Below are 69,755 nucleotides of genomic sequence, written 5' to 3'. Positions count from 1 at the left end.
AAATGTGGTGGACATGCCGGTGTAATTTGTTTGTTTGTTTTTGTTTGTAATATATCAACCTCATTCTTCTGGGAACAGCATTTCATCTTTTGGAAAACTGCTTTTTTTCTCACTTTAATCATTTGTTTTTAGTCATCACACTCCAACTCTCTAGGTATAAGCATAGGCACATCACTGAAGTCCTCTGCTAGAATCTTTAGAACTGGAACTGGAGAAAGAATTAAGTTACCAACAAAATATTCAGAGGTGCTGGAACTGTCCACCAGCCATATTTTCTACTGTGTGCAGGAAGCTGGTTTGACATCTGATATGGTTTGGCTCTGGGTCTCCACACAAATTTCATGCTGGATTGTAATTCTCAACATTGGGTGAAGGACCTTGTGGGAGGTGACTGGATCATAGGAGCAGATTTCCCCCATGCTGTTCTCAGGATAGTGAGTTCTCACAAGAGCTAATGGGCTTAAAGTGTGTGGCACTTCTCTTGTGCACTCTCTCTCTCCTGCTACCATGTGAAGAAGGCGCTTGTTTCCTCTTTCAACTTCCCCCATGATTGTAAGTTTCCTAAGGTCTCCCAGTCATGCTTCCTGTACAGTCTGTGGAATTATGAGTCAATTAAACCTCTTTTCATAAGTTACCCAGTCTTAGGTAGCTCTTTACAGCTGTGTGAGAACAGACTAATATAACATCCTTGATGAATTCAGGGTCTATGGGGCTATTCCATCTAGTGCCCCAACCTCAGATACCTCAAACTTATTGACTGGGACTTGTTGCCACTTTAGCCTCTCACTCCCATTACCATTATCTTAGAATGTTTCATTAACTGAAACTGATGCCTCTGAAATTTTAACTCTTGCAGCCACCTCACCGATCACAATCATTTCTTTCACCAGTGCTCTCACTTTGGTTATTTCTGATACACAAACGTTATACACCTATTGCTAGGGTGTCAATAGCAAGAGAACACTGACACCCTACATGTCACTGAAAACTCAAATGCCAACACTACAGACACCAGATATTAAAGTAAGTTTACTGGGACCTGTGACCACTCCTGAACATCAGCTTCTCAAGACTTGTTCATTTAGTTCCCTGTCACAGAGAGTCTTTTCCACTCTCACAAAGAACACTCCCAGATTTGGGAGCAAGAGCAAGTCTGCCATCAACCTAGGATGACAAGGCAACTTTTTTGCTTCTCCAATGCTCAAGTGAAGTTACATCTGCCTACTACTCCCCAGTATTGACTGACTATAAGAAAGGACACACCTGTACTCTGCGCTGCAGCCTTCTGTACTCATTACTACTTTTAGTATTCTCCAGGCTTTTAATCCAGTTTAACTGTGCATGAGGGTTTTATTAAAGCTATATGTATCTCCCCTTCCTTCTCCTCAAGTCACATAATATCAGTACCTTGTGCTGGTCGTTGTTGGGAGATTTTAGGTGAGCGATTAGGGGCAGAACAGTTATGGAATTGGTTGTGATTCTTTTTGGAGAAGGAGGTTATTATCCCTTTGGCTTAAAGCCAAATGCTGCTCATGGAATGAATGATCTTTCTCTACTTTCATTTAGAACTAATTTTCATGAGACAGTGACAGAAACCCTATCTATATGATAAGATTGGCTTGTCTCAGGGTGAGAAGCGGGATGGGGCATGGAGGAGGGCAACGAAAGAATGAGATCAGAGGATTTAGGATGTCTCCTAAGAACCAAAAGTTCTTATTCTCCATTATGAGCTGAGCTATAACATGGAGCTTTCATAAAAATTGATACACTGAGGACAGAACTAGTGATGGAAGTGTGTATAGCTTTAATTTGGATGATTAGTTCTTAATAGTGTTGAGTGACACAACCTTGTAAATGTGAAAGTACAACTTGTATTGATCGTGAATGTGCTGCTGGCTGAACTTTGAGTTCGTTTGGAGTCAAAGTCAGTTTTTCTTTTAAAATTGAATTCATTCTGATGCTTGACTCCTATAATCACAATCTTGTCCAGTGAAGCCCAACTTCTAAAGGTCAACATATCATCCTTTGGCATCCCAATTAACAGTAAAGGGTAGGCTATAAGGGAAAGATTGTCAATATTTTATGTAGTAAGAAAAGCTACAGTCATTTTTTTTTTTTTGCACTTTGGATGCTGAAATTTTCCCATGGAACACAGCCACATCTAGATAGATGTGAGGTTTTTCTTCTGTTAAAATTATTCTTCATGTCTGTAAAAATAATTTCCTTCTATAGAATGTTTGACTTCATATTAACCCTTATGTGTAAAGCACCTATGTGGGATAATATTTGGAAAAATATTAATAGCTTTTTCAAAATGAAAAAAAAAAAATCTGCCTCTTCCCCCTCTGCCATGATTGTTAAGTTTCCTGAGGCCTTCCCAACCCTGGAAAACTGTGAATTAATCCCATTTCTTTATAAACTATCCAGTCTTGGGCAATTCTTTATAGCAGTGTGAAAACAGACTAATACTTTCATACATTCTCTTACTTCTCAAATGGCTATTCCAGACCTTCCCCTAGCTCCTCTCCTCACTACAGCTGACTCTAGTTTCTTGCCCTCAATCTCAGCTGACTTCATTTTTAACTTTCTGTTAACAGAGACTCTGATTTGCGTTTAAGTGTCAGACACTGAGCAAGAAACTTTGAATGCATTATCTTATTTACACATCAAAATAGCGCTATGAGTCATTTCATCAAAAAGGAAACGGATTCTAGGAGAGGTTAAACGACTTGAGTGTCCAATATACTTGCATAACAAGCCATCCCAATTTATTGGCTTAAAATAATTAACTAGAATAATTTCTCAGAAGTTCTGGGTCCATTGGCTGGTTCTGTTGCTCTGGACCGGACTCACTCATGCATCTGCTGTCAGCTGGCAGGTCACCTGGGATCTTGGAACAATCCTGCTTTGCTCCATGTGGCCTTTTAGCTGCTTTCATGGGCAACACCAGGTCTGTTTTCACAGAGATCGTAAGAGTCCATGAAAGGAAACAGAAACACCCAAGTGTCCTTCAAGCCTCTGCTTGCTATCCCATCGGTTGAAGTAAGTCCGATGACTGAGCTCAGAGTCAGAATCAGAGTGAACTACAAAATTGTAGTGGGGAGGGACCTCATTAACTTGGACTATAAAAAAATTGCTCTACCACACATAGCTAATTAGTTGTACAGACGAATTTCAAACCCAGAATTCTTAACACAGAGCCCATTTTCTTTCCTCTATTCTCACAGCTTCTTCACCAAAAAAAAAAACAAAAACAAAAACCCAGAAGCCATGAGGCAAGAATTCTAATGTTTTTCTTCCCCCTCCCCACAAAGTCTCTCTGAATCCATCTATTTTTATCTCTTTTCTCTCATGTGAAGGAGAATGTTGCTCCTTCTTTGTTCGATTTTAATTGCTCCACTTGGACTATGGATCCTCCTTCCTCCTTCCTTTTCAAGAATTTTGCTCCCTCAAACACCCCCATCTATCCTTGACCTTCAGCTCCTCTGCAATGCCCCCTGTCTCTCATCATATAAATATCCCTTTCTTGTTTTAACCCCATGACTCCCTCTAGCTTTCCCTTGGTGATTCTTCAACCTCCCCATCTCCACCTTCTTACCCTCTATTGACATTCAGCCGTCCCCAAGCTAGTTTCTGCCTCCCTTGCCCCCATGAAAAGAGGCTCTTGTTTAAGTCACTCATGATCAAGTCGCTTATTTTTTTGGTCTGAGGCATTTTTAGAGTTAGAATATTAATGAAAGTGGTGAGGATAAGCTGTGGAAACCAGTTCCTCAATCTTAATAGGCTTAATTTTAAACCCAATAAAAGTTTAGTTTTCATTTAGGTCATAATCTCCCCATGTATTTGCTTTTTGGCCTTCCCTGTGGTGACCCAGGGCCGTAGGCTCCTTTTATCTTGTGGCTCCACCATCTCCTATTGACTAAAGTCCCTCCACCGACCTCTGCACTGCCAGCTGAGGAGTCAAGAGTGTGGAAGATTGTTTGAGTTGTTAGAAGGGAACAGGGCCAGGGAGAAATTTATCACTTCTACCTTTATTCCATCGGCCATAACAGCCTGCAAGGAAAGCTGGGACGTGCATTGTAGCTGTCTTCCAGTTGGAAAAACAAAGTGCTCCATGTACAGCAGTTCTTTACCAACGTCTGCCATCCTTTCTTTCTGAAACTCTCTCCTGTGTCTTCCATGACATCATTTATCTTGGTTTGTCTTCAAATCCTGGCTACTTATTTTCAGTTTCTCACAGCTCCTCTGATGCTTAAATGTTAGCATTCCTCTGCACTTTGTTCTTATGTCATTTATCTTCACACTACATATTCTCTCTGGAATATTCCATAAATATACAGCAGGTCTATCTCCATCTTTAAAACCTGCTCTTCTTAAAGTCTCCATTTTGGTAAGTGGGTATCTCCCCGGTCACTAAACCAGAAAATGAAGTGATCCTACATTCTTCCCTTATCCTCTACAACTGAGCCTCAGCATGACTCTCAGCCTCAGCACTACTGACATTTTAGACAGGATAATTCTTTGCCATGGGAGAGGCTCTGCACATTGTAGAATGTTTAACAGCATCCTTGGCCTTTGCCTGCTAGATGCCAGTATGGAACCCCTTCCCATGTTCTGATAAACCAAAAAAACCTTCAGACATTGCCAAATGTCCCCTGGGGAAAGGGTGAGTGTTTCCAGTTATCTCCAGTTAAGAACTGCCCTATAAAATCATCCAGTCCTATAGATTCAACCCTGACAACATTTGCTTTCTTCATTTGACTCTTTTGCCATTTATTTCTTTTCTTTTCTTTTCTTTTGGAGACAGGGTTTCACTCTTTCACCCAGGCTGGAGTGTGGTGGCACAATCACAGCTCACTGCAGCCTTGACCTCCTGGGCTAAAGCGATCCACCAACCTCAGCCTCTCAAGAAGCTGGGACCACAGAGGCATGCCACCATACCCAAATAATGTTTTTGATTTTTTTTTTTTTTTTTTTTTTGTAGAACTGGGTCTCCCTGTGTTGCCCAGGCTGGTCTTAAACTACGGAGCTGAAGCAATCCTCCCACATCAGCGTCCCAAAGTGCTAAAATTACAGGAATGAGCCACCTCGCCTGGCCCATTTCATTAAATTTCTTATCATTTTGCCTCTAGATATTTCCAGCTGCCTCTCTCTGGCTGTGGCAAGCAAGTTTGCTGACCCAACAGTAATTCTTGACTCAAATCTTCCTTGCTACCATGCACTAAAAGAAAAATGAAATAGTTGTTTTTCAGCCTCATTTGCATCTAAGGATAGCCTGGTGATACACTGTAGCATGGAATATTTATTAGGTTCATGAAGGGGAGATAGTTGAACTTAAAGGTTAATAGCAATGCATCTCAGCCTCATCACTCTGACAGTTGTGTCGCCTTAGGAAAGTTACTTAAATTCTATGTGCCCCATCAGTACAATTGGGATAATAGTAGTACCAACCTTATGGTATTATTGTGAAGATAAATGAGTTAATATCTATAAAGTGTTTAGTATAGGCATACCTTGTTTTATTCCACTTTACTTCATTGCGCTTCACAGATACTGTGTATTTTACAAATTGAAGGTTTGTGTCAACCTTGCAAGGCTATCACTGGACAAGGCTATCAGTGCAATTTTTCCAACAGCATGTGTTCACTTTGTGTCTCTGTGTCACACTTTGGTAATTCTTGCAATATTTTGATTTTTTTCATTATTATTATATCTGTTATGGTGATCTCTGATCTTTGACATTACTATGGTTTTGGGGCACCAAGAACTGTGCCCCTATAAGACAGGAAACTTAATCAGTAAATGTTGTATGTGTTCTGACCACTCCACCAACTGGCTGTTGGCTATTTTCCAGTCTCTCTGTCTCTTTCAGGCTTTCCTATTCCCTGAGGCACAAGATTAGGCCAATTAATAAGCCTAGCTTGCAGATGTTCAGGTGAAAGGAAAAGTTACATAATTCCCACTTTAAATCAAAAGCTAAAAATGATTAAGCTTAGGGAAGAAGGCATGTCAAAAGTCAAGACAGGCCAAAAGCTAGGCCTCTTGCACCAAACAGCCAAGTTGTGAATGCAAAAGGAAAGTTCTTGAAGAAAATTACAAGTGCTACTCTAGGGAACCCAAACATGATAAGGAAATAAAACAGACTTATTGCTGATATAGAGAAATTTTAAGTGGTCTGGATATAAGACTGAAGCAGCCATATTTCATTAAGCCAAAGCCTTAACCAGAGAAAGGCTCCAACGTTCTTCAATTCTGTGAAGGTTTTGGGAGGCGAGGAAGCTGCAGAATAAAAATCAGAAACTAAGAGAAGTTGATTCATGTAAGGACTCTGTAACATAAAAGTGCAAAACCAAGTGCCAAGTGCTGATAGAGAAGCTGAAGCATCTGTTCCAGAAGATCTAGCTAAGATAATTGACGGAGGTGGCTACACTAAACAACAGATTTTCATTGTAAATGAAACAGTCTTCTATTGGAAGAAGATGCCCTGCAGGACTTTCATAGCTAGAGAGGAGAAGTCAGTGCCTGGCTTCAAAGCTTCAAAAGACAGGCTGACTCTCTTGTTAGGGGGTAATGCAGCTGGTGACTTTATGTTGAAGCCAATGGTCATTTACTTTTATGAAAATCCTTGGACTCTTAAGATTTCTTTAAAAATGTTACTGCTCATTGACAATGCACTTCATCACCAAAGAACTCACATGGAGCTATTAACATTGTTTCTGCCTCTCTCAGGCTCTCCTATTCCCTGAGACACAACAAGATTATGGTAGTTAATAAGCCTAGCTTGTAGGTATTCAGGTGAAAGGAAAAGTCACACAACTCTCGCTTTAAATCAAAAGCTAAAAATGATTAAGCTTAGTGAAGAAGGCATGTCAAGGAGCTATATAAGGAGATTAACGTTGTTTCTGCCTCTCTCAGGCTCTCCTATTCCCTGAGACACAACAAGATTAGGCCAATTAATAAGCCTAGCTTGTAGCTGTTTAAGTGAAAGGAAAAGTCACATAACTCTTCACTTTAAATCAAAAGCTAAAAATGACTGCTAATACAACATCCGTTCTGCAGCCGATGGATTGAGGAGTCATTTCAACTCTTAAATCTATTCTTTAAAAAAATATGTAAGGCTGTAGCTGCCATCCTCACTGCTTGTTTTTGGTCTGTTCAGGGTATCTAATTCTTCCTGATTTAAGCTAGGAGGGTTGTATCTTTCCAGGAATTTATCCATCTCCTCTAGGTTTTCTAGTTTGTGTGCATAAAGTTGTTCACAGTAGCCTTGAATGATCTTTTGTGTTTCTGTAGTGTCAGTTGTAACATCTGACATTTTGTTTCTAATTTAGCTATTTGGATTTTCTCTCATATTTTCCTGGTTAATCTTGCTACTAGTCTATCAATTTTGTTTATCTTTTCAAAGAACCAACTTTTTGTTTCATTTATCTTTTGTATTTGTTTGCTTGTTTCCATTTCATTTAGTTCTGCTGTGTTCTTGGTTATTTTCTTTCTTCTGCTAGGTTTGGGATTCTTCTTTCTCCAGTCCTTGAGGTATGACCTTAGATTGTGCTCTTTCAGACTTTTTGATGTAGGTGTTTAGGGTTATGAACTTTCATCTTAGCACTGCCTTTGTTGTATCCCAGAGGTTTTGATAGGCACTTAACACTGGGGCTCTTAATTTTATAAAACAATTACTAATAGATCTAAGAAATGAGATAGACAGCAACACAATAGTAGTGGGGGACTTCAATACTCCACTGACAGCACTAGACAGGTCATCAAGATGGAACGTCAGCAAAGAAACAATGGATTTAAACTATATCCTGGAACAAATGGACTTAACAGATATTTACTGAACATTCTACCTAACGACTGCGGAATATGCATTCTATTCGTCAGCCCATAGAACTTTCTCCAAGATAGTCTCAATAAATTTAATTGAAATTTTATCAAGCACTCTCTCAGACCACAGTGGATTAAAACTGAAAATCAACTCCAAAGGGAAGCTTCAAAACCATGCAAATACATGGAAATTAAATAACCTCCTCCTGAATGATCACTGGGTCAAAAATAAAATCAAGATGGAAATTTAAAAATTCTTCAAACTGAATGACAATACAGTCTTTAGAAAGTTTACTCTCATTAGAAGATCTTCCTCAGATGTTACTTGTTTTTCTCCACCCACCCCCCTCCCACCACCACCACCACCACCACCACCACCACCACCATCACCATCCCGCTCCTCCAGACTGTGAATTCCTACGAGGCAAAGACCAGGTCTTTCCTTCTATGTATTTCCAAGATCACTACAAGTGTTCAATAAATATTAAATGCTCAGTAAAGGGCTGCTGACTAAATCAACAAGTTAACGAATATTGGTAGTATAAATCCATCTGAAAAATAAATTTCCTTTCATTGAGCAGCAGGTCATAAAATTATCCACCAACTTACAAAAAAAATCCAGCTTTATTAATTTAGTTACCTATGCTCATCTTTGAATAGGCTGGGCATTTAAATTCAACATAAGGTGAACTTAAGAATATTTATTTCACTAGCCTGGCAACTCTGATCGGCTTTTAAGTAAATTGAGGCCAGAGACCAAATTATTCTTAGGATGAAGAGGAATACTGCACATGTGACTCGAAACTTCACAGATCTTAAAAAAAAAAAAATCCCATTCTAAATAAATTCATCTAAATCTGGACAGGAGAGTAGCAATGATAAGTGTTAATTGGCAGAGAATTCACAGTTTTAACACTCCACTGTTACAGAGTTTCCTAAAGGAGCAGCTTTGAAAGTTGTCCTGTGGCTAAAAAGCAAGCTTTAATTACTTACACACACACACGCTTTTCGTCTGTCTAGTTCCCACGTAATAAAATAAATTTTGAAATACTTAAATTTTCAGGAAAAAAAGAGCGGCTGTAATCCTAAGTAACAGTGTTTTCATCCCCGTCTTTCTGCAGAGACATACCCAACCACCAACGTCTAGGAGGACCTAGCGGGGTTTTTTCCCCCTAGGTTTTGGACCCAACCATCTGTCATTTGGCATTTAACCAACTCCGACTACGATCTCCTTCTCTAGATTAAAACGCATTAGATCCTCTCTTTAGAGTGAAGGAGCTATAGGCACCTCTTCCCACAATCCTTAAAACAAATCTTATTAGAAAGTGACCGGAAATGAATCACTGGAAACAGAAATTTCTTAAAAGGTCTCAGAAAAACACATCTCCTTCCCTCCTATAACATAAGGGCCTCATTTAATATGCAAACAACCTACTCTTTGAAAAGTCACTTTTCAACGGCGGCACAGCTGAAACAGTCTCAGTGCTACCTTCCACTGACCCTGATAACAGCCCTTCCAGCCACTGGCGACTCCGTTTACTTCCCCGAGATGTCCATCAGTTGCTGAAGTGACCACCAACACCGGAGAGCCAGGGGTTGCCCAACAGGTGGTACCCAGAGGCGCCCCCGACGGCAGCGTCGCCCGCCCGCCTTCGGGGCGTTCCACGGCGGCGTCCGCCCGACCCCGCGCCCGGTGGGGTGCCCGGGCTCCAGTGAGAGCGCCAGGCTCTGCACCGCCGCGGAGAGGGGGCGAGCGCGCCCGATTCACGTCGCCTCCACGCCCACCTCCTCCCACTAGTAGTCCCCTCCCCTTGCCACTGCACTGCCCTTATTGTTGGCCGCGTCTGTCACTTTGTGTGCCTGGTGACATGAATGGGTGGGCTGGACACACCTTCCGTCCTTCCAGAAAAAAAAAAAAAAAAACCTGTCCAGATCTGCATAGAGACGGCGAGAGACTTCCCCCCGCCCTCCCCCGCGCTCCCGGAGCCTACGCAGCCGGCCAGGGAAACACAGCTTCCCCCTCCCACACTCACTCCTCCCATCCCTTAAAAAAAACGCCCAACGCAAATAAATAATATCGTTTCAAGCCTGCCGCCGTCCCGGGTGGCCTCTGCTTCCCGCCCGGCTCAGCGCGCTCCAGCCCTGAGGGAGTCGGCGGCGAGAAGCGGCGGCTCCGGGTGCGGTGCGGGGCGCACGGGCGAGAGGCGGGCGAAGGCGAACGCGCAGCCGGCCAGCCCGGGCCGCACGATGCTCCCCAGCGCGGTGGCAGCCCACGCCGGCGCGTACTGGGACGTGGTGGCCTCCTCCGCGCTCCTCAGCCTCCCCGCTGCGCCCGGCTTTGGCAACCTGGGCAAGAGCTTCCTCATCGAGAACTTGCTGCGGGTCGGGGGCTCCCCGACTCCCGGGCTGCAGCCGCCCACGCCCCACAGCCCGGCAGCCGCCCTGACTACGGCGAGCGCGCAGCTCCGGCCCCTGCCCGCCAGCCCGGTTCCCCTCAAGCTGTGCCCCGCGGCCGAACCAGTGAGCCCCGCTGGGGCGCCCTACGGCACGCGGTGGGCTTTTCAAGTGCTCAGTCCCTCTCCGGACAGTGCGAGGCTGCCGGACCGGGCTCCAGGGGACCGAGACAGTACCTTCCAGCCGTCAGTGCCAGGTGAGCCAGCTCTACCCTCTTTCCCCAGCCGCGCCTCCCGGATCTGGGGGCGTCGGCGGTGCGCACTGCGCCCAGGGAGCGCCGGTCTCCGACCTTCCAGGAGCATCTCGGGCTTTAGCGGAGATTCCACTTCCGGAGTCGGGGGCCGGGGCGGAGGCGCACAACTTTCTGTGATTCTTTTTTGCCACATCCCATCCCATCCCATTCCACCAGCTTCCTTCACCGTCCCCTTCTTTCAACAGGTGGTTAGTTGGTCTACCCTGACTTTTTGGCCTTAACTGGGAAAATCTGAAGGTATTCTGGCCTGTCTGGATCCGTCTGGAGGGGTTTCACCAAGCTCAGCGTTTTTAACCCTCCCGCTCCTATCCCCCGGGCTCTCAGAAAAGTTCTTGACAAGGAGAGCTTTGCGCAGCCCAACTTGAGAAGATTTTTGTCACTTAAACTGTTAGGACAGTCGGAATAGCTCAGGAACGCGCGCAAAGATCTTTGGAAGGAGACTTGCGCAAAGTTCTGGCTTTCTCCACACATTTTGGATCACTTTAGGCGCAAAGAAATGAAGGCCGACCTTTCTTCGTGCTGAGCTGAAAAACAGCTGAATTGGCAACTGAAGTAGGAAGTTCACCAATAAGTAAGAATTTACCGAAAAGAAGGGCAGAGTGGGTTTATTTTAATCACCTGTAAAACCTAACTAGTGGGACTGGGAAGAAGGATCTTTACAATTTAGTCAAATATTAGCCAAATCTCGCCGAAATCGGCAATGATAAAAGGGAACAGTCTCTTAGAGACTCAGAAGCTGAGATCCAATTGGATTTTTTTTTTTTTTTTTTTTTTTTTTTTTGTGGCTGCGTCCTTAAACGATCTTAACTCATTCTTTTAATCCCGATGGGTTTGTCCAGAATGACTAATAGACGCTTTTTCAGCAGTTTCCATTGTCCCTGCAAACTGCCGGATCAAATTTATTGCTAATGGCTTTATAGAATTTAACATGTTTAGAACCTGTCCTGGTCTTTCAGTTTGAAATGGCTACTAACAGAATGGAACAAATATAATTATATGAACACCGATCTCATTCACCTAGTGTCAAACCTAAATGCTAAGAAGCCTTTTTCTGCACCCTGAAAGAGGAACAAACAGTTAAGGCAAAGTTATGGAAATTTGGGCCTCTCTGTTCTTTTTGAAGAAAAATTAGCCATAAAGCAGGTTCACTTGGACTTGAACGAGTTAATAAATAACATTTCATAAAAATAACATTTTCAAGAAAATTTGTTGATTTGCATAACTGTTGGTGGCTTGGCATTGTGCTGTTAGAAGTTGTTTTTCAAGGATTACTAAAGTATTTCTAATCATAATTGTCTCAGCCATGAAAAGGTATTTAATTTTAACCTTTGCAGATTTAACAGATTACATTTAAATAAAATAAATGCAAATCAAGTGCAGTTATTTCAATAACCCTCAAAAATAGTTTACTGTATCCATTCCTTTCAAAATATTGCAACTAAAGATTAAAAGTTTTTGTAGCTACATTCTTTTTATTTTCAGGATCATATTCATTCTTGTGCACTTATTAAACTGTCCAATTGCAAACATTGTTTTTGGAGTAATTACAAGGGTTGTAAGAATTTATATTCCCTTTTGAAGTATTCTAATAGTTTAAGCATGCATTTTTCCAAATATTTTATTCAATATTCATTGAAGATTTGATGTTCTAGATTAATTTTCATTTCAACAACCTTTGTTTTTTTAAAAAATATTATTGTAAAGAATACATTAGTTTCTGAAACCAGAAAAACATCTAAAGAAGAAAAGTAAAATCTCATGAATTCGTCCCCACAAATATGCTGCTTAAAACCAGAATTTATATTCATTAATTTTTATAATTGGATCAAGAATGTAGTTTTCTGAACACTGCCCCAGTTTTATTTAAATGACAGATTCTTGCCCTACCAAATGTAGGAAATTATTTTATGCAGTTTACAATTATGAAATTATAATGGAGTGCCAACAATTTAGCTATTAGGTGAAAATTACGTGAGGATGAAATAGTGATTTGATGTTCTGGGGAGAGCATAACAGTTGGAGAAGGTCTTGTTTTCTGGAAGATAATACCATTATCTTTCTGAAATGTTACCAGTTCTGATCCTTTAGATGCTAACTTGGGAGTAGACCACAAAATGTGATTTTAGTAATTTATGCATATTGAGTACCCACTTTTTCCCCAGCTTTAATTTATTGAGTGCACCACATCTAAATTTAAATAAGAAACCCCCAGAGTTATTTTTAAGTGTATTGGTGAAATATGGCACCGTTTAACTGGGGGATTTATGCTTCATCATACATTTTTGCTTCATTACTTTTCATTATTTTTGTTACCAACTATTAAATATACTATATATTTCATTCATTCAGTACATGTTTACTGAGTGTCTCCCATGTATCAGGCTCTGTTCTAGGTCACTGGCATAATCAGTTAAAAAAAACAGATGACTGTCTCTGCCCTTCTAGAGCTTACATTCCGTGTTCTGTACTGCTTTGTAGGTAGCAGCTGTTTTCAAAATAGCTCCTTTAATCCTCCTAGTAAGCTAGTGAGATGGCTATGGGCATTCCAATTGTTTTTCTCAATGATAATTTCATTTGCTGATTTTGTTTTTGTCCCAAGTATCACTTTAAACATCTATGGACTTGTGAAAGAGAAAAAATTGCCCCAAATCTTAGGCTCCTACTTGAGGTTAGTCTTTCACTGACTAGAAGAAAATAATGAAGTCTAAGGGGATCGCCAATTACATAGTATCACAATAATCATTCAGATTGTGATTTTGTACCTCAGCCCATAATGGAAGGAATTAGCTTTCCTTTTCATCTTGTTATAAAACATATTTGAAAAGTGGTGACAGTTAAACACAGTAACACAGATTTATAGGTCATGGATGAAAGTAGAGCTGTCAGTGCTTCATCCATGAAAATTGGTAAGTTTGAGTATTTACAGCAAGAAAAGCCATACTCCATAGCTCTATGTTGTCAAGTTGTTTACATAGAATAGTTTTAAAACTTTAAAATCAAAGGGCTCAGGGTTTGGGAGAGACCCATTTAGGGCAGTATGGGGTAGTAAATAGGTTCTCCTCCAGGGCTTATATCTGAAAAAAGAAAAAAAAAGGTCACGAATTATTATAGTTTATTAGTGGAAACCAAGAAGTTTTGTGAGTAAACTCTGATTGTCAGACATCCTTCCTCAGAAGTTTGCCGATGTCATTATTAGTGACAATATTTGGAAAATATTATGCCCGATTAAAATATTAATCTGTTTGTATATAAAAGAGGGCATCACAATGTAAAATGCTGGAAGATTTAAATTTCTACTGGCTACAGAATGACATCAGTTTTCTATTGCTGGTTATGCTGTCAATTCTCTTCAAAATAAGTGGAACAAATACTCTTGCTTATTAATAACATTTGTTATTTTAAGCATTTTAGAAAATGTTTGACATAAAAGTAATTTCCTAAATATAATTTCCTTTATCATTTATTAAATCTATTCTTGTGCTGTATATGAAAGGATTGGAAAGCAAATGTTCATTCTGGGTAGGTGAGTTGAACTGCTTTTTTAAAAAGTAGTTTTGCTAAGTAAGTCATACTGTGTAGTAAAGACATAAAAGAGCCACAGTATTTTTTCTGTCATCCAGTGAGGGTTGTTTCTGACCATCGGTACTTAATGTGCAGTCTAGTTTTCTTATCTACCTTCCAATCCTAAGTACCGTTTACCCACTAATTGTTGACTGTAACTATTTCCACTTATGTTTTGTGCTGCAAATGGTAGTTTTTTCCTCCACTGAGATAACACTGAATGTGTGAAATACAATGGCCTCTCTTACATTTTAGGCAACCGAGGGGAGGGAGAAAATGGATTTGTGCTCAAAGTGGGGATTCTAGTCTAAGTGAAGACTTTGTGATCTTATTTTTTAAGCTTGAGTTTGAGCTTTTTTGTTGCTGACACTATAGTTTAGATTCGTTTTGGCAAATTAAAAGTACAGAATTTTTGAGTGTTGATGATGCTGATCCAGAACCAAGATGACCACGGGGGATTCCGAATGGCATAATGACGAGACTCGTGCTAGTGGTTCTTTGCTGAGGCCCCAAAGGATGAATTCCAGTTATCCTTGATGGAATTTGTCAAGAATACCAGAATCATATTCTTACTGTATCGGTATATTTTCCTGTAATCTGCTTAACAGACCTTTTAATTTACATTAACATAGTAATAACTTTTACCTAGTTCATGAGTAATCAGCTCTGAACAGATCATTATATGATCCCTAAGTTAATAAACACCTTCAGGTTCAAGGAGAAGTTCTTGCAGAGGTTACAATAAAAGAAACTCTTAGAACCAATGGAAGTAATAGTCTCTTTACATTTAGCACTAACTGAGTAAGCCACACTCCTTGCAAAATAACATCTGAGCTGGAACTACAATGAGGTAACATTTTATGTGTATTTAATTTGACTTCAACTTTAGCACCTGTCTCTCCTTTGCCCCAACACATGCTTCTCTTTTTTGCTCTAACAACAAGCAAATTTAATCTGATAATACGTACTGAAACTCTTGAGGTTTTATAATTAACCAGGAGTACATGTAGCAGACAAATAAGAATGTTTTAGAACTTTCTACTTACTTAGCTCCATTCCTTTAGGGATTTGAGGGTTATTTTAAGAGGTACAATGGTTTAAATGCCCAGAAATTTACTTATGGACTTACATAGAATTAAACGTAGGATTTAGAGTGTTCAGGGTTATGCTACATGAAGTCAAAGGATGCTGTATGTTTTGGGCAATTAAAAGAGGTTGCCAAGATTGCACCACTGCACTCAGCCTGGGTGATAGAGTAAGACTCTGACTTTAAAAAAAAAAAAAAAAAAAAAAAAAAAGGATTGCCAAGGGTAATTTTATTTATATTTGTTTGCCATGGATGTGGTTCAAATATTGGAACCTAAGCTGTGCTTAGACTCCATGACAGTCCTCTTTGAATGTGTCATCTCCTTCCTGTTTTCAGTAGCCACCAGATGCTTTTTTGCTTTAAGAAGATATTTTACAGTTAGATATGCTGCTGAACCATGAGAGAAATGGTAGCAACTTGAAGGATACAACATCCATGCGTAATTTTTGTTTAATCGTTGTGTTCATAAAATCCTTTGAGATTCTCTGCTATGAAAGTTTACACAAAAATGAAATGTTATTCTACTTAAAATATTTAAACAATGTGTCCTTATGTTAGGGTGGGCAGTGAATACAAAGATCTTTTGAGGGTCTTGCTTCGCAACCTTTAATACAGTGTTTGTAACAGAAACCCTTAATTTTCGGTTAGAAGAAGCTCTAAGTTTTTCTTAATTACAGTAGTTTTTCTTTGTATGTACAATGAAAGTACACAAGTTCTAAGTCAGTTTAAATACGTTTTCATTCAAATACACCTGGAGTCTGTCAGTAATAAAAGGGCAAATTGTAAAATGAAACAATATGATTTTTATCTAGGAATGCTTGTTAGAATCCTCATTTTAGACTTCATTAGATCATGTTTCTATTTTATATTCTCTTAGTAAGAAATTGGATTTTCGCCTTAATATATAACATACTTACCAGACCCTTGTATATTTTATTCCAAAATATTTTATTTTACTTTCAGTAATGTTTTCACTTTAAATGAAATCTCTTTCATTCTTTTTAGCCTCCAGTCAATACTTAACTTGGCAATGCTGAGTGATCCATCACTTTATATAAAGTTACCATAGCTGATTTCATTTTTAATAGCATTGTTCATTTTGTCAACCAGCTATTAGTTGCGAATATTTCAGGGGTGCATTTTTGTGAGGTATGTGAACAGTCAACTTAAGGTACTAAAATTCTCTCTGAAGTCAAAGATCAAAAAGCCTATAGGAGTTTTTAGACTTTTCTTTTAGAACCAAAGCATTCAGGAAAAGGAAAGAAAAAAAAAGCTTGCATCTTTTTGTATAAATTTCTGACTATTTTAATGACTTCTTGTTTATAAATATTCCACAGATGAATTAGGGTTTTCCCTTTTCCTTCACATGTTCAGGCACCATGCCATAACAACCTTTATTTTTTGTTAATTCTAAGTGACCATCAGAAGTAGAACATACAGTATATAGATTTCCACAGGTCCTCTTCAAAAGACTCAAAATTTCTTTTCCTTTAAAACTTTAAGAATCTAATACTTTTAAAATTAAAATATGTGAAGGAGTTAATAAGTCATTCTTTGAGAAAATTTATGTACATTAAAAAAGAAATAAAATCCACGATTGCTGGCAAGTTTTTAATAGATAACCTAGGACTGGATTGAGTTTAGGTGTACAGAACTAGTTTTGTGGTTATATTGGGTCTGAAACAAAAAAGACCGTCTGATTCTTTAAAGCTGGAACAAAATAACACCTATTTGTCTACATATTTCTTTAGCTGCTTTTCCATTACAAATTGAATAGTCATAATGGGGACTGTATGGTTCACAAAGTGTAAAGTATTTACTATCTTGATTTTTATAATGTAGGTTTGCCATGCTTGCTCCAACATGTAAATGGCAAATTGGCTAAATCTAAAACAACCAATAGCTCTCTGAGCTGTTTTAGGAGCATTCTTATATTTAAAAGTCTAGATTCAAGATTTTCAGATTACTGATTCTGTAATCATAAGCAATTCATATAACCTCACAGAGCCTCTCTTTTCTCATTTCAAAATGTGAGCAGTGGTAGAGTCAGCATTTGACTTTAAAGCACATACCTCAAAAGCTCACTGGGAAGATACAGGAAAAGATGTAAGGATTCCTTTCCACCATGTCACCATAAGTAAAATATTGGTAAAAGGGGCATTGTTGTATAAGAAAGCATCCCAAAACTCGGTGGCTTCAAGAACAATTTATTATTTTCTCTTACAGTTTTCTGGATTGGCTGGGCTCAGCTGTGTGGTTCTCACTTAGATCTTGAGTGATGTTAGGTGTCCACTGGGACTTAAGTCATGGGAAGGTTTGCCTGGGCTGGATGTCCAAGATGGCTGCTCACATGGCTGGCACTGATGCCATCTATTGACTGGGTGCTCAACTGGATTTGTTTATTGCTCTCCAAGCATCTTGACCTCCTTATAGCACAGTGGCTGGGTTTTGAAAGGGAGAACACCAAGAGCACACATTCCAAAAACTCATGTGTTTTTGGAACTGTGGACATTTTGGAACTTCCAATACTTAAGCAAGTCACTAACACCACTCCAAATTCAAGGGAAGAGGAAATAGGCCTCACCTCTCAATGGGAGGAGTACCAAATAATTTGTGATCATTTAAAATCTGTCCCAGGGTGAAATCAAGATAACCAATATCAGATACAATTCCTGGTAGGTCTATCTTCTGCTAGAGTAGACCAATGCAGGAATTTATGGAGTGGTATAGCTAGGAACTCAGGGAGCCTTCACAAAGGCTTATAGTATTCTCTTCTGTGACATGGACTTCTGTGACATAATAAAAAGAGCAAGGAATCTCCTCAAGTTGAGACCATTTTTTCAGAGAGGTCTAATTGGAGGGTGAGGCAGCAGAGGTAAGGACTCTGGGCACCTGTGATGGTCACAGTGAGCTAGTGTCCCACAGCTGGAGGGAAGCCAGACCCTGTCAATTTGGTGTTGTGAGTCTGGATAAGATGTTGCTGGAAGTGTCCACACAAATGCTTGTTATCATCTGTTGCTACTGCATGTTGTTATTGTATAGCGGCCTTCCCTTTGGCCCTTCTTTGTTTCACAGCATCCCATCCACCACTGCCAGGTGAACTTTTCTCAAATGTAGCTTTCATCATGTCACCAAGCTCTCAGAAAAACCTAAATTATCCCATTTGACAGCAGATCAAATGAAATCACTTAGTTTGGCCTTTAAGGGCTTCATTCCATCAACTGTATTTAACTCTTCTAGACACATTGCTTAATGCTGACCCTTTGGCCTTGTCCCAGTAGCCAGGCTGGTCTCCATTGCCTGCCCTGTGTGTCACCACCATCCTTTCCTCTTTTCCTTTGTCTCTGCAACCTTTTCTTCTTGGAATACCTTCTTTCTCTTCGTTTGCTCTTCCACATATTTTCCAAATCAAGGCCCTGATTAAGATGTTTCTCCTGCTTAAAGCCTTCTTTGAACAAGCCTTCCTTAAGATATCCTTTTCTTTTTATTCTATATTTCAGTAGAAGTCTGGAAAATACTGCTTTTTTTTATATGCCATCTTAGTGTTGATCTCAGATTATGTATTTATGGCAAGAGGAGACGGCTAACGTTTACTGAATGTCTACTATGTGTCAGATGCTGTTTTATGTTCTTGGTGGTCTCATCCTTGCTCTACATTATAATCACCTGCAAAGTTTTTGAAAAAATGCAAAGTGGGTGTCCATTCCTAGCCAGCCTGATTTAAAACAATTGGTGTGGGGGCTAGGCATCTGTATCTTTGAGAAGCAGCCCAGACAACTCTAATGTGTATTCAGGGTTGAGAAACTGGCTGGGGATGTGCACAGTATGAATTTTGTTAGATTGCATCTCCTTGGGGAGTGTGTCAGGATTCACTGAACAAAATTGAATCTGGAGTACTGAGAAATTTACATTTCATTTCATTGACCAGCAGACTCAAATCTGTAAGTTAAAGAACATTAAAAAAAAAAAATTCTTCCAGGAAGGAAAATTCGTTTTTCACCTTTGTAGTCCCAGCACACAGCACAATGCTCAGCACTTGACAGATAGGCAGTACATATTATTGGCCCTGAATTAAAAGGACAGAAGCAAACAAGTAGACAGTGCACTTGATTCATCTTCTTATGAGCTGTACCAAAACATTAAGACCCTTTGTTTTTCTGTCTTTAAAATACTTTTGAGGGAAAAAAAAAATGCTGACTTGTCTCGTTTTCTGATAAACAGAAAGGTAAAGGGTGAATTTACCTAACTTGCTATGGCTGGTGATTGAAGACAAAGTTTGCAATTAGATCACATAAATGAATTACTTTCAGATAGACTAAGTATTAAAATAAATCAAACGTCCATAGCTAATTGATATTTCTTTGTTCTGACTACTCAAGACAGATGTTTGCTGTTTTTTGGAGTCTTGTTTTGGGTCCAACCCACCCCAGAGGGTCTGCTTAATTGTGTATTATTTTCAAATTCGAAGGTTAGATTTTTAAGTTCTCAGTGCCCATGTACCTGGCATGTGAAGGGGGTCATTAGAACCATCCTTTTGGGATTATTTACTTCCCTGTCATTCTTTCATAGAGGTTTCCTGTTTTGTTTTGCTTTTTTCCTAGTGGTTACCTTAGTAAGATACTTTGGAACCTTCTGTCATTTCTCTTCATCCTTCTTATATGCAGTGGGCTTCCAAAATTTATTTGAAGGTTTTATTAGTGGTCTTTAGTATTCTTCCTTTGAAATGTCAGTACCATGGTTGTATTGCCGGTAAGAATGTGGTTTCACATCATTTAGATTTCTGATGTTCTTCTCCATTACTAAAGGAGAATGAAAAGAACAAAAAACAAATTTAAAAATTATTGTTTTCTAGAAAACAGAATAATTTGTCAGTACCTAAACTTGTAATGATGCTTGGCTATAGGATACTTGTATTACAGAACCATTTAGTCAGTTAAGTTAAAAAAAAATCAGGCTAGTTCACCATTAGGTAGGCTATAAGTTCCCATCTTAACTAAACATGCAAAATAAAAGATATCTTGAACCTGTATCTTCAAATAAGTCATATGGAAAGTTTCCTATGAATACATAATTTTAGGCATTTGGATTCAGACAGGCCCTAGTTTAGTTCCAAAAATGTTGAGTCATTTTGTGTGTAACTAATAACAGTTTCACATAGAAATTGGAAGATTGATTGGTAGGTGTTTAGTCAGGGTTCTCAAGAGGGACAGAACTAATAGGATATATATAGATATATAAACACACACAAAGGGGAGTTTATTAAGTATTAACTCACATGATCACAAGGTCCCACAATAGGCCGTATGCAAACTGAGGAGCAAGGAGAGCCAATCCGAGTCCCAAAACTGAAGAACTTCTGGAGTCCAGTGTTTGAGGGGAGGAAGTACAGGAGAAAGATGTAGGCTGGTAGGCTAGGTCAGTCTAGTCTTTTTACATTTTTCTGTCTGCTTTATATTCTAGCTGCACTGGCAGCTGATTAGATGGTGCCCACAGATTAAGGGTGGGTCTGCCTTTCCCAGCCCACTGACTCAAAGGTTAATCTCCTTTGGTAATACCCCTGCAGACACACCCAGGATCAATATTTTGCATTCTTCAATCCAATCAAGTTGACACTCAGTATTAACCATCACAGTAAGATATGAAATTTGGAGTGTCTTGAGATGTTACATTAATAGAACCTAATGTCATGCTGTAGAACCTACCTGTTTGTATTTTTTTTCCGGAGGAAAGACCTTTTTTTTTCATTCTCTGATGGAAATCTTGGGAGCGATGTCAGTTTTCTAGGGTCCAGCTCTTATTGAATAATTGGCAGAGTCACTGTGTACGAATTGTCTATCCCTCATGGCTAGTAATTAATTATTAAATTAAATCTTCATTGTTTTTATCATCCTTTTTTCTTTTAATTCGCCACAAGCAGTCATAATCACATTTCAGATGCCTTGAATGTTAATGAATCAATGAGATAGCATGTGTTAAATTTGTAGCTATTCCAGTGCCTGACGTGTAGGAAGCACTCCTTAAATATTATCATTATAAATGTTGTTCAGTGAGCCTACAATTAATCATGATAAATGATTAAGCAACTGCATCTATATGGCACTGATCATGTTTGAAATATATTTTATCTAGGATCAAATTATCTTTTTTACCCTTTTCAGGGGATCTTCCAAGTAGTTCTTAAGGGTTTGCAGCACATCTATCAACTTGTCACTTGTTTTCATCAAAGCTGAGTTTCCTTCTTTGATCATTACTTTAAAAAGCATATGATTCACTAAAGTGAAAAATGTAAGATGTATATATATGGATATATATATATATCCATATATACCTTCAATGCAATGCATTGTTTTAAATGGATTTCTTAAAGCCATTCAGTGCTCCTGCAATCACATGCTCACTGGATTAGCATTTGACTTACGTCAAAGTAGGAACATGTAAAAAAAAAAAAAAGCACTTAATTAGAATTTTACAGTGATTTTTTCACATAAACCAGCTTAAACAAGGTGTATTTACATTTAGCAATCAGGAATTGACTTGTAAAAAAAAAAAGCAATTAGAATTTTACAGTGATTTTTCACATAAACCAGCTTAAACAAGGTGTATTTACATTTAGCAATAAGGAATTGATTTAAACTCCTGTGTAAATATGTGTATCAAAAAGGTGATTTAAAATGTTGAAAAGTTGTACAAAATAGAACTTCAAGCCTGGTCATGTCACAAAATGTGAAGTCCAGTTTTTTAGTAAAAACTCGAATTGTTACTGTGGATTATGATTACTTTTTTTGTAGTTACAGATTCTGATACTGTCATTTAGATTACAGCTTACATATACCAAGATAGGGTAATGTAGAGTGACATAAGAAACTATTCAATTAAAATGGTTCTTCTGATTAAATTCAACATTAAGATTAGATATCTCTAAACCACATTTATCACAAAGAATTTAATTGATCATTTAAGTAAACCATCAATTTAAAAAATATTTTATTTTCCCACTTTTAGGGCCCTAGAATTAGGATGAGAAATATTTTGGTTAGAATAGAAACATTTGTAATATATATATGTATCTATAAGGATGCAATATGCATGCCATATGTGCATGTATATTGCATACATATTAAAATAAGGATGCCATATGTATGCAATATATACATACACATATATATCGCATACATATGGCATCCTTATTTTAATGATATCAGTAGTATGATCACATTTTCTATACCCTATATTAAGCAAGAAACAAAACCAAAACCTTTTTTTTTGTGTGTATTCTGTTTCCAGTAAACATGGTAAATGTTTAATTTTATGTCTGTAAATGCAACATTGCTGAGTCTTTTTTTTTTCTTTTACCTCAAAAGACAAACAACAACAGCAAAAGTTCAAAACAAAACAGCACCATAACCATCCTTTTATTATTTATGGAATGCTTTATTTTGGAGGGGAAATAAGTTAGCTAACAGAAATGTTTGAGAATAAACATAATGAGGCAACTTTTATACTTGAAAATATATTTCTACTTTTGGAAGTACTTCATGTATCCATAGCAATAATGAAAATGTAAATCTGTATAAATAATGCCATACTCTTGTAACATAATTTAAGACATAACATTCACATGAAATGATTTATAATTTCTAAGATGGTTTTATAGTCAATATTAGAACAACTTATGATAACAATGCAACATCAAAAAAATTTATAAAACTTTTGAACACCAAAACTGGTTTCCTTTTTGTACATTTGCTTAGTGGCCATATTTTCAAAACAGCATTAAAACAAACACTTGATTCTTTAAAAACCCGAGTATTAAAAAATCTTAAAAGCATTAATGTTAACAGCTTCCCATTGTATGCTAGGAAGAAGACTGCATTTATGATTAATTTGCAATTTTAAAGCACCCAGGACCCTGAAACACTACAAAATTCTTATTGGAAACTATACTTATTTTGATACATCCTTCAAAGAAATTGGTGAAAATAAACGTAAATGTAAACAACTCTCAGTTCATTAAAATGCAAGTCTGAAATTACTGTGTTCTTCAAAAAGGTATGTAGTCATATGGAAACAATATTCACTGAATGTGATTAAGAAAAGGAAAGAAGTTGTCACTTAAATATGAAGGGAGAATAATACAAATATTTATTTTCAAGTTATGTTTTAGATTTCAAGATTATCTGTTATGAAAGATACCATGTTTTAAGATGGGTCAGGAAGCAGGGGAAGAATTAATTCTTGATCTTTCTTCTTTCCCTAAGAACAGGGAAGTTTTCTGTTAGTTTGGAAGACCATTTGCTCAATTACTAAATTACTGTTTAGCATGTGCTAGTCACTCTGCTGAGTGTGTCATGGTATGGGCAAGTGCCCACTTTAGGCAACCTCCACCTACAGTTATATTGTATTAAACCCATTCTGTCAAAGGGCATTGTGTATCTAAGGACTTAACCAAAGCATGGCATACAGTAAGTGCTCAATAATGGAGAGTTATTATTTCATATTCTATAACATTCTTTATAGCTATTCTCATCTACTGAGGAATAGAATTTAACTTAAAATGGTAAATTCAAAGGCATCCTGCATCCTTTGCTGCTTTGCCAAGTAAGTTTTTATGCTTCATCAGCAATGCCTCAGTTATTCTGTAAACCAAAGCAGCAGGATTTAATGTGCTCTGGAAAACTAATTGATAATGCAATGGTAAGGAGCTAATTCCTCACTAAAAATCACAGCGATCCTATTCATCATTTCTGTGATTGTTTTATAGTCAAAATGCTAGAACAACTTAAACTAATGAAACTTCAAAAAAATTTTATAGAAGTTTTTGGCCACCAAAACGGGTCTCATTTTCATACTTTTTGCACAGGACTAATCATAAATAGTTCATGTGTCTCTCCTGAAAGTTTTATATATAGCTTATTTTTAATAAAACTATGCAGAGCAGAATTACATGGCAACTCACTATACCAGAAACACAGATGCCTTCAGGGTGACTAGATTTCTCTTGAGATAAAAAGTGATTGTTCTCAAATACTTTAAATTATGTAAATGTGATCAGAAACACCATTTTTGTTATGGAATTGCTCCGTAAATTTACCATTACCAACTTTGGAATCCAACTAACTATGTTTCAAAGAACCATCTGAAATAAGCAAAGTGATATAAACTTTAAAAATTAAATGTAAGTACATAATATTTAAATCATTTCTTGGTAAGTAGGATGTTCAGAGCTGTGCTATTTAATATAACCCCTAGTCTCATGAATATATTTAAATATAACTGAATTTAGATTAAATATTCAGTTATTTATTATGCTAGCCACATTTTAAGTGCACAGTAGCTGTATGTGGGTAGCAGATACCATTTTGAACGATGCGAATATAACATTTCCAATCATCACAGATAGTTTTCTTGGACAGAGTTGCTCTAGGGTATTTTAAATAAAGGAATAGTAGATGTTTCCTATTTATAATGATGACTGCACAGAAAATGATCTAAGAAGCTTGGGATTTCATAGTCCCCTTGAGTCTTTTAACCACATCTCCCAAACCTTGATGAGATTATTTGGCATACTTTTTGACAGACAAAGGCTACTTTACAATAATTTCAATACAAATGAAAACTAAGCAATGGTTCAGAAAACTAACTGCATTTACTCAATGACTTTTAGAAAACTGGAGTTTTGCATATTGTCTAAAAGAAATGGTTAATCAATGAGATCAATGCTTTCTCCGCAGCACCTTCCAAACCTTTTCTTCTGAGCGCCCCGCCATTCTACTTGGCGTGCTGCGGTGGGTCCTGTCGGCGCCCTGCATCCTCTGCTGCTTTTCCAAGTAAGTTTTTATGCTTCATCAGCAATGCCTCAGTTGTTCTGTAAACTAATGCAGCAGGATTTAATGTGCTCTGGAAGACTAATTGGTAATGCAATGGCAAGGAGCTAATTCCTCACTAAAAATCACAGCGATCCTATTCAGGAGGTTTCCAGAGATTTATCAAACCTCAGCACACTGAGCAATTGTGAGCAGTTCCAATGGTATTGAAACCCAGGGCCGACACATCACCGAAAGCAACTTGTTTTCCATTTGATATAAAAGATCTCGGAGAGACCAGTTTAGCTTTTCTGAAATGTGTAGCAACACTCCTTTAAAGAAAAGGAAAAAAGAAAGGAAGGAAGGCAAAAAAATTATGCTGTGTAAAATTTCCATTCTGCTTAAAATGTGACACAGAAAGTTCCTAGATGTCTATGGAAAATGATTTAAAATTGTTAAGATCATGAAAGGAGATAAATCTCTCCTTTTTGGCATCTTGAAGGTAACCAACCAGAACTGTTGAAACTATTTTCAAGAGAAGTCTTCTTCCAGCCTTAGAAAAGCAAAATTTTATTAGAGTCTGAGGGTGGAGTGAGAATGCCACTTTCAAAATCTCGCAGCGTGCACACACACACTCTCACACGCAAAGGAAAAACACAGAAGTAAAATTCCTGCTGGTCTTGAGATTTCTGGGTCAGATGAGAATCTCTAGGCAAAGCATTTGAGTTTATGGTGAAGAAGTCCAGCGGAGGGGTGCATTTCTTTCAGCTGCCCAAGAGAAAACGCTTATTCAGGTTAACAGCTCTGTCAGGTGAAAAGTGAAGTAAGAGTTGAGGCAGGCCCCTGTGCCGAGCTCCAGCACGGTCGAATTCAGATCCCTGCTGCCTCTGAGCATGTGTTTTGGGAATGTTTCAGGAAAGCACTTGCTCCACAGAATAATTCCTGACAAGTGAGGCAGCAAATGCTGGCGGTTTAACGAGCTGCAGGCTGTGAACATCTCTTTAGGGGGCTGATACTTTCCCACAGAGCACTTTACATGGCGGGGACCCAGCCACAATGGGCGACAGACCCGTGACCAATCGTCACTTTCACTCGACTCATCCACACGCGACCTCACCACGATTTTTCACTCTACAGATGAACTTTAGGAACCATTTCACTTGGAAAAGGCTTGGGCAGGGGTCAGTTGCCCTTTTGTATGGTCATAAAGCAAGGCTCTGTGTGTCAGTCTTTTCTCCTGTCTCACATTCCAAGTGAATTTCTGGACACCATTTAAAGCACTTGACTGAAAAAATAAAGGAGTGAATGAAGCTGACTTTTATAGACTCATTCTAGCTCATCTTCCCATATAACCCTGTCTACCTGAAAAGGGATTTAGTGGATGAGCTTAGTGTATACAGGGACTTGCTGAATACATAGAGCCCATTATCAACTGTGGGGATTGTTTATTAACCGGGACTGATACACTACTATTTTGGAAGTGACCTATTAATTGTCCATTTAACTAAAATGTATTGAATTCAAACAGAAAAAATAGAAAGCATGACTAAACCTTTTACTCGCTCCTTCAAGGTGGTCTCCTACGAGGGCAATTGAAAACTCTTGTGCAAATTAAGGAGACATTTATCACCATATATTAGCGTATCAGGAAAAGACTTCTGGAGTAGAGACCGCCTAAACCCAAATATGTGTTACCGTATCATACAGCGTCTCTGTGGAATTAAGTCTTCAGTGTTAGATTTCAGGAGTGGAGATCAAAAGGGGTCCCACACTTAGCTTCGGTTATTTCGTTATGATACGATAATTAGTTTTTAACTTCAGAAAATCTCTGGCAGTTCAGGTAAGTGGAATTGGACAAAAAATTCCATGTAACAGTGGACATTCATGTGCATATGTGTGAGTTTGTGTATGTACTTATTTTATAGTGATGTTTTGAGAGTCTCAAACCATCAAAGATAATAGAGTAAAAAAAATTGGGCTCATTCAATTAATAGAGCATGTAAAAGTAATGCTAAAGACATTTTCTAGAAGACTTTATCTTCTCTGCTGCTGGAAAATTACTTTAAGCAGGTCTCATTTTCCTCCATCTGCTTCCTACTTTGTGCCTTGTGCATAACTGATGTAAATTATGGTGTTTATCCCTGGAGGTTTATGAAGTCCCATGTTTATCTTTTTCTTAAAAATAAACATACAAGCTGAAAATCAGTACAGCTCTAATCAAGGATAGAAAATGATGTGCTTGGTTTGGCTTCATTTCTAAAGCTGGCATTTTAAAACAGTTTAGAGATGCCACAACTGATTTTAATAAATGATAGTGTCTCAGTTATAACTCTAAAATGAATTTCGTATTTTCTTATTTATAATGTTCATTTGTACTGGCAGCAAATAATAATAACATGCTAGAATTAAGCTGTGAATAAAGAATTTTACGTAAATAACCAGGATACCAAGGTACAGTTAATAAGGTTTATATTTGTACAATCATCTTTAAGGCACTTATTAGGTTTTCTCTTTTTCTTCTTTTTTTAATAATAAGAATGATTTTTATGCCAAGGTCTTTATATTATTTTCCATTTTACAAACAAAGGAAAATAGACTGTCCAAATAAACTTGCATTAAGTTTCAGCTCAGACAGCCAAAATTAGGTTTATATTAAAAAGTTTAATAAGTGATTAAATCAATGGCCCTCATCATTGTTTCACAATATTGACTTCCCTCTTTCCAAAAGAGTAGGATCAGACCAACACATTTCTAATTATGCAACTGAAATATTATTTTGATTCTTTTAATGTGATTCATTTGCTTAATATTGATTTAGTTTTTCTTATTAACTTCTTAGATTTATGACTGACTTCTTGTCGCAATGTGGAAACAATCATTCATTCAATGGCCTTCTCACATATAGTAAATAGTTTAATAGGCTATTTAAGTGCAACCCTTACAGTGGGGGAAAAATTAAAAGGCAGTGGTAACAGTTCTCCTCCCCCAAAGCAGTGTATGGAAAATCATTGATATTACAACCATGAGGTTCTTTTCAAAATAATGTATTTCTCAAATAACATGAAATGGAAAGTTGTGGAAATTATGTAAATAATGACTTTTTAAAAATTACTTAACAAAGTGTAGGAATCTTAATGATGTTGACAGCTAATCGATTACTAGGTAAATTATTTTGTTTCATCTTTGAGTACCTAACTTGAATTTGACCTTTTGAGAATTTTATGCCTTACAGACAAAGCTTAAATTTGGAGCAACATTATAAAGATTTGTAGCAAAGAAAGTATTCTTCTGGGACAAATTGCTCTGCCTTTTGGGAGATGAACTTATTTTCTACGTTTTAAGATAATTGTACTATCTCCTCTTTCTTGTTAAAACTTAAAACAATATAATATACTCTCCAAGTCTGAATTTTAGGATTGTCCTGTAGACAGAAAGGAAGGGACATTATTTTTCTAGCTGTGAATGTAGGTTGGTTCTGTGAGTTTCATGGACAAAGATGGGGAATGCTCTGATTAGTATTCTTGCCACCTGACCTGACTGTGTTCTCTTTTACTGCTCTCAGCTGGAGTGACCAGTGGACCAAGGATACTGACTAGGATCTGTTGAAATCTAAAAAAGCCTGCATACAATTTTTTAAAAAAGGATTTAATCTTAGCACTGTAAGATCTTCAGAGGGATGCAGAATTCTTTTTCTAATAGGAAAAGAATTTAGCCTAATTATATTGCCTAAAACATAATTGAGTTTGTGCAATATGTTGAATACCTATTGATTTCTCAAAAATACAGGGAGGGGTGTTCCCTAGATAAATGGCATTCAGTCAACCAGGGGCAATATTTAAAGGAGTCAGAGACTCAAAGACAATAGATTTTCCAAGTTGATGGCTCTATTCAGCAGTTCTAGAGAGGCAGTGAAAGTATTGGAGTAACATTCCTGGAATGAATTTCCTTTTCTCCCCAATGTTCTTAAGCATTTGAAGGGTGGGTGATGGGTAGGGGAAGGGAATTGCTTAGCAATATGGGATGCTTGTCTCTGATCTTGTCTATAGCTCTGTCTGAGCATAACATGAAGTTTAACAGGGCTGCTTATAAAGTCCTGATTTTTGGTTTCAAAAAACAAGTGAAGAATAGGGTAGGGGGAGAACGGCTGAATAGAACAAAGCAGGATTGCTTTCTTCTGTCACTCAGCGTGTGTCTATAAATGATACAGGGTTGTTGGATTGTGCTTTTGGAAATAGGCAATCCAAAACACAAGACATCAGAGTACTACTGAACTCTGATTGGTTAGACTGCCTGCACCTATTCTGTTATGGATGCCCACTTTATAAGGTACATTGAACAGACTCTCATATAAAAACCAGGTTAAGAGGTAGACAGCAAGTTAAAATAGCAAAGACTCTGTATGACTAGTCAGGAATTTTGAAATGAATTGAGTATTTTTGTCCTGAAGAAAAGAAATGCTAGGGAGAACCTGGGAGTTTTCTTTAACCCAAATCTACTGTATGCAAATAGATATGAACTGTAGAATTGGGACCAATGAATGGAGTTTAGGAAAAGTTAATTTTTGGCTTGTTATAAGGGAATGATTTCCAGCAAATCAAGCTGTTTGATAAGTATTACCATGTGGCACCCCAACCTTCAAGATTATATAGAGACAGGAAGATAGACTTTTAATTTAAATCAGGTTAGACAAATGCTGTGTTTTCTCTCTCCAAACTTCAAATCTACAGAAATTACGTGCGTGCGCGCACACACACACACACACACACACACACACTTGCAAATAAGAAAGTTAAGGAAGCTCTTCACTTAATAGAAGCCCCTGAAAGATAAAGAGGTAGGAAGTCGCAGCTGGAGGAATGTTACAGTAGAAAAAGGTAAGCCCACAGACAAGACAAGAACCATCCCCTATTTGAGGAAAACTGACTTCAGGAGGGAGAGACAAAAACTCAAGGTTTGAAATGAGCTACTTTTGAGGAAATAGTTGATAGAGGCTGATGGTATTGTAGCTAGCCTGTTGGAGAGGCCTGGATTAAACAAATGACCTCTTGTGCCTTCTGATTTGTTTAATTGAATCTATATAAAAGGATGAAACGATTTTATTTCTGAAAGTGTTATTGGTATCCTCTGGCTTGAGTTATCCTGAAATAATCATATTTTTTACTAAAAGCCTTGAGAGGTCTACATTCAGTGGTGCTTCATAGACTTATGCTGTCATTTTCCTTACAAAGCCAGGAGATGCTGTGTTGTGAATTAGTTTTTCATATGGAAAACCGTAAACTTAGAAAGCAAACTTTAAACAACATGGCTTGCTAGAAGTGCCCTTTATATAGCACTCCTTGGCCTACCTCAGGGTAGCCCAGATTGAGAGCAAAGGCTGGGACAGAACAGAAAACAAAGAGAAGGCCAGTGCCATGGCAGATGCTGGAAGCTGTGGTGGGTCAAAGAGCAGCACTGGACATGTATGTTCCAGAAGCCTTCATAAATAGGTGAAAGGATATGGGACAAAGGAAATGTCCCCAAATGGGATCAGTGATCCAGAGATTCACATGAGTTCTTGGTTAGTCTAAACATCACACACATTGCTGGCAAGCTGTTCACAGCACAAGATGGTTTTGAATTGCAGTAAAAGATAGGCCAGAACTGCAGCTATTTGTTCTCAGTCTGATGTCTAGGAAGTGACTGGATAAGGTCCCTGTTCATTTGGTAGTGCTTGCTGGCTGCTTCAAACACCATTGCCTGGCTTCAGAGTTAAGTCACGTTTTCCAGAAGTTGAGGCAATAGGGAGAGGCAGTGACTACCACTAGATTGTCCAATACTGTGTTTTTGTCTCCCCCCTACCTCTCCTCCTTAACAATAGCATGCACACACAGCATACCTCCATTTGTAGTGCCCTTCACACAGGGCTTCTGGGAAAGATGGTGATTAGGGAGCATCTCAGGATCCAGGGAATCATGCCTTTGAAAAGTTTTCTATCCCGGGTCTTTTTTTTGAGATAGAATCTCACTCTGTCACCCAGCCTGCAGTGCAGTGGCGCGATCTCAGCTTACTACAACCTCTGCCTCCCAGATTGAAGCAATTCTCCTTGCCTCAGCCTCCTGAGTAGCTGGAATTACAGGCACACACCACCATGCCTGGCTAATTTTTGTAATTTTAGTAGAGATGGGGTTTTACCGTGTTGGCCAGGCTGCTCTCGAACTGCTGACCACAGGCGACCTGCCTACCTCAGCCTCCCAACGTGCTGGGATTACAGGTGTGAGCCACCGCTCCCAGCCTATTCCAGGTCATTCTGCTGTTTTAATGTGACTCTTCCCACTTTCCCACTTCTTTCCCTGCCCACTCTTACCTTTGACAATCTTTGAAGTAATTTGAAAAAGGCATTGATTTGCCTCCCTCCGCTTTGTTGTGTGACCTTAATTGCACAACTGAACTTTCTAGAGCCTAGTTTTTCATGTAAAAAATGGGGGTGTTGGTAATTTCTTCTTCCAGGGATTGTTGTAAAGATTACATGACATAATGCATGTAGTTGGCACATATGTCAGCACATGTAAACCCAAATATATGTGAGAGCTGCATAATAATAATAATATCCCCAAATTAATATCCTGTAGCACCTTGAACTGGTGCCTCCAGCTTTTAAAGCCTCATTTCTGCTACATGCCTTTTTTTTCACATCTGTTTCTTTTTATATTATTTGTTTATTTTTGTTTACCTGGAAGTTTCCATATAAGTCAAACCTTTGTCATAAATTTATGAATAGTTGGATGTGTGCTTTGCAGATGTAAAATTTAGGTGCTTATTTATATGTTTAGAAGATATGAAAATGGTATGGTTTCATCAGTATGGTTTGTGGTTAGATCCAGATTGCTCATAAAAGACTCATGGGTGAGCCATAGGAAGGAGCATCAATGGTGGTTTAGGAATAGCAGCATTGTCATGTGCTTCTTGTAGGAACCCGAGGTACATCACTTTATGAAAGCAAGCTTGATTTGTGTATTGAGAGCAGTGCTAAAAGAAACCAGGCAACTAGTAAAGAAGGGAAGAATATAACAGTCTTTATTTTTGGTGTATTTTTTTGCTATTGGTTGAATTCTTATTTGTTATATTGGTTGTCTATTGGTTGAATTCTTGTGGGCTACAGGGCACTGAAACTTGAGTACCAGACCCTGGAGTTAACCCTTTGACTCTTACAACAACTCTAGGTTTCACCTTTCAAGATGGAGGACTAGTTTGGGTTCACAATGCCCCAAATGTATGGCACAATGGTGAGAATAATTTATCTGTAGGCTTTCTTGATGGGAATCTTCTTTTTCTTTACTTAAAAAACCTGATTTGGAAAACCTATGGGTTGCTATTAAAAGTTTTGGGGGCAATTAAATGAGTTTTATTTCCCCACTATTTTATTTTAACATGTAGATCTTGGTGAAGAAGAAGGGCCAAAATGAATAGAATCTTGAGCCTTACTTACAAAAATTCTACTTAGAAAAAAGTAAGGGTACATATTTTTTCTATTACCATAAATTCATTTTAGACTCTATATAGATGTAAAAGGTTTTATTAACTCAGAAGACATTTGCCTTTCTAAAATGCTAGGTTGGTTATGTCCTCCTTGAAAGGCTTCCCTTGACAAGTTATAACCTAAACTTGTCTCAGGGACCCTTGACCCTAATTTGTCTTTCCAGCTTTTCTCCTGTGTTCTTTCCAGTCATACCCTGCAATCCAGAAATACTAGGTTTTGTGAGATTCTTAGATCTGCCGTGTTTCACACTTGTCTTCACTTGGCTTCATGCCTCTGCAAATGGTAATCCCTCTACTTTACCTGCCTTTCCCCTGATTGCCAGGAAGAGGGGTTGCTGTTCTAGGTGCTGCTCTCTCTTAGGACCTACTTTGTTGACCGTCCTAATTCAGCAGCTTCTTAGTGTTGCACTAATGCCTTCTGTGCTGTAGTCTCATCTCACTGTATTGTGGCTATCTGTATTCTTGGATTTTTCCTTATCAGCAGTGAACACCTTAAGGATGGGTTGGGTTCATCTTTGATCACTCAACAACAATTCAGTAACTCTGACAGGTTATTCCCGAAAAGGTTGCTACAATGCTTGCCTGTTTTCATTAGAAAATAAAACCAAACTTAAAACATGGACAGTGATGATGAATTATATGTCCAGAATTCTACAATACAGTAACACAATTTTGTGTATATTTCTGTCTTTTCAATTTTTTTCTGCATTTTTGCTTAGTTGTGAGCATAATATATATCATATATATATATATATATATATATCATACTTTAAAAATCATAGTGTAAGTACTTTCTTTGCTGCTGCCTAATCTTCATAGTCCTCATCTTTAATGGTTCATTACAATTTTACCAAGTGGATAATTAACATACGCATTTCTTTACCTGTGGATATTTTGTTTTTTCTACTAATTTTTAATACTTATTGCTGTAATAATTATATATTGGATACATTTACAAATTCAGAATGCCAGAATGCAGAGGCAAGAGCCACTAATTTGAGTTTAGAAGATCTTGGTGCCAGCTCTGCTCTGTGTCCTCTGTGTGTCTTTGGACCTCAGTTGCTCTGAACACGTCTTCACCTATAGTGAGGGGCGTCTGTGGCATATGATTCTTATAAGGATCAAATAAAATCCAACAGTGGGAAGTGAGGTAGATATGTGGGATCCTTAATGTGAACTAAGCACTGAAATTTTGTTGTCTTATTTTATTGAATCTTGGAAGCAGCCGTATAAGATCAGCTAGAAGATACTGAATAACTTGCTTTAAGTCATGCATGTAAGTGCTGAGATCCAAACCAAGGAATGTTCAGAGAAGAAAAGCACTTATAAAAAGATGCACTTATAAAAATATTTTGAAATATTCAAAATATTTTTATTATTGACCTGTATTTCATAAAACTGCTTAAATCTCTGAATATTGAATTGGCTGGGTGCAGTGGCTTACTCCTGTAATCCCAGAGCTTTGGGAGCCCAAGACGGGCGGATCACCTGAGGTGGGGAGTTCGAGACCAGCCTGACCAACATGGAGAAACCCTGTCTCTATTGAAAATACAAAGCTAGCCAGGCGTGGTGGCACATGCCTGTAATCCCAGCTACTTGGGAGACTGAGGCAGGAGAATTGCTTGAGTCCAGGAGGCAGAGGTTGTGGTGAGCTGAGATAACATTATTGCACTCCAGTCTGGGCCACAAGAGTGAAACTCTGTACCACCACCCCCCCCCCCACAAAAAAAGATAAAAATAAGAAAAGAAGAATAGTGAACCTAGTTGTCAAATCTGACTTTAAGATATAATTTTGGCATGAGACAGGCAAAAAGAATTAGTGATATAAAAGGGGAAATAACCAATATCCTATGTGGAGGTGAATGGAAGGGTATCAATGAAAGTAGACCTTTATAGAAAACTGGGCTTGATGACATCCCAGGGTTATGGCAATTCAAAGGAGACACAGAGTTACAGAGCTGGAAGGAAAGAGGGAGAGGTTAGTGAATCATTTTGCAGAGTGAGGATGAGTTATAATAAGATGTAATCTAGGACCTAGCCAGGAGATCTTTTAGACAGATAAGAAAGGAAGCTATCACATTGTATAGGCCAAATTGACAAGATTTATTGTCATTTTTATTCGAAAATACAAATCAGATCATGTCAATATTGTGTAGGATTAGTACATTTGTTGCAGTATCTGTCTCCTGGGTTTTAAACCCTAGCTTTGTGACCTTGAACAAAGTTACTTAACCTTCCTAAGTTTCATTTTATTTCTGTAAAATGAAGAGACTAATAGGAGCATTCATGCCATAGATTCAATGTGAGAATTAAATGAAATCATGCATGCCACTGGTTTAACACAAAATAAGCATTAACAGTGCAGAGTAAGTCTTCAGTGTATGTTTATTATTATGTTCTGCCCTGCTTAAACATCTTCTATTGATCTTTATTACCTACCCAAACCCTTTCAGTTCTCTATTATCTGACTGCATTCCACTTCAGAGGTCCAAATGTTTTAATGGCCTCGTAGGTAAAAAGCAAGCTAAGCAAGGCTGTGGCAAACTGGGACCACGTACTCCATCTAAAAAAGAGGTACCTGCTACTCACTCTGAGCCCTGTGTGGTTACCTTTGAAGAGGTATTAAAAATCTGGACTTCATATGAAACTTCCCACTTATTAAATGTGGACAACTAAATCAGAATTCTTAATCAACATGCTAAGTCAAAAAAAGCCCATTAGCAGACTGGATATGGTTGCCCTCTCGCAGCCTCTGCTACATGCCTTTCCCCAGCCTTGAGGATTGTTTACTTTTGCTTGGATAGACTCTATTCCTTATGTTTTCAGACATACTAGTAACTATTTGAATTGAGTTTGGTTCTTTCTCTCTTAAACTGTATTGTTCTTTTAGACTTGACTCTACCTGGCTATTTTCTCTGAACTCAATTTCCTCCTTTGTGATGCCAGTGCACTTTTCAGGCCTTTCTCTTCTTGTAGTTAAGACATTCACTTACTTGTGTTTTCAGTGAATAATTCTTAATCACCAGAATGCATAGTAGCTATAACCGTAAGCCTGCTTTCCTGGTGCTGTGTTACAGAGTGAGTGTTCATGGGTTCCCCCTCCCATAATAAGATGAGCTCCTTTAGGGCAGGGAACATGTGCTCTTTGTCTGGTTTCCTCAGCAATTAGCTCAATGAGCCTGATACCCAGTGTATTAGTTTCTTGTTGTTGTTGTAACAAATTACCATGAACTGAGTGTCTTAAAGTAACAGGTACTTATTACTTTATAGTTACTGAAATGGGTTTCATAGGACTAAAATCAAGCAGGGTAGAAATGGGTTTCATAGGGCTAAAATCAAGCAGGGTTGTGTTCCTTGTGTAGGCTCTGGGGAGAATCTGTTTCCTTGTCTTCTCCAGCTTCTTGAGGCTGCCTGCATTCCTTAGCTTCTGGCCCTTTCTTCCAACCTCACAGCAAGAATGTAGCATCTTGAAATCTCTCTCTGACTATGACCTCCTAATTTGCTTCCCTCTTCCAGTTATAAGAAATCTTATGATTACATTGGGCCCACCTGGTTAATACAAGATACACTCTTCATCTTAAGGCCAGTTGATTAGCAACTTAAATCTATTTGCAACCTTAATTTCCCTTGCCATGCAACATAACATATTCACAGGTTCTTGGGATTAGGACATGAACATTCCTGAGAGTCGTTATTCTGCCTGTCATACCTGGGAAGCAGAATGAGGGAATGAACCATGAAAGCCTGTAAACTCTCAGAGCATGAAAACCAGTATTGTGCTAGCCACAAAAAGGCAGAAGGAGTAGTGGATGTCTCTGACCTCAAGGAGCTGATGATCAATGGAATTGCAGGGGAGTAACTGAGAGTCCTTCAGTTCTCTCCTCTCTTCTCAGATTAAACATCTCTGACTCTTGCAAGATTTCCCTGACATCCCAGGTTTATATCAGACCCCTTGTTTTGTGTTCCCAAAGCTCCCTGCTTCAGAATGCATTACATTTTTAATGCTAGTTCAGTAAGTGCCCTTCCACCAGATTTTGCAGGTAATGAGGGCAATTAAACATATCTATCTTATTTCTCAATGTGTAATATTGAACAGAGTGTCTGGCATATGTAAGTGTTCAAAATTTGGATAAAAAATGAATAAATAAACAAATGAAGAATTAGAGAAAGATGAAGTGTTTAAACCATGTACTACTTAATCTGCACTGGGGCTTTGTAACCTGGGAACTTGGGCTTTCATATGTGGCATGCAAAATTGGGAGGGCAAGCAAAGGTATGTTTCCCCTGCACTGAAGAGCAAAGAGCATTTATCAGATTCTCAAAGGAGTTTACATTAGTCTGTTCTTGTTCTGCTAATCAAGACATACCTGTGACTGGGTAATTTATAAAAGAAAGAGGTATAATTGACTCACATTTCAGTATGGCTGGGGAGGCCTTGGGAAACTTACAATCATGGCAGAAGGGGATGCAAGCATGTCCTCCTTCACTTGGCAGTAGGAAGGAGAAGAATGAGAAAAGTGCAGAGCGAAATGGGGAAAAGCTCCTCACAAAACCATTAGATCTCAAGAGACCTCACTCATTCATGAGAACAGCATGGGGGACCCACCCCCATGATTCAGTTACCTCCCACAAGGCCCCTCCCGCAGCATGTGGGTATTACAACTCAAGATGAGATTTGGGTGGGGACACAGAGCCAGACTGTATCAGAGTCCATAGCCAAAAAAAAGATTAAGAAGTACTGCTTTAAGTGAGCAGAGTTGAAATGAGGTAATTTGACCTAGTGTAGAGTAGGAGGATATCATATTGTCCAAGGAAAGACTGGCTTCTTTCTAAAGCTAACTGGGCTTTTGTATGTTTTTCTCTCACCTTTAGGAGAAGAGAGTGTGCTGCCTCTCCTGGCACAGGACTCTAATTCCAAAACTCGGAGGGGCATTTTAAGAAGAGCTGTCTTTTCTGAGGACCAGAGAAAGGCTCTGGAGAAAATGTTTCAGAAACAGAAATATATCAGCAAAACAGACCGAAAGAAACTTGCCATCAACTTGGGACTAAAGGAATCACAGGTACAAATGAGCAGGAAGATGTCTACTGCTTCTGATTTCTTCTGAGATCAGATGAAATCAGTTGTTTTCAGGGTGGTGTGGCCATAGGCAACTGCTTCTGATTTCTTAAGACACACAATGAAATCCATTTATTTGGCAAGTATTTCAAATACTAGGCATGGTGCTAGAGCCTGAGGTGTTCTTGAAATGCTTTTCATAATTTTTTAGTGGGTGGAGATACATGTACCATTTTCTATTTGGAAGTAGGTCCATTTGCTGAAAGGTCTAGGTTTTTGGCCATAGGGCTGTTTAATTCTTCCCAAATGAAGAGAAATGCTAAGGAGGTGGTAATTACATTATAAATCATTTGCTCTGTATTCAAAGAAGCAGGTTAAATAATTCTTCAACAAGCAGGAACCACTTTGCTTTTCTCTTCATTCCCAGTCCAAAATTAAAGCATGAATGAGTGACTCATGAATACTTCTTAATGGGTTTCATGATGATTTTGCTCTTTGGGTTTATGTCAAATATAGTTAAACAACTTCACATTTGCAACACTTACATACTTTTCTTGTACATTGATGTTTCATATAATTGTGAATGGGACTTTCTGGCTTTTGGAGTTGCATAATACTCCGTTTAAAGTTTGGCCTACTTATTACAAATAATATCATATGGCACTGGAAGTTTCCTATTTAAATTTCCTTTAATTGCCATGTGAAATGCACACTGTAATAATCGCCATTTCTAAATGAAAAAATAAGAAACTGAACATCAGTCTTGTATCATGTAGCAAAGAGGTTTCAGAGGTAGGCTCTCATCTTAGACAACCAAACTCTGGGATTTATGTTCTCTTTAACCTAAAAATACCATGTGCAATTGTGCATAGAGTTCACTGTACAAAGGCATCTGGCCAAAAGGGATGGTGGCAGCTGAAATGCAGCATGTACTCTGTTTGCAGGTGGAGTTTCCTGGTATAGGCCCACATCTGCCTGGATTTTAAAAATTAACGTAAAGTGACTAAAGGGGTAGAAGAGGCTCTGTCCTAGCCATCATGCTCTGCTGTTCTTCCTTACTTCCTCAGATGACCTATTTGTTTATGTTGGACCTTATTAAAACCAGTTATTATTGAGCTAAACTCTCCTTGATCCTAGGGAAATGATCTGCCTTCACAAGCTGCTTGCCCCAACTTTACAAATAGTAGGAAGCCGTACAAGGGGTGATAGAGGGTAATTGGCCTGTATCAGTCAGTCCGTACTTTCCTTGCTGTGTGGTACTGAGTCCATAACCTTAACTGGTTGTTCTGTGCCTCAGTTTTTCACCAGAAAAACCCAAAGAAACAGTGGCTGGGTGCAGTGGCTCATGCCTGTAATCCCTCACTTTGTAAGGCAGAGGCAAGCGGATCATCTGAGGTCAGGAGTTTGAGACCAGCCTGACCAACATGGAGAAACCCCGTCTCTACTAAAAATACAAAAAATTAGCTGGGCATGGTGGTGCATGTCTATAATCCCAGCTACTCTGGAGGCTGAGGCAGGAGAATCGCTTGAATCTAGGAGACAGAGGTTGCAGTGAGCCGGGATCATGCTCCAGCCTGGGCAACAAGAGCAAAGAAAAACAAACAAACAAACAAACAAATATAAGAATTCTGTCTATGTCACAAAGCAGTTATGCATATATCAGATAAATCAGCAGCTAGATCTTGGTGGTCTATGTGCAAGACACTGTGCTAGGTAGGCAATAACAGGGGATATTGATAAATACTGAATACAACACAGTCTGTGCACCCCAAAAGCTTCCACAGCCCATGGAAGCTTGTAAAAGTTTGACAAGACTGTATAATAATATAGACACTATCACGTGGTAGGTTAGATATACTGCCCAATAAAAGGATCAGTAGTTCTCAAAGTTACTTATTTCTCTGGAGCCTTATGTTGATCCCCATCTTAGCAAAGGACAGCTGTGTGATTGGTCCATATACTCGCGGGAGGTCTAGTGATGGAACTCTCTAATCTTAGAGGAGCTGTTGGGCCTGAGAGAGGACATCAGGGGGCTCAGTAGGCCTGGCCTGCATCTCACTGATAAAAGAAGCTCCTGTAGTCAGAGGGAAGAAAACAGTTAGGTTTGGGAGCTTGGGGAGCCTCTGGTTGAGTTGAAACTTGAAATAGGTGTTAAAAGATGGAAAGCAGTGGCAAGTAGCTAGGTTCTATCTGACAGGGCTCTGAGAAATTGTGAAAATCTCTGATAGTACATGTTGTATTCCCCAAAAGAAACCTTTGAAAAGAGAATGCAACAACCATATATAAAAATTGTGGGGTATGACCACAATCTCTCCTCCTGCCTCAAAACAACTATTTTCCTATTTGTATGCTATCTTGTGGTTCTTAACCCTAGGTACATGGTTTTACATAGCTAATGATACTGCGTTTAAAATTTAGTGCTGCAGGAGTGAGTACTTTTTGTCTTATTGAATTTGGTGGAGCATCTCAGAAGTAATTTAACATTTTCTTATTTGTAAATATATAAATTACAATATATCAATTGCATGGTATTTATTATGGTAAATTAAATTCAAAAGGAAACCTATAAAGATAAAAGTGAAAACTCATCTTACTCTCCTTGAATCCAATTCCTTGGTTACTTCTGTGATTTACAAATGGCACTTGTTTGACTTTATTGATACATTGTGTATTATTTTAAAAATAAATTCATATGTGTGTTGTAGATGCACAAACATATAATAACACAAACACTTTCATGCTTACTGTGTGCCCTTACATTTGATATCAATTAATCCTGACAAAAATCCTATGGAATAGCTACTTTTATTAGCTCTATTTTACAAACAAAGAAGCTGAGAAGTGTGTGTGTGTGTGTGTGTGTGTGTGTGTGTGTGTATGTGTGTGTATATACTATATATACAGTAAAATAGAGCTACATATATATAGAGTATATATATATTATATATGCTATATCTATATTGTAAAATAGAGCTACTTTTATTAGCTCTATTTTACAAACGAAGCTGAGAAGTGTGTGTGTGTATACGTATATATATACATATATATATACGTATGTATGTATATATACGTATATATATACGTATATATATACGTATGTATGTATATGCATATATATACATGCACACACACACACACACACACACACACACACACACACACATATATATATATATATATATATATATATATATATATACACCTACCTACAAAAAATTATTGTGCAGGTATTTTGACATTTTCTGAAGAACAGTACACTTCACCTGTATATCCAGCACACAGAGTTTGCAGTAAAAGCCAGAAGCTCCCCCAGGTATCCTCTCCCTCTCACTACCTGCTCCTTCCGAGGGTATCCTCTATCCTAACTTCTGACTTCTTAGTTGTGCCTCTTTGTGTAATTTTATATAAATAGTAGTATTCAGTGTGTAGACAAAATGTTGTATATCCATACAGTGGAATCTTATTTGGCCATAAAAAAGAATGAAGTACTTACTGATAATGCTGCAATATGGATGAACCTTGAAAATATTATACTGAGAGAAATAAACTCAGTTACAAGGACCACATATTATATGATTCCATTAATTTGAAAGTCCAGAATGGGGAAATCTATACAGACAGAAAGTAGGTGAATCTGTGTAGGGCTGGAGAAAATAGGGAATAGAACAGATAGCTAAAGGGCATGGGATTTCCTTTTGAGGTGATGAAAATGTTCTAAAATTGGTGATGGTTGCGTTATCTGAGAATATATGAAAACCATTGAATTGTACATTTTAAATGGGTGAATTGTATGGTATGTGAATTATAGGCTCAATGAAGCTATTAACAAATTTTTAAAAATAGTATTCAGGATTATTTATATAAATAGAATCATAACATGCTTCTTTTACTTAACATTATGTATGTGAGAATCTTCATGTTGTGTGTAGTAAAAGCTCATGTGTATTCATTGCTGTATAGTATTACCATTATGTAGTATACCACAGTTCATCCATTTACTGATGGTGGCCATGTGTATTGTTTCCAGTTTGGGGCTATTATGAATAATGCTACTGATAATGTGTATTGCTTGGTGTTTTTTTTTTCCTTTTCAAATGTTATGGATTGCTTCCTTCCACGTCAGTACATACAGATCTACTTCATTCTCTTTTTGTGTGTTTCTTAACAGACCATCATTTCACCATCCTCAATTTTAAGTTACTTCCAATTTTCACTATCACAAATTTTTTTGTTTGTTTTGTTTTGTTTTGTTTTGTTTTGTTTTGTTTTGTTTTGTTTTGTTTTGTTTTGTTTTGTTTGAGACAGAGTTTCGCTCTTGTTATCCAGGCTGGAGTGCAATGGTGCGATCTCGGCTCACTGCAACCTCTGCCTCCTGGGTTCAGGCAATTCTCCTGCCTCAGCCTCCTGAGTAGCTAGGATTATAGGCGTGCGCCACCATGCCCAGCTAATTTTTTGTGTTTTTTAGTAGAGACGGGGTTTCACCATGTTGACCAGGATGGTCTTAATCTCTTGACCTCATGATCCACCCACCTCGTCCTCCCAAAGTGCTGGGATTACAGGCTTGAGCCACCGCACCCGGCCCCACTATCACCAATTTTTATGCACTTTAAAAATATTTTGTAAGAGGAAGGTGTAAGTGGGATTTATGTGTTAAAGAGTATGTACATTTAAAATGTAGCAGATTAAAAATTCCTTTCCAAATATAATATTATATCAAATTAGATGCTGACACATGAAAATTTCACTCTTACTAACAAATAGTCCCTTTAAGCAAAACCTCCAACATTTATGATTTTAAAAATGTCGCCACTCTCATGGACAATGCTATTTGTTATTTTTCAATTTGAATTTTCCTAACTACCAGAATATGAGGGGCTTTTAATTGTTTTACTGGCCATCTATAGTCTGTGAATTGGCTTTTTAATGGCTGCATCTTTTTTTTTTCTATTGTATTGTCTTTTTATTGATATGTAGCAATACTTTGGCTGTTCATCAAGAATTTTGGAATATTATCTTCAGTAAAATTTTCCTGTTTCAGGTGTTGCAAAAATCCTAAGTTTGTGGCTTTTTAAAAAAATTGTGGTAAAATATGCATAGCAAAATTCAACATTTTTACCTTTTTTTTGTTGTTTTTTTGAGATAGAGCTTCACTCGTTGCCTAGGCTGGAGTGCAATGGCTTAATCTTGGCTCACCACAACCTCCACCTCCTGGGTTGAAGTGATTCTCCTGCCTCAGCCTCCTGAGTAGCTGGGATTGCAGGCATGCACCACCATGCCCAGCTATTTTTTATTTATTTTATTTTTTCATATTTTTAGTAGAGATGGGTTTCTCCATGTTGGTCAGCCTGGTGTCTAACTCTTTACCACAGGTGATTCACTGGCCTTGGGCTCCCAAAGTATTGGGTTTACAGGCGTGAGTCAACCTGGCCTCATTTTAACCTTTTTAAGTGATCAGTTCAGTGACATTAAGTACATGGACACTGTTGTGAAACCATCACCACCATTTATCTCCAGAACTTTTTTCGTCCTGTAAAAGTGAAACTCTGGCTGGGTGTGGTGGCTCACACCTATAATCTGAGCACTTTGGGAGGCTGAGGTGAGCAGATCACAATGTCAGGAGTTTGAGGCCAGCCTGGCCAATGTAGCGAAACCCCATTTCTACTAAAAATGCAAAAAAATTAGCCAGATGTGGTGGTGGGCACCTGTAGTCCCAGCTACTCAGGAGGCTGAGGCAGGAGAACCACTTGAATCTGGGAGGCAGAGGTTGCATTGAGCCAAGATCACACCACTGCACTCCCGCCTGGGCGACAGAGTGAGGCTCCATCTCAAACAAACAAACAAATAAAACTTAAACTCTGTATCCATCAAACAATAACTCATCGTCTCCCCCTCCCGCACCTCCTGGCACCCACTATTCATTTACTGTTTCTGTTAATGACTATTCTAAGGCTCTCATATGAGTGAAGTAATATGGCATTTGTACTTTTATGCCTGGCTTATTTTACTTAGCATAATATCTTTAAGGTTCATTTATGTTGTAGTGTGTGCCAGAATTTAAGTCCTTTTCAAGGCTAAATAATATTCCTTTGTATGTATACACCACATTTTATTTATCCATTTATCTGTCTCTAGATGCTTGGTTGCTTTCCATTTTTGGCTATTGTAAATAAGGCTGCTGTGAACATGGGTGTACAAATATCATTTAGATTTCTTGCTTTTAGTTTTTTTGGGTAGTTTCTGGCTTTTTCATGTTTGTACATAAAGTTGTCATTTATATGTATTCAGCTCTTCTTTATCTTTTCCATGTATCCTCTGTTTTATGTCATGCTTTTGAAAACATTAGTCTGCCCAAGACTATCATGATAATCTCTATTTTCTTTGAAAACTTTTGCAGTTTTGTTTTTATATTCAGCTATTTAATCTGTCTGGAATTTGATTTTGCATTTTTTGAGAGGTAGAACTTTTAGTTTCTCCCTAAATATATACATTTGTCTCAGCACCATTGATTGGGAGGAATCTCCTTTTATATTTCTTTTTCTTTGAGATATTACTTAACAAATATTTATAGATATACAGAAAAGCTAAGAGAAGAGGAAAATAATGAATGTGATGACAAGGACAAGAATCACTAATGAGAACAAAAAACTGTTTCAGTGAAAACCCATTAGAAATACTTGGCATGCTTTCTTGGAGAAAATGCCCACTGCAAATAATAAATGAGTTCACAAATAGAACCAAATGCTCTGGTATGTACACATTAGTTCTGTTTTCATGTGAAAAGCCTTAATCATGGAGTTGTAACTGAGACGACAGTCTTGCTCACTGAATTGCCTCAGGTGGATTTCTTTTGTTGCCATTTTGAACATGGCCCATCAAATTGAAAGAATGAAGAAATTGTTTTGCCAATCTGGAAAGACAGCCTCAGCTAGAATTTGTTTCTTCACTGACAGAAATACTTGGTTGATAGACTATAATAATTGTTTCTTTGGGTAAAAATGTTCTAGTTTTTGTTTTAAAAATAGAAATAAACTAGATTGTTAGTGTAAGGATGTGAGGTAATACACAGGAAAGAATGTGATTGGCTTTTAAGATTCCAGAAAACCAGTTATGAAGTTTTCAGCTCAGGCACAGTTGACTACACAGTATATAAAGAGGGAGGTTAGTAATAAAGATTCAAGTGGCATGGGTTGGGGGAAGGTCTGGTTCAAATTAGGAACCACCATCATAAGCACTTTTGGCTTAATTACAATTAGTTGTTATTTATTAAGCCTAATTCTTGGAGTTTGATAAATCCTAGGAGTAATCAAGACTTGGAAACTGCATAAAGCCTGCAATTTATCAAAGCTTTACAAAATGGAATCTTAATTTAGTCTCAGAAAGCTCCTGACGAGGTCTCAATGTTTATAAGAGCCTGGGCCCTGGAGTCAGATAGTGGTGGATTCTAGTCTCAGTGCTTCCATTTTACTAGCTGTGTGACCTTGAGTTGGTTAATCTCTCCAAACTTCAGGTTTTTTTAAACGTGTAAAATGAGGACTTCTTACAGCCATTGTGAGGATCAAATTATAAAATCCACCTAGAATGCATAGCCTGATGCCTGGCACAAAATAAACTCAGATGCTTCAGTACAGACTAGAGGATGTTTTAAAATAACTAAGAGTTAAATGAATCTTGAAAGCTATCACACTTACGGGGCATAACCAATTTATCACAGTTGTTTTGTTTCAAATGTGTGTATGGGGATATTAAATTACGATATTTTGGACAGGGATTGGTGGCTTACACCTGTAAACCCAGCACTTTGGGAGGCCATCGCAGGTGAATTACTTGAGTTCAAGAGTTCAAGACCATCCTGGGCAACATGGTGAAACACTGTCTCTACAAAAAAAATACAAAAATTAGCCAGTCATGGTGGTGCATGCCTGTTATCCTAGCTACTTGGGAAGCTGAGGTGGGAGGATTCCTTGAGCCTGGGAGGTAGAGGTTGCAGTGGTCTGAGATGGTGCCACTGTACTTCATTCAGCCTGGGTGACAGAGAGAGACCCATTTCAAAAAAAAGAAAAAGGATATTTTTGAAGGATCCCAGGTGAAAAGCCACAAAGACTTTGTGAGGTTGGCTCTCATAATAAGGTATTCTGTAGAAAAGAAAGTAGAAGCAATTACAGTTTAAAATACTAAAGTATTTAGTATTTATATTTATATAAGTGATCATTTTGTGCAATTATTTTGTTAATAGGTGAAAATTTGGTTTCAGAACAGAAGGATGAAATGGCGGAATTCCAAAGAAAAGGAAGTGCTTTCCAACAGGTGTATCCAAGAAGTAGGTCTTCAAGAGGATCCCCTCTCACGGTCTGCTCTGGGTTTCCCTTCTCCATGTCCTTCAGTATGGGACGTCCCGCAACAGCACACAAGTCCAAGATGGAGGGAGAATTCTCCAGAACCATCAGAAAGACTAATCCAGGAGAGTTCAGGGGCACCACCCCCAGAAGCAAATTCACTGCAAGGTGGCTTGTATTTATGTTCTGAAGAAGAGGCTGGAAGCAAGGGTGTACTTACTGGGGCCATCTGAATGGAAGCATTCCTTCATGTTAATTTAAAAGAACACTTACTAGTAACATTTGGACTCTAATGCCAGCTAGCTTGTACCTCATCAGTGCTTAGAGCCTAATGTGTTTGAAGCGATATATAAACTAATGCTTTAGAAAACCCACTCTAGTGTTCTCTTGTTTGACCCTAGACTCAGGCTTAATTTGTAAATGGAATAGAATCTCCCAGGAATTATGATGGAACTGAAAAGAATGAGACCAACGGCTGGCTCGGTCCCTGCTCTGAGTATGTGTATGTGTGTGTGTGTCTCTATGGGTGTGTATATACATAAATATCCATGAGAATGCATTAGTAGAAACTAGTTTCTCTTTAACTATTGCTTTGACCAAATTCATTTCCTTTTATGTGAATAAAAATACCATTGACAGAATGTTATTAATTTTTTGAAGATAATGTAAAATTTGGACTTCAATGCAAACATTCATACCCCCAAAACATGTTTTTAAAAATTCTCTATTTTCTGGCTTCTTTTGGTATCCAGCTGTAAGTGAATTTTAACACCTTAGCTCAGCAATTCTCATCAAATGAACCACTGGTAGATACATACACTGAAAATATATATTTAAAATGAAACCAACAAGCAGATTAGAAGGATTTCTGTATATAACTATTAGTATCCATAATCTCCAAGTCTTTGGACTTCATCCGGCCATCGTGAGGGAGATACCCATTTAACTAATAATTATTTTTTGATTTCTTCTCTGTAAAGATGGGCCTAGACCAGGGTTTGCAAAATAAAATGACTTTAAGAGCCTGTCAGGTAAATAGAGGGCATGGGCCACCTAAAGATATTTTAGTTACGTAATTTTTCAAATACTGTATTGGCCAAACAGTTTGTGACCTCTGATCAAAACTAAAGAAAGCTGTGGTGTCACAGTTCTTAGAATGTTTCTAACGGGACTTTAAACCACAATATTGACAGAATCAATGATAATTTCTGTTGGCACTTCTAGTTAGAGACTCAATTTTACACTTAGGTGGCATACACTTTATACCTTGGGTCATTTTTATATATTAACAAACACCACACAGATGTTTTATGTTTTTTGACTACACTGAAATAGTAGCTTTCTAAAATTGCTTTTCTGGTAATGATTTGCTTAGTTAATCCGGAAATTTTTACTCCAGGACCAAGAAGAAATTATGTTTCACTTTGAAGGAAACGAAACAAAAGTAGGAAATGATGTGGTATTGCATTAAACCCTTATCAATCTGTGGACAAGAAACACTATGAGAAGTTCATTAAGTGGCATTTTGTGAGTGAGTAAGCTGCATAATGATGGTGGCTTCTAATTTTCTGAACTCTGCTAGGGTCTGAGAAGTTAATGTCTTTTGAAGGTTTAGTGTTTCGAAAAAATATTTCAGAAGATAACAGTTTTAATCAACAGCAGGAAATTATCTTCTATGAGTAGAATTGGACTTGGTATGTCAACCTGTGCCTTTACCACATGATCTTTTACTTAGAAGTCATTTTACAAGTTTGTCTCAGTGCCTCATTGTGGGGGAATGGAAGCAGGGATCTGCTGACAAAAATTTAAAATTTAAAACCTGTCTTAAAATGATTTTTAGTATGGTTTCTATTCTTAAAATGTTAACCTCATTTACATTTACATGGTAATTCCTATGTGCTAGAGACTGTACTAAGCATTTAGGGTGGGTTAGCTCATCTAATCCTTATGGCAAGAATCCTATGATGTAGACAGAAATTACTATCAGGATTCCTGTTACCCAGACAAGGAAACTAAGGCAGAGTGTGGTTGAGGTAATTATCCAAGGCCACTAGGTTAATAAATGGGATTTGAACACTGTCATTCAAGTTTTGAATCTTGGAATCTTACCAATCATGTGGGGATTGCATACCAGTGTGATGTATTCATGAAGCTATAGGATGCATTGTAAGAGATACATTTTCAGGATTGCAGTGAGATTTATTAAAGAAATTCAGAGACTTTACCATCTTACTTGGGGAATGATTTTATCTTCAGTATTCTCTCTTCTATTAGATTTTGAACTTTAAGGAAATTAAGAAATTGCAAAATCCTTCAACTATGAAGCCTGTATAGAAAATAGTCCCATAGGAGTGTTTAAGCATGATCACTTTTATCAGGTAACTATATATATATATATATATATAATCACTCACTACTAAAATCCTAAAATGCTTATCTGTGATCAGTGTCTTTTGAGAATAAGTTGAAAATCACGTATTAGTATATTTGTTGCCTGCTTTCCAGACAAATACTGCTCTAGTAAGAACCAGGGCCATAGAAGCCTCAAGGCTGAAACATTTTAATTTTTTAAAAATTCTCAAATGGATCTTAAGCAGATGAGAAAAAAATGGCAAGCATTATCCCCTAAGCTTTCAGAAAGATAAACAGTTGGCTGGGCACGGTGGCTCACACATGTAATCTCAGCTCTTTGGGAGGCCGAGGCAGGTGGATCACAAGGTCAAGAGATCGAGACCATCCTGGTTAACATGGTGAAACCCCGTCTCTATTAAAAATACAAAAATTAGCTGAGTGTGGTGACGCATGCCTGTAGTCCCAGCTACTCGGAGGCTGAGGCAGGAGAATTGCTTGAACCCAGGAGGCGGGTGTTACAGTGAGCCAAGATCGCACCACTGCACTCCAGCCTGGGGAACAAGAGTGAAACTCTGTCTAAAAAAAAAATAAATAAATACTTAGTGTTGGAAATATATAAACAGGTTAGGGATGATCACTGGCTCTGGAAACCATGAAGACCGTTAATGATCATTAATTTTTAAAGGGCAGTCCTATTTTCTTAGTAATATGGTGGTTTGAATGGGGAACCCAGTTATTTAGTCCAGTGGTTCTCAAACTTTAAAAGTGAATACCCATGAATATGCCATACCTTCCAACCAGTTTTGCATATGTGCTCAGATTTGGACATAACACTTCATACATACTGCTTCAAAATCTGTGCCACCTACCCCACCTCTCAAGAATCATTAATATACACTTCTGTTCACTTTTCCAATAAAAGTCACAATTAAATATGCTTGTCCAAGCCACAGGTGTTCATTTTGCCCCACTTCCCTTCTGATGCATTTCTTTAAAAACCATACTCCATAGTGTGGTCCATGACCTCTCCCTTGACCTCTCCCTTGATGACTAATCGTCCATGAAGCCAATTCCACAGCGTTCATAAGCTTGTTAGGCACTGCATTTTGGCTATCTGAAATTCCCCCAAAATGGTTTTTTTTTTTTTTTTTTTTTTTTTTTTCTAAAATTCAGCACTTACTGGGTACTGTGTAAGTGCTGATCCCTTGTCCTAACTCTATGTCAAGAAGCATGATGATGAGCATGGTTCTTGACCTCAAGGAGCTTATAATCTAGTCTTCTTGCCAAGAAGAAATTCTGTGACATTTTCCATGCTGCTAGTGACAGGATCCAGTGAATTGGGTGCAAAAAATAAGCTTCTGACATCCCCTAAAACCTCATCTTCCATTTGCAATGCAAGGTTCCTTCATGATCCACTATGCAGAAAAATGCAAGCTGCTTGATACCGCTGTACTGTCCCTCTTCCATTCAGACCACGGTAGACCCAAGAGTAGCCAGAAAGAGTCCAGGGAAGAATTCAGTAGCTTCTTTTTGTTCAAGATGTACCCTATTTCTGTTTTCCTTTTCACCTTCCAAGTCTCAGATCAGCCTATACCTATAGTAAGTGGGAAGAGAGAAGAAAAAACAATGCAAGTGGAGGAAGTCAGGATGAATGTTCCTGAATACATACGGAACATTTTGCAGAATTAATTTATATCCTTTACAAACCATTTCTGAAATAAGCAGCTACCCTAAAGACATAGCACTAGTCTAACAAAGATGGCCCTTAGCTTCCAGCTACTACTGGGGTTCTATTACATTATTATTTCTGGTTATAAAGAAACACATTTGAAAATACAGCTAACAAAGTCATGTTTGTATGTAATTCCACCATCTGGAGACAGCCAAGTTAGCTCTTTTGTGAAACATTTTCAGTCACTTTTTGAATGTGTGTTTGTGTGTGTGTGTGTGTGTGTGTATATATATATATATATGTATATATATATATATATATATATATATACATAAATATGTGTGTCTAAACAAATTTGGACCATAGTATATATCCAGTTTATCCTACTATTTTGTACACAGAACATTTTCCCATGTCCTTAAAAATTACTTGAAACTTTTATGACAGCTGTGTAATATCACCTTGGTGCTCCTTCACTTCTTGAGGTTGACCAGGGCGTGGGGCTAGGAGATGACCGGGCACAGGAAGAATGATCATGGGCTTTTGCACCATAGAATACACTTCAAAAGTAATCTGATGTTTATCATTTCTTTGAACTAAATGAAGCCTCAGCAAACATAAGACCTAGAATGAAAACTGAAGAAATTTGGGATTACATTTTTAATGGTGTAAATCTAGTATCAAACATACCAAAAGGAGAGCCTCTTCTAAAAAGCCACCATAAAGCTTATCAAAACATATCCCATCCGTTCAAAATTCAAGAGAGTGTACACAATTGGATTTGAGTCCATAGCCAGCAGCAAACATAATGTGGGATAATATTCCTGTCTTATTGTGCTTCGTAGTCAAATTGACATATTATTCAGCTTTAGAGTATGTATTATTGTCTACAAAGTGGGCAGGAGTCAAGCAAACTAATGGGGATCTGGCATCTGTCACCACTCCAAAGCCCGAGGTGATAAGTCTGGTTTGCCTATTTAGTCTAGAATCTCCCAGTTGTTACATATTTATGGATTTTCTCTCCAAGTTGCTTAAAGAACAGGAGAAAGTCTTTGAGGATCAGAACATTCCAAGGTTAAAAGGGAGCTGGGAAACTTTTAATGTTATTTACACCTAAAGCAGAAACATCAAGAGTCCTTGATGTTAGTCAAAAGACAAAAACTAGGCATGCCAAATTTGAATAAAATACAGTGATATAATTAATTCATAATGTATATCTAATTCTTTCACTATGAATGCCATGTCAATCAAATACTGAGCAGCCATTGTGGTTTCCTAGGTCTGTTGCAACAATGACCACAAACAACAGTAATTTATTCTCTCACAGTGGTAAAGACACCTAAAATCAAGGTGTCATTAGGGCCGTGCTCCCTCTGATGCATCCAGAAAGCTGCTTTTTCCAGCTGTTGGTAGCTCCAGCTCCAGGTACAGGCATTCTTTGGCTTGAGGCTGCACGACTGCATTGCTGACTTTTGTCTCCATAGGGTTTTCTCTCCTATGTGTTCTCCCTATGTGTCTGTGTCCCAAACGTCCCTATGCCTTTCTCAAAAGAACACCTGGCATTGGATTTAGAGCCAACCCTAAATCCAGATGATCATATCTCAAGATTTCTTAGGCTGGGTGCAGTGGCTCACACCTATAATCCCAGCACTTTGAGAAGCCGAGGTGGGCACATCACCTGAGATCAGGAGTTCGAGATCAGACTGACCAATATGGAGAAACCCTGTCTCTACTAAAAATACAAAATTAGCCGGCTGTGGTGGCGCATACCTGTAATCCCAGCTACTCAGGAGACCAAGGCAGGAGATTCACTTGAACCTAGGAGGCAGAGGTTGTGGTGAGCTGAGATCACTCCATTGCACTCCAGCCTGGGCAACAAGAGTGAAACTCTGTCATAAAAACAAACAAACAACAAAAAGAAGATTCCTTACTTAATAACACCTGCAAAGACCCTGTTTTCAAATAAGCTCCAATTCATATCTTCCAGGGCTCAGGACATGACATATTTTTTTGGTGGGGGGACACTATTCAACCTCCTACAATCATGTTCTACAATATCAGAGGAAAAGGCTTAGCATGAGCAAAAGCAAGGACTTAGACTTCCTTGTCATGGAATTTGACTCATATTGCTTTGACTTCAGCTTTTGTACCAACCACGCAACGCACTACTTGCACAAATCTTTGGGGTATGTAAATTTTTGTAAAAATTTCCTCCAGTTTGGATTTCTTTCTACACTGGGAAAATTTAAGACAATATAATGCTAATTTTTTAAAGCCCTCACATGGATTCCAGATGTTGACCATTTAATCCAAGAAGGTGTTTCCTTATTATCCAAATGTGGTGCACATCAAAAAATTGGCATTGTTTAAATTATGACTCACATGTGAACCATTGTTTTTTGTAATGTAGTTATTTTAAGTGATTCATTAAATAATGCCAATATTTTGGGCGCATACCATATTTGTATAATGAGGAAACACTTTCTTGCATTAAGTGGTCAACATCTGGGATCCATGTGAGAATTTCTTTGAAATTTTAAATAAAGACAAATTAGCATGGCATAGATTTTCTCAGAGATGCAACTAGCTGGTAATCAAAAGACAGGATGAACTTGGTACTATATTGTGATTAAGAAAATGGTATGTTGTTGACAGAAGCATCCAATAATGTTTACCATTTTGAGGATGACGTAAATGGAAGTATGGGGTGAAATGCAATAATGGACTGTGTTAAGTCAGGGATCAAAAATCAACTCATGTACTCTCTTAGTAAGAGTGTAAGTTATTAAATACTTTCTGGAGGGCAATTTTGTAACACAAGCAACTTGAGTACTGGGCTCAACTGATCCTCCTGCCTCAGCTTCTGGAGTGGCTGGGACTACAGGCAAGTGCCACCATGCTTAGCTATTTTTTTAATTTTTCAGAGATAGGGTCTCACTGTGTTGTCCAGGCTGGCCTTGAACTTCTGGGCTCAAGAGATCCTCCACCCTCCTGTCTAGGCTTCCCAAAGTGCTGGGATTACAGGCATGAGACACCATGGCTCATTGAACATGTGTTTGGCCAGCAAGCACATATTAAATGAGCATACCCTTTGAACAGACAACTCCATTTACTGGAATTTATCTTAAAGGAATAGATGATGTGCAGTTTTATGTCCAAGGATGATGATTCTCTATGCGTGCGTGCGCACACACACACACACACACACACACACACAGAGCTTTGTTTTTAGAGCAATTTCAGGTTCCTGGGAAAACTGAGTGGAAGATACAGAGATTTCTCATATATCCTTTACTCCTGCATATATTTACCGCATCCCTTGCTGTCAAAATCTCCAACCAGATTGGTATATTTGTCACAACCAACAAACCCACATGACATACCATTATCACCCAAAGTCCATGTTCGTGGTTAGGAAGAATCAATATCATGAAAATGGCCATACTGCCCAAAGTAATTTATGCATCATAATGGCAGGATCAAATTCACACATAACAATATTAACCTTAACTGTAAATGGGCTAAATGCCCCAATCAAAAGACAGACTGGCAAATTGTATAAAAAGTCTATAGGTACTTTTAATCATTGCATTTCAGAAATTTTACTCCCCTTTACATTATTTTATGTAATTCTCTTTTTCCCTTTTATGAAATATCTATTGTAACTCTCTGTATGGTATTTATCTATGTCAGATTGTTTTTACCTTTATAATATTTGTCTTGATTTACCTCTACAAATTTATATCTTGAGTTTTTTAACTTTAGCACTGAAATTTCTTGAGCTTGTATTGTGAGTTCCTCAGTCATTTATTAACTTCATGATTCATTCAAAATTGACTGCATCTTTGTTTCCAAAAGAACTCCATTTCTTATACAATTAGTCTCAATAAATGCACTACCTTCATCACAGACATCTAAATCAGAAACCTGGGAATAATCTTGAATATCTTTATCTGTCTATTTCTCTCTCTCTCTCTTCTCTCTCTCTCTCTCTCTCTCTCTCTCTCTCTCTCTGTCCCATATAGTTTATTGCAAAGTATAGTCAGCTCTACATCCTAAATATTTATTCATTTCTTTCTATACTGCATGTACTCCTTCATTCCAGGCCATCACCTCTTACCTGGAACAACATTTTAACTGGTCTCTCCATTGCCAGTTAAAGAAGAGACCAACTAGCAATAGTCTATTATTTAAACTCTATACCAATCTCTCTAAAACAGGAGTGTGTGTGTGTGTGTGTGTGTGTGTGTGTGTAAGAATAAATTTAATGTATAAATATTGCCCCATTGCCAGATGATGCTGTTTCATTTGCTAATTTGAAGAATGCAACAGCAAGGGATGATTTATCAATGCAAGTGTCACTCTGATGTGTAACTGCTGTTCTCAACTCCATGGATACTTTCTTATGCAGATGAGAACATTTTATTGAATTTAAAGCATAGTTTAATTTAAGAAAAGTCATTTAAGTTTTACCTGCAGTCATAAACTTCAATCTTAAATTAAACATATATTTTCTTAGTATTTTTCTTCATAGTGATCTCTATCCCAGGTTAATTATAATAAGAAAAGTAGTTAACAGCACAGGTCACCACCCTAACTGCTTACATACATTATCTCATTTAATCCTGACAACAGCTCTACAAAGTACATATAATTATCTCCATTTGCAGATGAGAAAAGTGAGTCTGAGAGAGGTATGGCAAGTTGGTTGTTTCTGTTTTTGTTTAAAGAGACACAGTTTCACTCTATGAACAGGGTTTTTAAACCTTGGCTTTAGTGGCATTTGGGGCCAGATAATTCTTTGTTGTGAAGGGTTGTCCTGTGCCTGGATACTGAGTAACATCCTTGGCCTCTACTCATGAGCAAATCCTCCCTCACCCCAGTGGTGATAAGAAAAAAACTTTCCAACCATTGTCAAATGTCCCTGGGGGAGTAAGAAGGATTGCCCCAAGTTGGGAACCACTGCCTTGAAATATTGATTTGATCATGTCACTCCCCTCCTACTATTTCAATATTTCCTTATTTAATTCATTCACCAAGAATTTGCTATGCACAGCTCTATGCTGGTCTACAGGAATGTGAAGGTGAACAAGTTAGAAGTGGTTATGGCCCATGAAACTTGTATTCTATTTCAGTGAACAGATAATCTCAGTCCACAAAAAAATATAAGTTATAATAAGCTCTACAAAAAAACAAGGTTGAGCTGGGACAAAATTTACTCTGGATGATATCATTTCAGGTCCATCCTGGAGGCCGAGAAGAAGCTAGATATGCAACAAGTGGAGGGACGAATGTACCAGGTAGAGGAAAAATCACGTGCAAATGTTTTGAAGCAGAAGAGCATGCTGTGTCTGAGGAACTGAGGCAAGATCTATGGGGATGAGTGTTGGTCAGTGAGGGGGAAGTCTATAGCAGGGGTTTTTCGGGCTCAGTTGCAGAAGGTATGGTAAGGGGTTTGGATTTTATTCTAAGTGAACCATGCAGCCATGGATGGCTGAAAGAATAATCTTATTTTAAAAATCGCTTCCTGCTATATAGAGAATAGAGTGGAAAATGATGGGCAGGAAAGAAAAGGGAGACCAAAATGGGAAATGACAGTGACCTGGACAAAGCTGGTAGCATACTAACGAAATAAATGGACATATTTGAAGTAGGTTTTGAAGCTAGATTCAGTAGGTCTTTCTGTTGGCTTAAATGTGATGGATGAGAGAAATAAAGCAATCAAGAAGATCCTGAGGCTTTTGACCTAGGAAATCGGATGAGCAATGAGGGCATCTACTGAGATGGTGGAGGTATGCGGGGTTTGGATTGGAAATTCAATTTTGGACTCATTAAGATGATAAGACTTTCAACTGGACATTGGTTAAGGTTGGTGATGGGTATCTGGGGTTGAGAAGAAACATCCATACTGGAGATATCAACTTGGGAATCTTAAAAATATAGGTGGTAATTTAAACTATTGGAGGGGATTTTATTTTTTTTTAAAGTGTGAATAGAGAAGAAGAGGGCCCCTGGAGTGATTCTGAGGAGCACCAGCAAATAGAGTTTGAAGAAGAGACAGCAAAAGAGAATCAGGAGTAGCAAGTGAGGTAGGAGGAAAAGTAATTGTGTCAGGGAAGTAAACAGAAAATTCTTTTTTTTTTCTTGAGACAGAGTTTTGCTCTTGTTGCCCAGGCTGGAGAGCAATGGCATGATCTTGGCTTACCACAACCTCTGACTCCCGGGTTCAAGCAATTCCCCTGCCTCAGCCTCCTGAGTAGCTGGGACTACAGGCGCATGCCACCACGCCCAGCTAAGTTTTGCATTTTTAGTAGAGATGAGTATGGTCTCAATTTCTTGACCTCGTGATCTGCCGGCCTCGGCCTCCTGCAGTGCCGGGATTACAGGCATGAGCCACCGCACCCAGCAGAAGATTCTTAAAGAAGTGAGTCTCTTCTGAATTGCTGCTGAGAGGTAAGATAAGGACAGGAAGAAGTTATTTGAACTCAACAAGAGAGAGAATGATAATAATCGATCAAAACAGTCTGAATTGGAATAGTTGGGAGGGAAAACCAGACTGGAGTGGATTGAAGACAGAATGCAAAGTAAGAAAGAAGACACTGAATATAGAAAAAGTTGGAAGCAGTTTTTCTGTGAACTGGAGAGATAGAGTGGAACCTGGAGAGGTTTATGCAAAGAAGTGAGACATTTTCTTTAAGTTGGGAGCTAGTAGAGAATATTAGGATAACAACAGAATGATTTAGTTGAGAAGAAATGATGACAATGAAGGAAACAGAGAGAAGGATTGGATCAAGAGCCATGTTTGGAGGAGGGACCTTCCTTAGAAGGAGTGAACATGTTCTCCTCCAGACTTGTAGAGAAGAGCAGTGCAGAGGCAGGTTTGTTGGCAGATGGAGGGTGAGATGATGATTCTTCCCATTTATGGCTTCTCAATGAAGTATGAAGTAAAGCCATTAGCTGAAAGCAAAGATGAAGGCTGAGGAGGGGTGTGGGATGTTACAAGAGGAGATAAAATGAAAGAGGCAGTAGGGGAGTGAGTCTCTTAGAGAAACAGAGTGGGATTTCTGGATCTTACTGAGTACCTGTTTGTGGTCTGTGATGTTAATTTAAAGTGAAACAAGTAAGTCTACAGGAATGATATTTCTCTACCAATGTTCAGCTGTCAGTACATATATGAGGAAGGCAGATTGACAGTTGGAGATTTGCTGGGACAGTAGTGTGGACGGATAAAAGAGTAAGGGAGCTGAGGGTCTTCGGAAAGAGTGTGATGGTAGTGGTAGATCATGGAATGTAGAGTGGACGAGGGAAGAGATGAGGTAGGCAGGGGCTTATTGTTATTGAGAAAGTGATGGGATGAGTGTAGTGAGTGCCTTGGTGAAGGTGAAGGTTTTTAGCTGTGGAAATGCAGAAACAGGTGATCTGGTAGTTAGAATGTGTACCATTTGAAATTAAGATTTCAGAATTAATACAATCTCTAGTGTTGACGAAGTGTAGGATGGGACCATGGGGAAGGCTGAAAGGTCATTGGAGATAAAGAGGTCAAGGAACTGGAAGATTTCATATTGCTCTTATGATGAAGTCTAAGTTCTTTAACAGAACGTACACAGATATTTATGAAATGGTCACCACTTAATTCAAAACGCAGCTTCATAATTCACCACCATCACTTCACTCTAGACTTTTTATTTTTTAGCATGTTTTGCTCTTTATATTCTATCTATTGCTTTAAGGTCTTTGCTTATGTTTTTTTCATTCTGCCAAGAACACTCTTACCTCATTGCACCTCATGGCACCCACCTCAGTAGTCCTGTAGATACACAGGGAAGAGCATTTCAGGCAGGGGTAATAAACAGTGTTAAGAATTGAAGAGTTTCTAAGAGCATATAGGTACAGATACTGATAGGTGGGAGTTTATATGTTATGTTTGTAGGACAGCAAGAAGGCAGTGTGACTGCAGGGGTGTGAACAGCAGAGTGTAGTGTGTAGTAAGAGATAACTTGAGATAATAAGAGGTGAAAATTATTTTAAGGTCTTTGGCTTTTATTCCCAGTGAGGAGAGCAGGGAGTGATGTGTTGTGTTTAGATTTTCAAAGGGTCACTGTGGCTATTGTGTTTAGAATAGAATAAAAGGGAAGCGGGAAGTCCAGTTAGGGCAAAAGTGTGGCAATCCATGGAGGAGATAATGGTTGCTGGGATAATGGTATCAGTAGTGAACGTAGGGAGAAGTGAGCGAATTCTTGATATATTTTAAAGAGAGGCCTAACCATTTCCTGACAGAATACTGGGATATGAGAGAGAGGAGTCAAGGATGACTCCAAGATTTCTCCCTGGGTTCATGGAAGTATAGAATCATCAGTAATTGAGATAGGGAAGTTTGTGGATGAGTTAGGTTTTAGGAGGATGAGATTAGAAGTTAAGTTTTAACAAGTTGAGTTTGTCATGTTAATGAGCTGTTCAAAAGGAGATGCTGAGTAGGTCATTGTATTCCAATCTCTGGAAACTTGGATTTCCAGAGATTCCTGCACTGGAGGTAAACATTTGGAAGTTATTAGGAAATAGGAGGCATTTAAGCCTCAAGACTTTATGAGGTTACCAAGGGAGTGAGTATGGGAAGAGGAGAAAGGATGACTCAGGGCTGAGCCCTAAGAGTCTCCAATTTCAGGAGGTCCAAAAAGAGATGAAGAACCAATAAGAGACTGAGAAGAACCAACCTTTGATATCAGGGGAAAGCCAAGGAGGATTTTTATTCTAAAACCCCAAAAGAAAGTGAATAAATCAGAGGGAGTAATCAACTGGGTCAGTGCTTATAATAGTATTGTAAGATGGGGACTTAGAAATGACCATTGGATCTAGCAATTTGCAGGAGACTTTGACTAGAACGGTGTCAGTGGAATAATCGCTGTGAAAGCCAAACTATAGTAGATTTGAGAGAGTCAGAGAAGTATTGGGGGATAACTGTGCAGTCTTACTACAAAGGAGAACAGAGAAAGGAGCAGTATTTGCAGAAGAGGTGGGGAAAATCTGATAAGAATTCTAATGGAATGATCCAGCAGAATAATATAGAAGAGAAAGGAGGCCTCTTAGAAAAAAGAAGCTAGACGGGATGGGACCTAGTGCACAAGGACAGGGACTGGCTTTACATAGGAGCATAGGTAGTTATCTACAGTACATGTGTGAAGGCAGAGTGGGTGCACATGCTGGCAAGTGGGAAAATGTGGCAGAAGAAGCCTGGGTAAGTTCTTAATGCTTACAATTTCTCAGTGCAATAGCAAAGAAATCATCAGCTCAAAGAGAGGATAGGAAGGAGATGGAGGCTTAAGTAGACAAATTGATGTGAAATATTTTCTTGTAGAGTATAGTGTATTAACAAGGTTTTAAATATATACATACATTGGATTAAGCTTGTTAGTGGTTTTGCCAAATATTTATATACATATTAATTTGGGGTTTGACTTGGTTACTGAGAATGTCATGATAAACATTTCACTGCAATAGAGGATTTGACAAGTTGCTTGTGTGGTTCAGTCAAATTTTGCTTTTCATATTTTGAAGCTATTTATTAGGTATGTGTAAGTTCAGATTTATTATATATTTGCAGTGAATTGAATCTTTTGTAATTATGTGGCAAATGTCACTTTGTTGATGCTACTGTGCTTACAGTCCCCTTTGCTACAACAGCTTTTTTTAGGGTGACATTCCATAATTGCCTTTTAACTTTTTTAGATCCTATGTCTTAGAATGTTTATGGTAAACAGTATAGCTGAATTTTTGTTTTTCTTAGTCCAATATGGCAATCACTGTTATATTTACTACAATTCTTGATATATTTTGGTTTATTTCTTATGGGTTGCTTGCCAATTGCTGCTCCTTTCTAAGCTCTCTCCACAGTGTGGATTTTATCATTTTTTTTTTTTTTTTGCAGATGTTTAGCAGCTCTTTAATACTCTGGGTGTGTTTAGGTCACTGCCTCATCTTATGAGTCCTGCCTCTCTAAGAATAAAACCAGAATACTTCATTCCCAACATTCCCTTTTGTAGCTAGGACAAAGCAACGTGACCTGGATTTTCCTCATCAGATTCACCTCTGCAAGACTTCTGTGGCTCTAGTCTCGAGATGAATGGGCAGACTCCGTTTTACTGCTGATAGTGGAAACTTAAGAATCTGGCTTTTGATGATGGCAGAGGGTACATGGCTACTTCCCTCACATGATAGCTACAACATTGAGCAGCAGCAGTAGTGACTTCTTCATATCAGACCAATTCTAGTGACTGAAAACTGGTTTTCTACCCCTTCCAAAAGAATATGAGTTATCTCAAATCATTTCTCCAAGACTGCTAGCTACTCACCAAAATCCATGTTCTCCTCTTCTTTCTGGAGCAACAGTTAGGCAACATTTCCTTGTCAGCCTTGCAGTTTGGTGTGCCATGTGTGTGCCAGAATTCAGGTTCTGGCCAATGGAACATGAGTCACTTCCAAGCCTGAGCCACATACACCTCCCACACATGTCCCTCCATGCTCTTTTCTCTTTTGCAGAGTGGTTAGAGACCACCGTGGTGAACTTGGAAGCCTTGTATTGAAGACTGCAGAATCTCTGTCAACCAGGGTCCCTGAATGACTGTGTGGAGAAAGTCATGCTTTCCTTTTCCTGTTTAGCAGTATAAGATGTTCATTTGGTCGTTTGGTCTCAGAATATGTACTTTTCAAGCTCCCAGATGATTGTGATGCTTCACATGCGTGGCCCAGCACTGAGAAGCCACAGATTCTGACAAGAGCAGGGCTAAGAAAGAAAGGCCTAAGCTTGGTGAGCTCCACCTATAGCACTAAAGAGAATTGTCAGTAAAATTTCCAGTTAACATCTGAAAGAGTGGTGAGGAATTACAGACTAGCAGAAAGATTGTGAGACATCTGTAACATTACAGCTTTATATCTCTTCTTATTCATCATTTGTACTTTTCTTTTTCAGTCTTCCCTTGAAACACTTAGATTGAAAAACATCTTTAGGTTGTCATGGGATAGGCAAGAAAATTGTGTGTAGGTTGGAAGGTGCATATAGGGAAAGGATGCTGGAAAGACTTTTTGCCACTTTGGAATTAGGTTTGTAAAACAACATCAAATACAGTGGGTGTTAGTAGCTGTTTTAAAGAAAAAAGGAAAGCAGGTTGAAATTCATGGACTTGTTGGCAAAAGAAAAGGGAAGCATGAGAACTATCCTATATTTCACCAGGGTTTCAGTGGAGGTGATAAGAATACTATGGATGTTACAGAACTTCACGGGTACCTATGACCTGTATATGAGGCCAAACCTGTATGAAACAAAGAGAAAATCCACTGCCCAGGATTCCAAGTTAATGGTGTACATTTCAGTAATGTACTCACTGGACTCTGTTGTCTCTAAGGTGGATCTCTGAGACAAAAGGTTTACTGAAAGCAGAAAGAGAAAATCAGAACTTTGGGAGGTAGTAACTCCAGAACTACCTCATTCCTATGGATTGTTTTAATTAAAAATAAACAACTACAGTTGCCATGGGTTTCGCAATTCAGTTGCACATTTATTAACCAAATACATGTTGGTTATAGGAGTCAGGCATTGGGTTGTGTGGTGGGGAATCCAAACAAGATGAGCAAAGTGGGATTCCTGATCACAACAAACCTAGGAGGTTTTTAAGACCTTTCTTTAAATGTAGCCCTTAGACTTTCTGAAGCCATTCAGCAATTGAGAGATCTGAAACAAAAGTTTTTGAGGGAACAGATTTTCGGGTGATGGAGCTTCTTGGAAAGAATGGTCGTGGTAGTAGTGGGGATATATCACTCTGCCTGACATGAGAATAATAGCAGCAGGTTTGATTTTTGGATGAAATCTGGGGGAAACCCTCTCAATAAACTAGGTATTGATGGAACTTATCTCAAAATAAGAGCTATTATGACAAATCCACAGCTGATATCATACAGAATGGGCAAAAGCTGTAAGCACTCCCTTTGAAAACCAGTAAGAGACAAGGATGGCCTCTCTCACTACTCCTGTTCAACCTAGTATTGGAAATTCTGTCCAGGGCCATCAGGCAAGAGAAAGAAATAAAAGGTATTCGAATACTAAAAGAGGTAGTCAAATTGTCTCTGTTTACTGACAACATGATTTTGTATTAAGAAAACCCTATCATCTCAGTCCAAAAACCCTTTAAACTGATAAGCATCTTCAGCAAAGTCTCAGGATACAAAATCAATGTGCAAAAATCAAAAGCATTCTTTTACACCAACAATAGACAAGCAGAGAGCCAAATCATGAATGAACTCCCATTCACAATTGCTACAAAGAGAATAAAGTACCTAGGAATACAGCCAGCAAGGGACGTAAAGGACCTCTTCAAGGAGAACCAGAAACCACTCCTCAAGGAAATAAGAGAGGATGCAGACAAATGGAAAAATATTTTATCCTCATGGATAGGAAGAATCAACATCATGAAAATGGCCATACTGCCCAAAGTAATCTATAGATTCAATGCTATTTCCATCAAACTACCATTGACATTCTTTACAGAATTAGAAAGAACTATTTTAAATTTCATATGGAATCAAAGAAGACCCCATAGAGCCAAACAATCCTAAATAAACAAACAAAAAAAAAAGCAAAGCTGGAGGCATTACACTACCTGACTTCAAACTATACTACAAGGCTGCAGTAACCAAAACAACATGGTATTGATACCAAAAAAGACATATAGACGAATGGAGCAGAACAAAGACCTCAGAGATAACACCACACATCTACAACCATCTGATCTTTGACAAACCTGACAAAAACAAGCAATTTGCAAAGGATATTCTATTCAGTAAATGGTGCTGGGAAAACTGGCTAGCCATATGCAGAAAACTAAAACTTGACCCTTATACAAAATGTTCCTTACACCTTATACAAAAATCAACTCCAGATGAATTAAAAACTTAAATGTAAAACTGAAATCCATAAAAACCCTAGAATAAAACCTAAGGAATACCATTCTGGACATAGACATGGGCAAAGATTTTATGACAAAAATGCCAAAAGCAATTGCAACAAAACCCAAAATTGACAAATGGGATCTAATTAAACTAAAGCGCTTCTGCACAGCAAAAGAAACTGTCATCAGAGTGAACAGGCAACCTACAGAATGGGAGAAAATTTTTGCAATCTATCTGACAAAGATCTAATAGCCAGAATTTACAAGGAACTTAAACAAATTTACAAGAAAAAACAAACAACATCATCAAAAAGTGGGCAAAGGATATGAACAGACACTTCTCAAAAGAAGACATTTAAGCAGCCGATAAACATGAACAACAGTTCAACATCACTGATCATCAGAGAAATGTAAGTAAAAACTACAGTGAGCTACAATATCACAGCAGTCAGAATGGTGATTATTAAAAAGTCAGAAAACAATAGATGCTGACCAGGCTGTGGCAAAAGAGGAGCACTTTTACAGCATTGGTGGGAATGTAAATTAGTTCAACCATTGTAGAAGACAGAATGGCAATTCCTCAAGAATCTAGAACCAGAAATACCATTGGACCCAGCAATCCCATTACAGGGCATCTACCCAAAAGGATATAAATCATTCTACTATAAAGACACATGCACATATATGTTAATTGTAGGACTATTTACAATAGTAAAGACATGGAACCAACCCAAATGCCCATCAGTGATAAACTGGGTAAAGAAAATGTGGCACATATACATTGTGGAATACTGTGCAGCCATAGAAAGGAATGAGATCATGTCCTTTGTCGGAACATGGATGAAGCTGGAAGCCATCATCCCCAGCAAACTGACATAGGAAAAGAAAACGAAATACTGCATGTTCTCACTCATAAGCAGCAGTTGAACAATAAGAACACATGGACACAGAGAGGGGAACAAAACACACCAGGGCCTGTTGTCGGGTGGGGGATGAGGGAAGGGAACTTACAGGAAGGATCAGTAGGCTCAGCAAACCACCAAAACACACATAGACTTATGTAACATTAAAAAAAAAATCTGGGGAAACCTCAAAGTCCAGACAGGGCACACTTACCTATGGGTTCCAATGGGTAGGTGACTAAGTGTCTTTGTCCACACTAACACAGTCACTCTTAACCTGTTTGAGAATCTGTTAAAAGCTATGGACCCTCTCTCTAGATCAGTGGTTCTCTTGAAGCATTTGTAATGTCTGGAGACATTTTTGATAATCATGATCAAAGATGCTATTGGCATCGAGTAGGTAGAGCCCAGGGATGCTGTTAAATAAACATCCTGCAATGCACAGGACACCCTTTACAACAAGAACCATCTGGTTCTAAATTTCAGTAACGTCAAGGCTAAGAAACACTGTTCTAGATAACAGCATGCCAGGATGACACACAAAATTCTGAACATAATTTCAGGGACTTCCCCAAGCCTATCCATAGACCCACTCTGAATGCACTGATCCCAGATCAAAACACCCTGCCGAGAGGCTCTAGCTAGTCTCATTTCAGGAAGAAAGACAGACGCCTCCAAGCCTTATTTCAAACAACTGAATTAAATTTTAGAAGGGTATCAAAAATGTGTTTAATGGTGTAGATTCTTTGAAATAAAGCACACATTTTTATAAAATCTTTCCCTTTTATTTTCAAATAAATGTATATTTTAAGTCAAACATGATACAGATGTTTTTGATTCATATACCAGTATATTAAGAGGTTATTTTGAATGGATCATTTGATGTTAGGAAAGTTGGGTGAACCTTCTTTTTAGTAAGTCCCAAAAGGGTCATTTCATTTTTAAAGGGAAGAGGTCATGTTTTTCCATTAGGAAATTCACTAATGCGGGTTCAATTCATGTTCATGTATGCAGTCCCATCAGGATTTGGTGAAAACAAGCAACTCCTTCCTTGTTTTATATCATGCTTATCCCATATGCAAATACTTGGAGAATGACTTAAGTGATGGCTAAGTGGAACTTTGTTCTATTATAATGCCAATAAAATTTAGGCAAAGTTGTAACTGCTGCCTCATTAAAGCAGTTGAAAATCCCAGGAAATGGTGTAAAGTTCTTAGTTGAACAAGTGTGCTAATAACTTTCATAAAAATCTCACTAATTTGGAATCCATTAAACTTTCTGCTGCGGTCTGGGAATTCATTAAAAAGCTGATGATATCAGCCCTGCCTATACATTAAAAAGCACATTTTATTGATTACTCGATAATGTGCTCTGACTTCAGAAATGTTTTATTAAATACATACTATTTACTATTTATTGTTCTGAGATAAAAAAGTGGACAGGTTTAAGAAAAACACACTTCACATCATTGAGCAATCTTTATGTTTTTATGCCATTGAACAACATAAATGCCACTCCTTATGCTTTTACCCTTGGTTGCATATGATTTTGATTGAACCTGAAGGTGTATTGTTTTTACCATTTTTTTCCCTCTGAATATGAGCTTAAAATCCTAGCAATCACAATTATGGTTGCAGTTTAAAATGTTCACTAATGACTATATTTGTGTTTGAGAAGTGAAAATGTAGTTCTGAGCCAATGGTTCAGGTTTTACCCATTCAGTAATTCATTCAACAAATATTTATCTGTTTCAGATGCTGAACTAGGAATTTGAGGTAATATAAACATGAATTGAGCAAGTATATTCTCCTTAATAAGTCAATAATTTGGAGTAGGAGAAAGAGCAGACCGTTAATTTATTCTACAAATTGTTGTTGAGCTCTTATTACGCTATGGGCACAATAATAGGCCTAGGGATTTATCTGTGGGGGAAAAAAGCCAGAATATCTGCCTTTACCAAGATTGCTCTAAGTGAAGAAAATGTTGGGAGAATTTAATGAGGGAATAATGGGAAGAAGTTTATTCCTGCAGAGGAAATATACAAACAGTGCTAAGAACATACCCTGTACTTGTTGAGCATCTGCTGTGTGCCAGATACTGAGATAAGCTCATTTAATACTTTAATATCTACTAGTTATTATAATTTTACTAATGAGTAACCTAAGGTTTAAAGAGATTAGTTTTTCTGCATTATTTACTAAATTTGAATAAAATTCTGTCTACTTTCAGACCAAGAAGACCATAGTTCTACGTTGGTATTGAGTAGCTATCAAAAATTTTTGAGCAGAGCTTTAGGAGGCTTACTTTGGTGATATTTGTATAATATGAATAGCAAGGAGGGGTGCAAAAACTTGCAGTCTAATTTCCTCCGTGTATTTTTCTTGGGAATTCTCTCCAAGATATTTGATTATAAATGGCACAAACACAGATTGTCTTCTACGTGTTAACTTGAGTATATTTAATTTCACAATTTGTTTTACAGTATGTTGTAGATTTGTATTTGAGAACATTGTCATCTTCTTGAAAATCTGTGGAAAAGATAAGTGATTTTGTCTGCCTAGTATCCCTTATGTTACTGACAAATCCCATCCATTCTCGAGAAGAACCCATTCTATAAGATTTGAGCATGGATAGCTCTATTTCCTAAGTACAGAAGAGGCTACCTGCCTTAGGCCTAATTAGAGCACCCCAGGGCCCTGGGCTTAGCACTTAGTTCAGGAAGTATTGTCTCTTTGCTTTCTTTCTGTGGAGTTGCTAAGATAGCATGATAGAGAAGGATATAGTAGGGTGTGCAGCTGTTCATTATACCTAGAAGAGCTAGAAAGGGAGAGAGAGAGCTATGTATCAGCACCTGGATCCTGCTGTGCTTGGAGCTAGAAACCTACAAATGCCTTGTTTAAGCCGATTAATTAGTCTATTTTGCTTAACCTGGTTTGAGATGGGGTTTTATCACCAGCAACTGAAAGAGTTCTGACTAATAGAGTGGCCATGACATTAATTCTTTTTTATTATTCACCATGCTTTGATCGCAACATCCTATCGAGCACCAACTTTTTGAATTCCATTAGAAATATATATAAAAATGCAAAATACGTAATACTTGTATAGCTTGGATAACTACAATAGTTATCTACTTCGTATTTTAGCCACATTGCAAAATTCCCAAGTGATGCAGAATATGGTAGTAGATTTTTGCTTTTAAATAGAATACTGGCATTTGGGTTGTTGAGGCCACTGTAACACACTTTTCCAAGGGAAATTCCGCAATTCAAGTATGTTAGAAACTTGATGGAGATAGTAAATATTAGGTTTATGAGAAGCAGTTTCATTAGGTTTATGAGAAGAGTGTTAAAGTTCTGAATCACAGAACACATTTTCATTTAAGGCAGAGTAGCATATAATATTTAACAAATCAGAAACCCTGTGGAAACTTCAGAAATCATGGAATTAAAGTCATGAATATTACAATAACAGGCATGAAGCCTGGTAGGGGATAAGACTGGGACACTGGATTGATAAATTGATGAGACTCTGAGATGAAGCAGCAGATGGTGATAGCATTGGGAGTTGAGTCATGTTTGCCTAAAATTATTGCCTTCTGACATGCACAGCAGGGTGAGCATTAGTAAAACCTATTTGTCAAATTTCATCTGCATTTTTGGCTTCATGTCTGTTAAACTTGTTTGCTAAAAAAAAGTACTTAAAGAACTGCTGCTATAGAGAAAAGGAATTGAGCAAATATCCTAGGGTCTTGGTAGGACTAAATGGTTCCACGGAGATGTTCAAGAATGTTTCCATGAAGCCAGAGACCATAGCTTTATAACTGGGAATAGCAGGTAACCAGCGAAATGGCCTTTCATCTTCCTGGGGGAAAAAAGCAGCATTTTATTCTATTCATTATTAGTAGCAAAGCAATTGACAATATTTTCTTAGTACTAATTATATGCATCTCAATTTGTTTTTCTGTCACTGATTCCATCCCCAAACCATGCTATACATCAATGTCATATTATTTTGCTTAAAATACTCATGATACTACTACATGTCAATCTCTAGTTGGCAACAGACACTGTGCTAGAGGCTCACATACATTTTCTAATCCACACATCAACACTGAATAGTTGATGTTATTATAACAATTTTATAAATGAGACACCCAAGGTTTAGACAGGGTAAGAACATTCTTCTAAATCCCAAAACTATAAAATTGCAGAGCTAGAATTCAAACCAAGATTGTTTGACTCCAGAATTCATGTTTTCATTTCGTCACTATGTACGTTAAAACTTACGGTAGCTTTCCATTGATTCCAAGATAAACAAAAATTGTGCAGAATATAACAAAACTCCTCGAGAAAGTACTCAAGACTCATAATCTGATTCTGTTTTCCTTCAGGTAATGTTTTCCTCATGAGAAACACTCAACTGTTATGTTCAGTTTTGAAAACAGAACTTACACATTCCTGTTATATGCTTAAAATACTTTAAAATTATTTCCCACTTCCATTGTAAATCTAGTAGACCTATTAGGAACCTTTCTCTAAGAACTGCTTTTCTATAATATTTATTTCACATTTCAATTATTAGGGCCTATCACCTGATGGAATCAGGTCTTATAATGGTTCTTCAGAAGACTCAGAGTTTGGGCTACATTTAAAGAGTCCCCTGCAACAGTATAATGTAATAGGCCTGGTATTTCATATCTACTTCCAGACAGATAATCTGGGACCCAAGTTTATCTATTACTTACAATTTAATTTTTTTAAGTTTTAACAGCTTTATTGAAAATAACTGACATATAATGAACTACACATATGAAAATGTATATGTTTTGAAGTATTTATACACATAGGAAACATAACCACAATTAATGTAATGAAAATAGGTATCACTCTCAAAAGTTTCCTGTGTCGCTTTGTAACTCCTTCATCCTAATGCTCCCTTTTCTCCCCTGGGCTCATTTCCTAAATAACCATTGTTCTGCTCTCCTTTAATTTGCATTTCCACTAATTTTCTTTATTTAAAAATTTTAAATTCACATATAAATATTCTATATATTTTTGGGGTACAACATGTTTTGATACATGCACACACTGTAGGATGGCTAAATCAAGTTAATTAACATATGCATGATCACAGATATAATTTTTAGGGGTGAGGATACTTAAAATTTTTCAGTAATATTTAAGTATATATTATTATTAATAATAGTAACATACCTCCCTAATCCTCCCACCTCCCAGACTCTGGTAACCACCATTCTACTCTAGATTTCCATGAATTCAACTTTTTTAGATTCCACATATAAATGAAACCATGCAGTCCGTGTCTTTCTGTGCCTGGCTTATCATTCATGTTGTTGCAAATGACAGAATGAGTAAACAATATATAAAGACATATCATGGCCAACTAGGGATTATCTCAAGAACATAAGTATGATTGAATATTTGAGAATAAAATCAGTCATTATAATTAACTACATTTAGAACTTAAAAGAAGATCTCCCTCATAGATGCATAAAAAGGATTTGACAAAAACAAATAACCTGACTTAGGGAAGAAAATTTTCAGCAAAATGGAGTAGAAGACTTGCTCAATCTAATAAAGACTATCTATGAAAAAATACAGTTAGCATCACATTTAATGGAGAAAGACTAAGTGCTTTTTCTCTAAGATTAGGAACAAGACAAAGACATCCATCCACCACATTTTTTTTTTTTTTTTTTTTTTTTTTGAGACAGATTCTTGCTCTGTTGCCCAGGCTGGAGTATGATGGCATGATCACTGCTCACTGCAGCCTCTGTCTGCCAGGTTCAAGCGATTCTCCTGTCTCAGCCTCCTGAGTAGCTGGGATTGCAGGTGCACACCACCAAGCCCAGCTGATTTTTGTATTTTAGTAGAGACAGAGTTTCACCATGTTGGTCAGGCTGGTCTCGAACTCCTGACCTTGTGATCTGCTCACCTTGGCCTCCGAAGTTTTAGCTTACTCAATATAACAAGAAAAACAAAGGG

General features: G+C 38.0%; 1 protein-coding gene across 2 annotated transcripts; it reads left to right on the top strand.

Moving 5' to 3' along the window:
• Positions 1 to 9,764: 9,764 nt before the first annotated feature.
• On the top strand, positions 9,765 to 46,527 carry DBX2 (developing brain homeobox 2). 2 transcript variants are annotated; one of them, XM_003941476.4, is made up of 4 exons: positions 9,765 to 10,474; positions 24,911 to 25,006; positions 37,370 to 37,557; positions 45,787 to 46,527. In XM_003941476.4, exons 1-4 carry the CDS (start codon positions 10,072 to 10,074, stop codon positions 46,117 to 46,119), a joined length of 1,020 nt encoding a protein of 339 aa, XP_003941525.1. In that variant the 5' UTR covers positions 9,765 to 10,071; the 3' UTR covers positions 46,120 to 46,527. The 2 variants fall into 2 exon arrangements, with proteins under 2 accessions (XP_003941525.1, XP_074259271.1); XM_074403170.1 differs by having other exon boundaries at positions 10,004 to 10,474; positions 45,805 to 46,527.
• Positions 46,528 to 69,755: the final 23,228 nt, after the last annotated feature.

The sequence above is a fragment of the Saimiri boliviensis genome, chromosome 7, assembly GCF_048565385.1.
Source record: "Saimiri boliviensis isolate mSaiBol1 chromosome 7, mSaiBol1.pri, whole genome shotgun sequence".
Lineage (NCBI taxonomy): Eukaryota > Metazoa > Chordata > Mammalia > Primates > Cebidae > Saimiri > Saimiri boliviensis.
This window is presented reverse-complemented; position numbering and strand designations above follow the sequence as displayed.

What these genes read in the sequence shown, in the direction of transcription:
- DBX2 (XM_003941476.4), top strand. Translation starts at nt 10,072, where the DNA reads ATGCTCCCCAGCGCGGTGGCAGCCCACGCCGGCGCGTACTGGGACGTG. An exon ending in CTTCCAGCCGTCAGTGCCAG is followed by an intron (nt 10,475 to 24,910) that starts GTGAGCCAGCTC and finishes CTTTCTCCGCAG; the next exon opens with CACCTTCCAAACCTTTTCTT. An exon ending in ATCCTCTGCTGCTTTTCCAA is followed by an intron (nt 25,007 to 37,369) that starts GTAAGTTTTTAT and finishes TCTCACCTTTAG; the next exon opens with GAGAAGAGAGTGTGCTGCCT.